The following is a 72089-nucleotide window of genomic DNA, read 5'->3' as shown; positions in this document are numbered from 1 at the left end:
AACTCAATCCATAGCCACCTGCATCTCCTAAGGTTACGCTCTCTTCACCTCCGTTTCCTACATGGGCTACGCCTCTGCCACACAAGGCTTGCTTCCTCTGTGTGACATTCACAACCACTTGCTCAGTGAAGCTAAAAGGAGTTTGGTGTCGTGTGCAGAATGCCAGATGAGATGAGCATCTTTGTAACAAAAGCAGGATGTCGTTGTATTGACTCCCTCCACTTGGCCCATAATTTTCCATAACTTTATTATGTTATTCACCACCTTAAAAAAAAAGAACAAAGAAAGAAAGCTGTCCATTCCTAGGTATTTCTACCTGTCCTCTTCTTCTCTAGGAATCTCGACTCAAGGTCATCTAGAGGTCCTTCTGTTGTGACATCAGGACAACCCAGCCAATCACAGCTAAGGAGTGTCATCACCTCCAGCTCCATTATGCCATGTTGTTGTTGTTGTTGTTGTTGTTCAGTCGTTCAGTCGTGTCCGACTCTTCGTGACCCCATGGACCAGAGCACGCCAGGCACGCCTATCCTTCACTGCCTCTCACAGTTTGGCCAAACTCATGTTAGTGGCTTCGAGAACACTGTCCAACCATCTCATCCTCTGTCGTCCCCTTCTCCTTGTGCCCTCCATCTTTCCCAACATCAGGGTCTTTTCTAGGGAGTCTTCTCTTCTCATGAGGTGGCCAAAGTACTGGAGCCTCAACTTCAGGATCTGTCCTTCTAGTGAGCACTCAGGGCTGATTTCTTTGAGAATGGATAGGTTTGATCTTCTTGCAGTCCATGGGACTCTCAAGAGTCTCCTCCAGCACCATAATTCAAAAGCATCAATTCTTCGGCGATCAGCCTTCTTTATGGTCCAGCTCTCACTTCCGTACATTACTACTGGGAAAACCATAGCTTTAACTATACGGACCTTTGTCAGCAAGGTGATGTCTCTGCTTTTTAAGATGCTGTCTAGGTTTGTCATTGCTTTTCTCACAAGAAGCAGGCGTCTTCTAATTTCGTGACTGCTGTCACCATCTGCAGTGATCATGGAACCCAAGAACAACAACATGGCATAATCCACTTGGCCCATAATTTTCCATAACTTTATTATGTTATTCACCACCTTAAAAAAAAGAACAAAGAAAGAAAGCTGTCCATTCCTAGGTAGGTATTTCTACCAGTCCTCTTCTTCTCTAGGAATCTCAACTCAAGGTCATCTAGAGGTCCTTCTGTTGTGACATCAGGACAACGCAGCCAATCACAGCTAAGGAGCGTCATCACCTCCAGCTCCATTATGCCATACTTGATACATTACAATATATGAATGCATATTTCTCCTACTTCTGTCGCCCTCTTTGTTTTACAGTTTTGATTAGGAAGCTATTATCAGCAGACAAAGGAAAGGAAAGGAAATCTCCCATAAATATGCTCCACTGTAAAGGATAATAATAATAAAAAAAATGCTGAAAGGGGCTAAGGAGAGAAAATATATGGGGCTGAAACAATTTATTAGCATGATCCTTAACAAAGTTATGCAAGATGTTTTAGGACCTTAATAAATATTGGTGTCTCCCCCTTCCCCCATAATCATCTGCTATTTAATTAGCACTTAAGAGCAACCCAACAGAATCTAAATTGAATCTTTACTTGAGAAACTTTGTTTAGGAGAATGTGTGATTGAAATTTATCAGCAAGAAGAGAAAGCCTTGTCCTTGCAATGCTGAGGAATACATTAATATAATGCTTATGTGGTGTGCATTATCAAGATGAGATTCACCGATTCCTGAAGCTCCCTGAAAACCTTTCAGGGACTCTTCACTAGAAGGTCAGTGGTGACAGAGAAAGTTCTGTTAAATACAGTTTTCCCCCGCTATACAGATCAAGAACCGGCTCTCCACATGTTTGGGTATCTCCTGAACTCTCCCAGCACCCTAGCAGGATCCAACAATGTGCTGATGCCTGCTTTGGCCATGTGAGTCAAGCAGCTTGGAACCATTTTAATTTCCATGCAACAATGCCGATGACATAGCCTCATTCTGGTGCATTGTGGGAAATCAATGGTGGTTCCCTGGGGGCTAGCATTTAAATTTCCCACAATGCTGCTGACATACCCTCACTTCGGGTTATTGTTGGAAAATCTGCCCCTGTTTGCATTCCTCCCCCTACTTCTGCACAACCTGCCTAGGAATGTGCAGAACTACCTAGAGTGCTGTTTTTGTCTTATTTCAGCTTCCCTCAACATTTCTCAAGTGTTTAATTCAGAGGCAAAGGTTTAAATTTTGATGCTGCACATTGAATGGTTGTAACCCGCCCTGGAATCATAAGATGAAGGGCAGGTAATAAATCAAAATAGTAGTATTAATGATAATAATTTGTTCCACATTTGCTGAACAACAACACAGCTTAACAAAAATCTTAGCTCTCTCAAGCCCCCATTTCTACACACAGACCCAACAATTAGGGGGCATTTCACAACAGATGTCCTAGTAAAAAAATGGCAAGAGAAACAACAAAGAGAGGGGCCCTCTTAGCACCTGGCGAAGAAGAAGCAATCCTTGGGAAGACAGGGAGATGACAAAGTCTATTTTCTCAAAATTGCATCATTGTCAATAGCTAAATATATTTCACTTTAGTGCCATGGTGTATAAAATATGTCTCTGGAACAATCCCTGACTTTCCTGCCAATTTCTGCTTGGATTCTCTTTGATGGCATCTGCTTCTCACTTTTTCTTTTTTAAGCGAAGTTTTTCCCTTTGATCCACAGAGCAGCAGCAAAAGCTACAAAGACACTTATTTTTATTAGCAGCTGTTTCTTGGAAGATGTCCTTCTTTAGAATCAGTTGAGCTGCCATCACTCAACTGCCAGCTGCCAAATCTGTATCCTTCTAGACTTCAGGATCCAATGCAAGATTACCTGTGCAGAGGCAGGTCAGGAACCCATGTATGCAACTGGGATTATGGTCTGGGATTTGTCACCCTGGGAACACTGCTTTCATTTAAATACTATGTAACTTTCTGATCCTTAAGGATCTATGTGCAGCAATTGCATGGGACTAGAAGCAGGCAGAGAAAATGTCCACAGAGTGGCATAGACACTAGACACAGATATACATTTGTATTCACATCAATAGGTGGGTGGTTGTTTTTATTCGCCCTGTTTGGGTGTGCCAGCCCCACATTGTATAAGTTGCATGTATGAACATAAGAAGAGACTGCAAAAGGTCCATCTAGTCTGCCATCATTGCATTTCGGCATGAGAACCTGACCCCCTGATTGCTCTTTGGTCTAGAATCTTGGCTTGTTTCTGAAGAAGAGTTTGGATTTGATATCCCGCTTTATCACTACCCGAAGGAGTCTCAAAGCGGCTAACATTCTCCTTTCCCTTCCTCCCCCACAACAAACACTCAGTGAGGTGAGTGGGGCCGAGAGACTTCAAAGAAGTGTGACTAGCCCAAGGTCACCCAGCAGCTGTATGTGGAGGAGCAGGAAAGCGAACCCGATTCACCAGATTACGAGTCCACTGCTCCTAACCACTACACCACACTGGCTCCCAAGTTTGTCTTCAGTCCTGCCTTGCTCTTCAGTTCTGACCACTGGCCTGTCTCTTTGCTCCTCAATCCTATTGCAGCCCAGCTCTGACCTGAAGACACAATGCTACATCACCATGACCAATCAGATTCAGCTAAATGATGACATCACTGCTGGCAATTTAATGAGTTAAAGCAGTGTTTCCTAAACTTGGGTCTCCAGCTGTTTTTTGACTACAGCTCCCACCATCCCTAGCTAGCAGGACCAGCAATCAGAGATGATGGGAATTGTAGTCCAAAAACAGCTGGAGACTCAAGTTTGGGAAACACTGCGGTAAAGCAAACATCCTGGCAAGGAATGGCCACAACTACCCAAGACTGAAAAGGGGAATTTATTATTTTTCGGCTCTGCCAAAAATGATAATAGAAACCAGTGAGCAATTTGGGCTCTCAGCCTTGTCTAATAATAGCAACAGTCTATTTTCTAATATCCTTGTAAGCAAAAGGAGGCATAACTGCACACAAACCATTCCTTGGTTTAAGAAGACATTGCAATCTTGTACTTGAAAGGGGCCTACTAAATCCACCATCTTCACAAAAACATTGAAATGCTCGGCCTGAATACAAATTAATTAATTTGCTTCATTTCCTTAATGGGGAAATATTATCTCCTGAAGCTAACAACCTCTTTCCCCCTTTCCTTCTCAATCAGACAGACACGTTTTGGGAGAGATTTCACAGCAGCTAATCTAATAAAGGAGCGTGATGGGGGGGGGAAATGTCTCTGGGGCTTTAACAGGGAAGTAACAAACAAACAATCACATATGTTTCTTTTCATTTAATTCCGGCTGTAGGGGCAGATGTAACTTCTAACCCATTATGATGAATCTATCATTTAATGATTAACTCAATGATGTGTGAGAAGAAGGTGTGGGGCTTTTTATATAAAAATATATATAACCACCACCCCAAAATCACCATGAATTGTGTTCATTTCAGAAGTGGGCTGGTGGGTTTTCCACAAGGAGGAGAAAGTGATCAGGGTGATCAACACAGTCATATAAAGGTGGGAAAACAACAGAAAGGCTTTTGTTTGCTTGGAATTTTAAACTTGCCTTATCCACTCAAATAATTATTGAGTCACTCAGGTGCCCCAAATGGTTGCTAGGGTCATTTGCTTGTTGTCTCTTGTAATGTACTGGGGGGGATCCTTGTCCTACTTATTTCGTGATAAAGCAGAGAGGATGTTTCTGCCAACCTAGCAGTTCGAAAGCACATCAAAGTGCAAGTAGATAAAGAGGTACCACTCTGGTGGGAAGGTAAACGGTGTTTCAGTGCAAAGCTCCGGTTTGCCAGAAGTGGCTTAGTCATGCTGGCCACATGATCTGGAAGCTGTCTGCAGACAAACGCCAGCTCCCTCGGCCAGTAAAGCGAGATGAGTGCCGTAACCCCAGAGTCGTCCGCAACAGGACTTAATGGTCAGGGATCCCTTTACCTTCACCTTTTTAAGGAGGATGTATCTCATTGAACAACTTCTAGAAGGGTAGCCATGTCCAGATCACTTCCAGGTGGCCAATAATTTTGTGGAGGGATTCAGGTACCTATTGGAACTTGAAGTTGTATGATGAAAATGGATGAAAGTAACTCAGACTTCCCTGGCATGGCAAATCCACTTAAAACACACAGAGAACTGTTGAAGAAGTCTCTCGCTTTTCTGCCACACATCAGAGAGAGGGCAACATCGTCTAAGGGGTCCTTCCAGATTGGAAGGGGAAGACCTAAAAGCTTATATTGTGAAGCTATTTCAGGATTTTGGGAGGTAGAAGAAGTATAACGTCTCAGCGCGCATAGTGAAGGCCTTCAGATTTGGTCAAGAGGTTCAGAGGAAAGAAAAGTAACAAAACGTTAGTGACTGTTTGATTGTCGCTACACGATCGACACGATAGGGACTTTTTTCTGGACTTGCACTACAGAAACAACCTGGTGGTAGAGCAGAATAAAGTAATTTTTTATAAGGATATCCCCAGATTTTCCTGGACACAAGAGTTCCTTACAACGACTTGGCAACTGAGCTTAGAAAAAGAAAAATTCCCTTCAGTTGGGAATTTTCCAGAAGGCCTGGCATTTACGTTTGAAGGAAAAAAAAGATAAGAATAAGATCCTTGGCGGGAGAAGCAAAAGTTTTGGACAAGCATCTGGAAACAATTTAAAGGCACACCACTCGACCCAGCACAATTCTACAGGTTCCAGCGGAATTTCCACCACCGCCGGGACTACCAAGTATACCAGGTCAAGCCAGGATCCAGAGAAAGACAAGAAAGGAGAAGCAACTGGAGGAGAAGATTAAAGAAAGGAAAATGGCGCTCAAGTTAATGACATGGAATGTCCGGGATTGAATCAGAGACCAAGAGACGCAGAGTGTTTTACAGCATAGAAAAGAAGAATTGGATATAATATGTTTACAGGAAACCCACATAGCCCGACGTCATAGAAGATTACTACAGAACAAAAAATTAGGCCAAGAGTTTATATCATCGGACAAGGTCAAGAAGAGAGGAGTAGTGATATATGCAAAGGAGAAATATAGCCCAAGACAGCTTTTAAAGATGAAGAAGGGAGATACATCGCAATTGAAATTAATATACAAGGCGAAAAAACTTTTGATTCTGGGACTTTATGCACCAAATGATGGAAAGTCAATTTTTTATAAGAAAATACATGATCTGCTGTTGGACTATTTGGATTACAATTAGTTTGCCTTGGAGACTTTAATGGTGCAGTTTCCACACTAATGGACAGATCTCAAAGAACCAAATTAACGAATGATGGGAAACTCCCAAAGACTTTTTCGAAATGGTGGATAATTTGAATTTGGTGGACTCTTGGAGATTAAAAAACCCTACAGATACAGAGGCAACTTATTTCAGTGAATCTCAGCAGTCATGGTCGAGGATAGATTATATTTGGATTTCGAATGAATTGGCTCCAAAAATACAAAAGGCAGAAATTGGTCCTAAAACTCTTTCAGATCACAATCCGGTACAGTTAAATTTAAAATGATTTCCAAGGATTCTTTTAGATGGAGAATGGATGACGCTTTGATGAGAGACACCAAGCTAGTAGAAAGAGCGGCGAAAAAGATGAAAGAATACTTTCAGATAAATTGGAGTTCCGAAGTGGAGAAAGAATTGCCTGGGATGCAAGTAAAGCTGTAATGAGGGATTTCTCATTAGTGAAAAAGTAAAAAAGAAGAGACAAAAAATGCAGAAATGGAGAGATTGTTGAAATCAATCAAAGAAAAGGAAAAAGAATTAAGAGGACATCCCAGATGTGTTAAAATCCAAAAAGAAATCAAATACTTGCAATCCCAATATGCCAATATAATGAATCAGGACATTGAATGGAAAGTGAAAATGATGAAACAAAGAACAATTTGAATCGGCTAATAAGTGTGGAAAACTACTAGCTTGGCAATTGAAGAAAAGACAAAAGGCAAATGTCATCAATACTTTGGTAGTAAATGGAAAAAATGTGGAGAAACCGGAGGAAATCAGATGGTGTTTTCAAAGATTCTACAAGCAACTGTACAAGGAGGAGATGATAGATGAAGCAGAAATAGACCGATTTCTGGAAAAGAACGGATTGCAAAAAGTCCCAGAGGAAAAATTAGTTACTCTCAACCACCCAATATCGACACAGGAGATAGAAGATGCAATAAATAACATGCAATTAGGGAAGGCTCCAGGACCGGATGGATTAACAGCAAAATATTATAAGACATTGAAAGACTGGCTATCGCAGCCGCTAAGAGCAATTTGCAACAAAATACTAGAAGGAGATAGGGCACCAGAGACGTGGAAAGAAGCCTTTATCACACTGATTCCAAAACCAGATACTGATAAGACTCAAATGAAAAATTACCGTCCAATATCCCTTTGAATGTGGATTATAAAATTTTTGCAAATGTATTGGCTACAAGGCTGAAAAGAGTGTTGAAAGTATACACAGAGATCAAGCAGGTTTCTTGCCAGGAAGACAAATTAGTAACAACACGAGATTATTGTGGACATTTTAGAAAAACTGGAGAGAAACATAAACACAGATGCGGCACTATTGTTTGTTGATGCAGAGAAAGCATTTGATAAAGTTTCTTGGACATTTATGAAAAAGAATTTGGAAAGGATGGGAGTTGGAGAAAAATTCTTGAATGGCATTAAGGCCATCTACACAGAACAAAGAGCTAAGGTAATAGTAAACAGTGTGATATCGGAGGAGTTTGAAGTTGAAAAGGGAACAAGACAAGGGTGCCCTATTTCCCCTTTACTTTTTATTACGGTCCTGGAAGTCCTCTTAAATATGATACGAAAGGACAAACAGATAAAAGGAATTCGTGTGGGAGAGAAAGAATACAAACTACGCGCCTTCGCAGACGATCTGATGTTATCCCTGCAGGAACCGGAAAGCAGTGTCCCCAGAGCCTTGGAAATAATTGAACAATTTGGACTTGTAGCTGGTTTCAAATTAAACAAGCAGAAAACCAAAGTTTTAGGAAAAAAATTGAGTGCAGAACAAATTCAAAGAATACAGGAAGGCACTGGCCTCAATTTTGTCAAAACAGTAAAATATCTAGGTATCAATCTCACAACCAAGAATTTGAACCTGTACAAGGACAATTACGAAAAACTGTGGATGGAAATAAAGAAAGACATGGAGATATGGACAAGATTGAAATTGTCGTTAATGGGAAGAATTGCCGTGATAAAAATGAATGTCCTACCAAGGATGCTGTTTTTATTCCAAGCCATACCAATTTTGGACAAACTGGATTGTTTTAAGAAATGGCAAAAGGACTTATCAAAGTTTATATGGCAGGGCAAAAAGCCAAGAATCAAGTTTAAGATTTTAACAGACTCTAAAGAGAGAGGAGGCTTTGCCCTGCCGGACTTAAGACTTTACTTTGAAGCAGCGGCCTTTTGCTGGCTAAAGGATTGGTTTAAACTAGAGAACGTTGATGTATTGGACTTGGAAGGACATGATAATATGTTTGGTTGGCATGCATACCTTTGGTATGACAAGGTTAAGATCCACAGAACTTTTAAGTCGCATATAGTTAGAAAATCCTTGTATCAGGTCTGGATTAGATATAAAGACTTGTTAGAGAGAAAGACCCCTAGATGGATTTCTCCAGTGGAGGCCAAAGCCTATAAGAGACCGAACATGTCTGCAAATTGGTTAAGATATATGGACATATTGCAGCAGGAAGGGGACTCTTTTAAGCTAAAAAGCTACGGTCAAGTGAAAAGCCAGGTCCCCGACTGGCTGCACTATCATCAGGTATATGAAACATTTAAAATGGACAAAAAAGTTGGTTTTCAAGTAGAAAAATCAAAACTGGAAACAGAACTGATAGAATCGAACTTTAAAAACCTTTCCAAAATGTATAATCTTTTGCTAGAGTGGCATACGAAAGATGAACTGGTTAAATCGTCAATGATAGATTGGGCGAAAGACGTAGGACATAATATTATGATGGATGACTGGGAGAGATTGTGGCAAAAAGGTATTAAATTCACTGCTTGTCATAGTTTAAGAGAAAATATATGAAATGGTTTACAGGATGGTATTTGACACCAGTTAAGATAGCTAGGATGAATACCAAAATGTCAGATGTATTTGAAATGTAAACATGCGAAAGGTACCTTTTTTCATATGTGGTGGTTGTGCCCAGCGGTTAAATGCTTTCTGGACAAGATTTATAACGAACTCAAGAAGGTAATGAAGGTCACCTTTTGTAAGAAACCAGAGGCATTTCTTCTGAGCATAACTAATGAAGAGATACCCAGTCAGGATAGAGTGTTTTTATGTATGCCACAACAGCAGCTAGAATCTTATTGGCAAGAACATGGAAAGGCGAAGAGATACCACGGTGGAAGAATGGCAGATGAAGATGATGGAGTATATGGAACTCGCAGAACTGACCGCCAGAATCCGAGACCAGAGGGAGGAGAAGGTGTCACGGGATTGGAAGAAGATTTAAAGACTATCTAGTTAATCAGTAAATTGAATATTTGAGCAGAATTAAATAGAACAGCGGCTTTAGCAGGTTTATGTAGATAAAATTGTTAGCAAGATATTTTTGTGTGAAAGATTTATTTGTTAGAAAATATGTTAAGATTTGGTGTTTAAGTTAAGATATGATTAAGTAAGTAAAGCACATTAAAACTGAGCAAATGTGAATATGAATAAGATACAAAGCTACCTAGAAAGATATATATGATTTGAGACAGTGGAGGGAATGGGGGAAGTCCCCTAAAACAGAGAAGATAGTAACAAGAAAAGTATGAGGATAAGTGTTAGTTTAAAGGTTGTATATGTTTCTTTTTATTGTAATTGTTGGATTGTGTTTTGTGCTGTGTTTATGTATTGTATTTCTGTATTGTCAATGTTGGTGTTTATGCTATGTTTTCCTTTTGTCTTAATAGAAAATAATAAAATCTTATAAAAAAAAAAAAAAACACAGAGATACTTTTGGGGGGGATTAGGAGAGTGACAGGGGATGCACCAAAAAGTGTGGGATGAACAGAGTATTAACTCGAAGATATGCAAATTAACTGAAACCAATCAGGATGACTTCACATTGTTATATAACTTCCCTGTAAACAAATAATATGAAGGATCAATAAAGACCCATACAGAGGTCTAGCCTCTGTGTAAGTTTCACGAAAGAAAATCAAAAGGAATGCTCAATATATAGGTCAGCTGGAGAAGCTGTTTGTTGCATGGGGTGGGGGCTGTCTCATGGAACTCTAAAACAGGGGTGGGAAGCTATGCCCCCCCCCAGATGTTGCTAACTCTAATTCTCATCAGCCCCAGCCAACGTGGCCAGGGGTGATCACAGTTGTAGACTTCTGGAGCTCCAAAGGGTCCCCTGTCCTTGCTTGAAAGACAAAGACATTTTATTGCTGTCAATGTTTTCATAGACATAAAGTCCATCCGATGTAGCCTCTTTGAATTAAGCTATAGGGTCACAGATCCTCCAAGTGTCCCTATTTTCCAGGGGCAGTCTGGATCTACAGAAGGCATCCTGGTTTCTGATTTGATTCTGGAATGTCCTGTTTTTGCTTAGGATGTCCCTATTTTATCAGAGAAATACTGGAGGGTATGGAGCTATGCGATCCCGAGCCAAGGAAATAAGTAACTATCTGAAAGACATCTTAGGGCAACCCTTATAGGGAAGTTTTTTTTAATGTTTAATGTTTTATTATGGGTTTTTTATATGTTGGAAGCCGCTGAGAGTGGCTGGGGCAACCCAGTAAAATGGGGGGGGGGGTTATAAATAAAATAAAATAAAATAATGAATATAAAATTCCTATTTTCATCAGAGAAATGTTGGAGGGTGTGGGGTCAGCAGAGTCACATGGCAGAATCTTTGCTTGGTTTGCCAAGGAGCAGGGGATCACATGAGCGAATAAATGTTCCCTATGGACAATGCAATACCAACGTGTGCTTTTAGGTTTCGTCTGCTGAGCTGATTTTCATTACAAAATGTGGGTTAAACACATGCAGAATCAGAGATGCGTATTCCCTAGCGATGGCACAGGAAGTAACAAGAATACCGGGGCCTATTGGGGTTATATCAATCCATGTTTAGGAGGGGTTTTTATATAAAAAAGGACAAATGTGTAGCATTGTAGTGCCATCTGCTCAGGTGAAAGAGTGTGCCACGTTTGCCCCCTTTGCAGCGGGCTCAGATGGCAATCCATTACTACTTAATTGCACATTGCTGAATTGGCTGTTGCTGCTTCTCCATTGCTGATTGGTTGGTTAAGGCATCTCCTTTCCCACTGGCTGAGAGCACACCTTCAGCCAGCAGGCTATAAATGGGAGCATGTTAAGCTTCTGCCCTCAGTCCACATTGCCATCATTTTCTCCATAGGACTCTCTTTTCTCTCTCTCAGCCTGAGATGCAGAAGCTGGTCGATAACACCAGACATGCAGCTTTCAAGTCCAAGCACAAACAGCTTCCCAAATTCTGGCAGAAGAAACAATAAGAAATGAAAATCTTTGGCATTGCATGGACATCCAGGGCAATGGCAGAAAAGCTTGATGCTGTGAACCTCTGCTGACTTGTAAATATCCCACAAGGCATTTGTGGAAAAATGGGCAAAAAATCTTTTACAACCAAAGGGACACATCCCTTGGGGTAGCCACCTGAGGGCTCTATGCCAATGGTAGGTGGAGTCAGAGGCAGAAAGTGGGGATTCATCTACACCTCTGTTTGCCCTGCTGCTTTCCTCCAAGATACCTGCGGTTTACTGCTGAATAGCAATTGAATTGAATTTTCCATTTGTTTTGATTCAGTGGCAAACAGCATGTTTCTCCAGGGGAAAGCTGCAAGGCAAACACAAAACCACTTGGACATGAGCTTTCTAGCCATGGGACAAATGCAAGAGTGGACAAGCCCTAAGTGAGCAGCTAATGCAAAGTTTACCTTTGTACAGTAATAATAATAATAATAATAATAATAATAATAATAATAATAATAATATAATTTTATTATTTATACCCCGCCCATTTGGCTGGGTTGACCTAGCCGCTCTGGAAGGCTTCCAAAACATATAAAAACATCATATAGTAGGCTTGTTTGAACATACGCACACTCCTACCTCTATATCCTCCATCCAGACAGGCAAGAGGTGATAATCATCTGAGCTCAAGGATGCATTCCAGCCTGGCAAAAACCATTGGGAGGCAAAGCAGGGCCAGGTGAAGGGGTGTGGCTTGGGGAGAGTTTGGAGGGCCAATAGAGAGGTCTTGAGGGCCACATTCAGTATCTGGGCCAGAGGCTCCACATCCGTCTTTGAAAACATGCCAGCTGCAACTCATTTCACTTAGCACCTGGCATGTAATAATTTGTTTCCAATTGAAGCCATCAATATACCTTCAGAGCAAGGATGGGGAACTTGTAGCCTTCTGGGTGTTTTTGGACTACAATTCCCACAATCCTCAATCATCAGGTGAGGCCGATGGGAGCTGGAAACCAACACTGGTGGAGGGCGGTTCACAGCTTCACTATACTGATCTAGAACCCTAGGACGCAATGTTGACAGGTCTGTATCCTGCAGTTTGCCCCTACTTTCTGGTGCATAGAGTTATAATGCTTTTGAACATGGAAGCTCTCTTCAGATAGCTACTGACAGACCTATCTGCTGTGGGTTTGTCCAACCCCGTTTCAAAAGCCATGGCGCCTACTGGTTGTTGCCACATCTTTGAGTAAACAATTTCATAGCGCTAATGACTCCTGGCTTGCTTCCAGTGAACTAAGTCCTGTCCCCTCGCTGCTAATGAAGCCATTTGGAAAGAGGCAGCAGAAATATTTACCAAGCACGGTTAAAAAGACTTCAGGGATGAAAAGCACTTAAGATGTCCGAGGTCTGATGCTGGCGAGATGGCTTGCATGGTCTGTCGTTCAGTAAGGGATTACTATTCCAAACACGGCCTTAGTGATTCCACTGTGTGGCATCTAATTAACTGTCAGAAATGCATTGTTGAGGGGATGATGGATTATCCAGTTGAAGGCATTAATAAAGCGCATTCCAGTTTCCTCATGTGCAGGCTGGTACCAAGTGAAGCTAAGCTAAGCAAGAAACTCATTTCCCACTGGTTTGCAAAGCTACCTGAGTGACGATCGGCAGGGACTTATCAATTCCCTACAATTAACAGTCTCCGAAATGCCACCTCCTCCAAAGCTGCAAGGGCGTATGATTGCAGACTTCTAGCTCTCAATCCCTCTGCTAAGCATCCTTTGACACATTGAATTGAAGCAAACTCAGGTTCCCCACTTAAGACCCTTTAAACGCTGGGAGGACCATGATCAGAACCACTTACTTGGTTGGGCCATTCAAGCATTTTACTACATGGAAAAAGTGATTCCCACACAGCTATGGTAACACTGAAAGTACATATGCTCCATAGGGGTCAGCAGCCAAGCTTGATGTTCCCATTGACCTAAAAGACTGGCAATCCTACCCTGGATTGTGGAGTCCTGGACTTTAGCCCCAAGGTCCAGCCTGAGTTTCACATCTGGCCCAAAAGGCAGGGCTGGAACAGTGGTTGCAGTCTTTGATGGCAAACCAGGGAACCTTCAGACTCCAGAAACCAAGTTTTACTTCAAGAAACGTGGATTCTGACCTCACGTGACCCCTAACAATTCACATCTACTAAACTTTTATTTGTCCCTGGTGATGGTTTGGCTCTGTTTATCTACTCGATGGTTTGCTTTACAATCTCTTTCTGGATGGACTCTATGTGTGAGTGGGCAAACGAGACAGGGGAAGGCAGAACAGCCTCATCTTGAAGGAACATCCCTTTTGTAAATATGTTTGGCAATGAAAACACTGGTCCTTGCTGATATTTTATATCACCTCCCAGCTTCCTCTCTCTACTCTGCAGCCAGTTGTTGACTTGGCTTGATATTACAAGGAGATAAAAAAAAATGGGAGCAACAGAATAGTAGTGCAAAGGATGGATATTGAATGAGGGTGGATTATCAAAGGATACCACTGGTAAGGGATGGGTAGCTAACACCTCAACTTGCCTTCTATCCTTATTTCCCCCCCTGGGGATCTCTACCACATTTGCATTTGTTAAACCAAATATTTAGAGTATACCTCTCTGTGGTGCATAGACTGAGAACACCAGGAGCTGTATCTTACAGGTGCCACTCTCATTAAAGAACAGAAATAACTCCAGAGTCTATTGTGGAGGGGCAGCCAGTGTGGTACCCTCCAACATGTCGGACTACAATTCACATCATTCCTGATGATGCTGGCTGAGGCTTGAGGGAGTTGGATCCCACATTAGCTGCCTATTCTGTGATGTGCTGCATCCCAGCACAACGAATTAACTATACACTGTCCCCTTAAGAATATCCCAGCCTCCAAACCCTCTCTTCATTTGGACTTGGAGCAGCCCCACTGCAGACATGCATTAAAAGCCTTATCAAGGATCTGTAAATGTTACAGCCAAATAAAGTAAATTTCCTGTGTCAGCCCTGAATGTCATAGCCCATTGTCTAAGAAGCAACACACCTGGGATCATCACAAAGGTCTCCATAGATACGTCTAAGGTATGTAAGTCTGTGGCATTATCCCCACATCACAGTTGGGAGCACTGAGGCTGAGGAGCAGTGATCTATTGAATTCATAGGTAAGGCAAGATTTAAATCCCCCCACCAACTATTTTTCCCCCAAACCCCACACTTGCTGTCAAAGTTGCAAGAGGCTGTTGTTGGCTTGTAATTGTCATGCCAACAGCAACACTGCAAAAATCCCACCAAAAGCTTCACAGAAGGGCAGGCAAAATGATCAAAGAGTCGGAGAAACTCCCCTGCGAAGAAAGGTTGCAATGTCTGGAACTTTTTGGTATAGAGCAGAGGTGAGTAAGAGGTGAAATGATAGAACTTTATAAAATGTAGCTGGGTGTTGGAAGATTCGGTGCAGACAAAAGAAAGTACTTCTATGCACAGGGCTTAGTTAAACTATGGAACTTGCTCTCACAGAAGAAACGGATGGCCACCTACCTGGGTGGCTTTTAAAGACGATTAGACAAATTCATGGAGGGGGGCTACTGGCAGCTTTGCTCTGCTTCCACGGTCAAGCTATCAGTTGATAGAAACCACAGGAGAGGAGAGGACTCTTGTGTTTGGGTCGGATTTAGATGAAGAGAGGCCCTAGGCTACTCCACTTGTGAGGCCGCTCCCCATCCACCACCCCCATGACTAGAAGAAAACGGAAGAGTATTATAAACAAAATTGAGTGAAGGCAAGGATGATGACGGGTATGTAAAATTCTGCAATTTCTCCTCTAAAGGACATAAGATGTTATTGTTGAATACCATGGTGATTTTTAAAAAATGCATAAAATTAACACTGCAAAAATAACTTTTGCAGTAGCTGAACTTTGTAAACCTTTTGTGGAATAAGCATTATTTCTTAGGAAAATGAAGTTGTAATGTTATTCTTAAAACAAACAAACACTGAGTTTACAAATTATATTGCATGGAAAGTGTAAATAATATGATCTTGATTACCTGACAGTATGGCACTTTTAGAATCCACTTTATGTTGTCATTAAAAAGTCAGTTTTCTAATACATATTTAGAAGTAAACTACAACCATCAAATACAGTAATGCTAAAATGATTTTTTTCCTAGCCTTCCTTCATAGCAAAATCACTTCATCAAAATTTGTTTGTCTAAGATTGTCACTTCCAATGTACAGAATGCTGGGCAGGCCGCATCTTCCTGTTATATACCTGCTGGGATTGACAAAGCATATAACCCTCACCTGAATCTCATAGCTCTCCTGACAGGTGATTTGATCTGCAGCCACAGTGTGGAAATAAAGGAGCAGATTGACCACCAGATACCAGGCACTCTATTATTCAAATTAGGCCCCAGTGTTTTCCTTACAATCCCCTTCTCAATGAATTAATCAATTTTAATTTAGCATGTAAATTCTCACAACTTTCTTATTTGTTAATTCGAGCAACTACTGCTCTCACTTCATTACAAACAGTATTTTTATCTGCAAAACACTTGAGCAAATCTGCTCCAATTCCTTTCACATATATTTTGTTTCCACTTGCAACTGTAGTTGCCTCTGATGAGTTATCATTTAAATTAGCATAAGACATCTTGTGTATGGAAGTTGCCAAATCAATTAACCAACTAGAAGGGTTACTGTTAATAGCACCAGTTTTCCTATAACTGGATATTGCTGGATAGTTTTGATGAACTGCAAAAGCATTTTTAGTTTGCTTTCTGTTGCCACCCTGGAACTTTTCTTTATTAGTGCCACTTTGTTTTGTACGATTCCTTGCAAATGAAGGAAAACAACTGGACTTCCGTTTGGGCGCCATTCTGGCCAGTCGGGAGAAATCTCGCTCTGAGGTTTCTCCGACGCTGCGGGGGAGGGGGGAGTCACAACTGCGTTGTGACCCCCCTGAGAAACTCCAGGAAGAGTGTCCTGGAGATGTGGGATCCGGCAGGTCCCCCGGAACGCTTCCCTTGCTCTCCGGTAAGCCCTAGTAAGGGCTGCCGTGACGGGCGAGGTTGAGGCGAGGGGGCTGTGGATCGTCTGCTGCCTCCGCAGCGTGAAGTAGCGGCTGCTGACAGAGAGAGCATCCAATTCTTCCAAGATCTGGCATTAATTTGGACTTTGTAAGTATTGATTGGAAAAAGGGACTTTAAAATTCGGCTTGCAAGGAACCTAAAAACGGAACCTAAATTCCAGTTGCGCCCCACTTCTTCAAATTGGGCCCCACTGGCTAGTCCTGAGTCTCACAGTGCTGGGCCTGAGTTGCCCTGCCCTTGCATGAAGTCTTGAGTTTGCAATTTTGGGAGAGTGGAGGATGCCTGCTGGGGAGCGGGTAGGCTGGCAAGGCCCCCTAGATGTTGAGGCCCTAGGCTTCAGCCTACTTAGGCTATGCATAAATCCGGCACTTTGAATGGGGTTTCCCCACAGGTACCTGTTTAGCCACTGTGATAACAAGATGCTGGACTAGATGGGCCTTTGGCCTGATCCAGCATGACTCTTCCTAATTTCTGTTGTGTTTTGAATGGGCAATATTTTCATACATTTCTGAATGGAAGAAAAGTCAAGGGAAAACAGTCTCCTGTACTAAAAAGCCCACTTTTAAAACTATGGGGAACCAGCTCTTTATGCATGTGCCCTAGGTCTTGTATGGATTAATGTGTTTCGCTTTTTCAACCTGAAACCCCAATTCTGATAAGACCTGCAGGGCTGCCTGGATGTCCCCCCCCCCTAAAAATTGTATAATCCTTAACATGCAAATCACAGTGATTTTATTTGTACAGATGAAAATCTCCCAAACTTCCATTTGATAATTCACTTTTTCATAGGACCCACCTTTCCCCCAGCTGCATCCTGCTTCCCCAAACACAAAATATACAGACCAAGGGAGTCTTCGTCTTTCTTCTTCATCATCACTAGACACCATTCAAGCATGTGATCCCCCCATCTAAAGTGATGCAACTGAGAAAAGGTGGTCACCCACACTCAGTGAATATCTGGAGCTGTTAAACTTGATAGCTATGTTCTAATTCCACTGTTGGAGGCAATGTGCCTCTGGATACCAGTTGCTGGGAATCAGTGGCGTAGCAAGGGAGGGGTGATGGGGACGGTGCGCCCTGGGTTCCAGGGGAGGGGGGTGACACATGGCGGCCCCTCCCGCCACTCACCGCTGCCCACCACCCCGTCTGTGCTGCTCCATGGACGGACGGGGCAGCCCCACGAGCCGCTGCTCGCCTGGCGGCTCCACCGGTCACTGCAGGAGCAGCAGCGCCAGGCCGGATGCACTGTGCATGCCCAAAAATTCCAGGCATGTGCAGTGCATCCGAGTTGGCGCTGCTGCTCCCGTGGCGACCGAGCGAACCGCCGAGTGAGCGGCAGCTCGTGGGGCCGTCCTGTCCATAAAGCACACAGACGGGGCAGCCCCACGACCTGCCGCCCGCTCGGCGGGTTGCCCGGTCACTGCGGGACCAGCAGTGTCGGGCCGGATGGACTGCGCATGCACAGCATTTCCGCACATGTGCAGCCCATCTGACATGCATCACGACGAACATGTCACGCCGCCCCGTGCGGCCAAAAGGCTTCCTCTGCCCCTGCTGGGAATCACAAGTTGAGAGAGAAAGTGTAGCACTCAGGTTCTGCTTTAAAGAGGATTAGACAAATTCATGAAGGGTGAGGCTGACACTGCCCAGGTAGGAAGCCTCTGAGTACCAGTTGGTGAAAACCACAGGAGGAGACAGTGCTCTTGTGCTTATGTCCTGCTTGCTAGATTCCCTGAGAGATCTGGTTGGCCATGGTGATGCTGGACTAGATGGGCCATTGTCCTGATCCAGCAGGGATCTTCTAATGTTCTTAACTTCAGGACTGAGCTGAGATTTGACCCAGAGTACTAATTATACTGATATTTCAAGCACTAGGCACTGTCCATAGAATAAGTAAACAACACACACACACATCTTTGCTCATGGGCTTCCCATGGAAAGTAAAATAACATTCAAGGAGGGAAGGGAGGGAGGAAGACTAAAGCCTTTGTCAACATCACCCTTCCTGAGCAGATCAGCTTGACAGAGGCCATTTCTAACAGACGTCCTTCATCAGACCTCTGCATTGGCAATTAGGCTTCCCCAAGCTGATCTCTTGGGGAAATGTTTAGCCGACTCCTTTTGCTTCCCTGGCTGAGAGATTGACACTCCTCCGCCAGATGTCCATTTCTGACTGCACAGCATCGTTCCCACAAATGAAGCAGAAGCTGGATGTTCATTCTGACTCTCCACTTAATGGTGAAATATCTTCTTCTGGGGTGGCATGATGGAGGGGCAGTGGGGAGGAGGAGCAGGAAGAGGTGCCAAGCATCTGGTCACTGTGCATTTTTTCTGATGCTAGGCCACTGAGAGGAGAATGAAATGAAAATGACACGCCATTACACATCAGCTCCCAGCAAGCCTGACATTTCAAGTGCTATGATGCCACTTTAAACAATCATGGCTTCCCCCAAAAGAATTGTGGGAGCTGTAGTTTAAGGGTGCTGAGAGTTGCAACAATGCCCTATTTCACGTTCCAGAGCTACAATTCTCAGCATTCCCTGATTGTCTGAAGTGCAAATTCAGAGCACAGCAAAGAGCTTCAGAGAACAAAGGAGGTTTATTTGTTATTGTTATTTGTTTTTTTTTAAAGCTCTGAAATTCACCATTTCATGCTGACAACACCCTTTGAACTTATAGCCACGGGAAGCAAAATCCTATTGATTGGAACAATTTGGATAGTCCAGATAGCTGTTAACACTGCCTGGATGCATAATGCCTTTGTTGCCAGCCTCCAAGGATGAAAAAGAGAGGTGTTCTATTATGCTCAAGCAATGCTTGGACTAGGAAGGACTGGAAAGGGTAGTTTGCGATAAATGTCAGGCTCCTGATTCTTTGTTGTATATGCTGCCATGTGCATTTAGGATGCAGAGAACACAGTTGGCTGTTAGTCCAGGTGGGCCAGGCAGGTGTCACATTTCAGGCTAGCAAACAAGGATCAGAGGCAGGTATAAAGTCAAATGTCAAGCAGAGGTCAAGTCATCATCCAAGGTAAAGGAAAACAGTATATTCACACCAGAGTCAAATTGCTTGGACTGAAGAGAAAGCTTTGAAAGTAAGGCTGTTCTGGGCCTCGTAGGCAGGATTGGCCCATAGAGTCAGCTGACTAGTGCTAGAAGCAGTGGCTTATGGACGTCCTGATTCAACTTCTGTCCTGTACTCTTGCCTCACAAGCGCATCCTGTTAACCATGAACAAATAGCAGCCTGTATCTATATATTCCTCAGTCTTGAAATCCCCTGGGTGAATCTAAGTTAGTAGGGGTGGTTATCACTTGGTGCCTTCCTCAAAACAGCCCCTTACTGCTCTGATTCCTAAGGACAAGTTCTTTGTACCAGAACTGCTGGTGGCTAAGACACAGCGAGCGTTTCATGAAAGGATATTAACAACCACTGCCTGTTGATGATCAGGGTGAGAGTTTGATACTGGCAGGCAATTAGCGATGAAACATTTCTCCGAGCACTCAGAATCTGACACTGCTTCAATCAGGATTTAGGTTGGTCAGAAAGCAAGCCATAAAGCAAAACCCTCCATGACAAAAAGCGGAAACAAATTAACACAGACTGTCAAGACTGCTTCCCCTTTGATTTGGGGATGGTCCTTGTGAGGGGAAGAGAGCAGAGGCAGTGCTTCAAAGTAGAGAACTGTCTTTTCCTGGTGTATCAACCAAGAGTCAACCTCAGGGGAACTGGATTAACTGGAAGTGGGCCAGGCATCCTTTTTGGTCTGGTAGGACATGGTGCTATGCTGGATGCAATAAGTGAGGTTTGGCTCCGCGTATTGTCAGGGGTCGGCAGTCAGATGCTGGAGCAGGTGGTCAAGAGGTGGGGAGCAAGACTATATCCCAGGACTATATCCATCCCCTGCAAAGGTGAGGGTGGCAAGAGAAAAAAATGTGTGTCTGTGTAGGTGTCAGGGGCCTTGAGTGGGAGGGAGGGAGGACTGGCTAGGAAGGCACTCTTGCATGACCCTACAATGATTGCCAGGGCACTGGACCAGAAGGTGGCCTGGTGATTGTCAGAAGGGTTGCACCAGAGCACCTTTTGGTCCAGTGCTCTGGCACACATCAGCAGAGTCATGACAGAGCTCTGGCATGACCCTGTTGACTTGCACCAGAGTGAGAGATGCTCTGGACTCACATCAGAGCACTGGACCCAAAAATGGGACATTATGGGAACCAAACAGAAGCCGGAATTGGTTTCTGTGATCTGGGATGTGCCACTTAAAATGGGACACTTGTTGGAGTATGTCCTCTATGAGTGTCGGAATACGTTTCACGGATCCGCCATGGATTCATATTTATTTGGTTATTTTATGGGTTTTTCGAGGTCTACTTTTGGTATAATTGCGCGCAAAAGTGAAAGTGAAAGCATGAATGATAGTATGATTCACTTACAAGATTAATCCGCCTTTATTTTGTAGATCCGGTCATGTTCAAAGTTGTTAATGAGCGTTAAACTTGCTTCCCGCCCTTTTGGAGGGCAGCAACAGTGATTTATTGGTTAAGGCATTATTGATGATGTCACGTTTGTTCCCTAATAAAAGGCAGAGGCACCCGCTTAGGCAGGAGTAGCACGAGACCGCACGTTCTTCTATGTTCTTTTAGTTGGGTTTTAGTTGAAGTCAAGTTTAGTTTAAGGGATTAGGAGCGAGCTGGACGGGTTGGATGGGTTTTTCTTTTAGTTAGAGTTAGATCGCGGAAGATCATTCGGTTTAGCCTTAGTTAGGTTTTCTTTAGGTTTAGCCTAGGGCTAGAATTGCGGAAGATATTTCGGTTTTAGTTTATTTAGTTAGCCTCGCGGAAGATCGGGCGCGCAGGGACGTTAAGCTTAGGAGAACTTAGCTTAGGGGACGAGCCTATGCGGGTTCTGCCGAAGCCACTAAAGATACAACCGGTGTCTGTCTTCCTTTGGGGGTTAAAAGGGGGAGTAAAGTAAAATTTTTATTTTCTGAAATTGGTCCGTCTATTCAGAGTCAGGGTAATTTTATTTCACGAGGCAACTGTTCATTAAAGAAGGCAATTAGGAACTCACACTTCATCGGAGTCATCAATTGGCTTACTCAACATCCTTCAGACTGTGAGGCTTTGGCCGGCGACCGTGCTCAAAAGCACGCGGAACGCTGGCCGCTTTCCCCGCAACTGGTACCTCGTGCATAACCAATCCAAGGCCGTGCACGAGGAGCTCCAGCACCCAAACCCCGACAAGTGGTGCCCCGTGAGGCGAAGCGTAGTTGAAAATCGCTTCCACGAAGACTTCGGTTAAAGGAAACATATCGGAAGTGGCTCGGAAACAGACATTGAGAGGTGAGGTATAACGGCCCGGTTTATCCAGGATTTCGCTGCAGTAGCGCGAATCCACCGCTTGCCCAAAGTAGTGTAAATAGAAGTCGCGCGCGTATATTTTGCCCCAAGGGGTCCCCGGGTAGAGCGGCAAGGAGTTTAGTGTAAGCCTACGGCAGGGTAGGTCTTCCCTAAAGCCTACGGGTGGGAAGGGTTCTGGCAAAAGCCTACGGGTGCCAGGGTCTGGCAAAAGCCTACGGGTGCCAGGGTTTTCGGTCAAAGCCTACGGGTAGGGCCGGTGTCTCCCGAAAAGCCTACGGGTGGGAGGGAAAGGTTTTCTGGCTAAAGCCTACGGGTGCCAGGTTTTTCGGTCAAAGCCTACGGGTAGGGCCGGTAGCCCCTAGTAGAAGCCCACGGGTGGGGGCGGAGGTTTCTGGCTAAAGCCTACGGGTGCCAGGTTTTTCGGTTAAAGCCTACGGGTAGAACGGTGTCCCCTAGTAGAAGCCTACGGGTGGGGGAGGAAAAGTTTTTGGAAAGTGCTAAAAGGGCTCCTCACTCTCAACTGCTCAGTTAAATTTTGTTTTGGAAGATTTATTGTACCTTTTGAAAGAAATGGTCACCCTGTCTCTGAATCAGAAGTAGAGCTTTAGTTAAAACTATTGGGGAAGTTTGCCCTTGGGTCCCTAGGGAGGGAACGAAGATCTAGCTTCATGGAAAGGATCGGGTTAGAATTTATGGCCAACCCGAAAATCGGAATTCCTGTACAATTAGTATGGAGCAAAGTAAAAAACTGCTTTCAACAAATCGCTCCAAGAATGTTTTGCTTAATGGAACAGTGAATTTGGGAAATACTGCTTTTAATAGTGCCCCTGTGCTGCCGCTTGCGGTTGTGCCATTTTCGGCCCCCTCGCAGCAGCCAGTTCAGGCCCCGTTGTCGTACACGCACTCGCCCTTGTCTAATTTGTCATTGCCAGATTCATTGCCGCCTGTGCCGGTGCAGCAGACGCCGTCGGCCTTTCAAGCCCCGCCGCGGACTGCCCCACCGCCAGTCGCTCAGCAGTCATCGCAGGCCTTTTACCAGCCAGCGATCTCAGTCAGCAGCAGCCGCGGACCTCGCTCCAAGCAACGGTCCCGCTTCCTCCATCGCAAGCCGCGCTTTTGCCAGCGATCCAGCAGCAGCAGCAGCAGCAAGCAGCCTTTTTGCCAGCAAACCCTGCTGCCCTGCAGGCCGCGCTCAAGCCAGCAGCTCCAGTTTTGCAGCAAGCTGATTTCCAATCAACAGCAATCCAAGCTTCATGCAAGCAGCTCAACAGCAATTTACCAACCCTTCAGCACCTCCAATGCCAATGCAGATTCCAAGACAAGAGCAAAGCCAAACAATGATGATCCAGATGCCAGGACTTGCAGTACAGAGCCAACAACCTTATGCTCCAACTTCAAGTCAGCCATCTTGTCTTCATCCAACTTCAAGTCAGCCATCTTGTCTTCATCCAACTTCAAGTCAGCCATCTTGTCTTCATAGTCAGCCATCTTCAAGGCATCCAGATGTCAAAGACTCTTTAGCACCATCTAGTGGCTCATCGTTTGGAAAGCATCAAGAAGATTTAAACTCACTGATGCCACCTACAGATCCAGCAGCAATGCAACCCATCTGCAGAACCCAAGCTTTGGAAGCAGCTTTAGGACAAATAGACTTTAGTGCTGATCCAATGCACATCTTTCCAGTGATTCGTGCCAATGGAGGACAACCTGCAAGATATCAAGCCATTCCTTTTGAAACACTACGCGAACTACGAAAGGCCATACGCGAAAATGGACTTCAAGCTCCTTATACTAGAAGTTTACTTGAAGGACTGTCCACTAGTAGACTTCTGCCATCTGATTGGAAGTTGATTCTTCGCACCTTCCTGTCGCCTACAGATGCTCTTCTGTGCCTGCAAGAGTGGAAAGAAGTAGCAGCCAGACGTGCAACGCCACTCGCCACAGAAGATATGCTCACAGGATCAGGACATTACTCCAATCTCAATCAACAGCTAGCCATACCTGATGCTGCACTCGTCACCATAGCAGACATCGTGGTCAAAGCTTGGCGCAGATTACCCAATCGCACAGATGCCAGCTCAATATCAGGATTCGCTGCAGTTAGGCAAGGTCCAAAGGAGCCTTATGGGACTTCGTGGATCGCCTGATTGTTGCAGTGGAACGCCAGATAGAAGATCGTCATGCCAGAAACATGCTGACAAAACAACTCGCCTTTGAAAATGCCAATGATGACTGCAAGAATGCCCTAACAGCAGTTGCAGCTCGTCCAGATGCCACATTGACTGAGATGCTACGCGTCTGCCAGAATGTTGGTACCCACTCCTACAAAGCACAACTCTTGGCAGCTGCGGTACAGATGCCACGTCAAGACAGCTCTACGCCAGTCAAGAAGTGCTATGGGTGTGGAGGCGATGGGCATTTCCGGTCGCAGTGCACAACAACGCCAAGGCCTTCTGCCAAGCCGCCAGAGAGATGTCCCATCTGTCAGAAAGGATTTCATTGGGCGATGATTGTCGTTTGAATCCACAAAATACATCACCTACCTCATCTCCAGTTCAGGGAAACGGTTCTGCGGGCCGCGCCCCGCCCCGGTAAAAAATAGGGTGCAAGTTCAAGAACATCATGAAGGTCAACCATCCCAGAAAGGTGAACAACGCTACTCCTTATCCAGGTCATCAGGAAAAAGGAGTGATCCAGAGAGATATCTACTCTCCAGATGTCCAGAGAAAAGATGTGACCTCATCAAGCATTCAGGTTCCAGAGGTTTCATCATCTGCCTTACCTATTCAAAGGGTTCCAGTAGAGAACACAGCATTCAGTTCACCTTCTGCGAGCCGCCCTTCAGTTCCTACTGATGTCACCCTGCTTCACAGCAAGCAATCACAGTCAAGTCTCTGATCGCAGAATCGCCTTCAACGTTGAGAAGACATCCTACTGAAGTCAACCTTGCAACACCTGAGCTTTACTCACCTTCGAGTCAAGGTCAATCTGTCATTGAAGGACATTTGCCCTTGATGAACAGCAATATCCAGGTAGCAACCCAGCTGATGATCACTTTCCATGTGGCCAAAGAATACAAGTGAGTGAGCCAGCTCCCTCTTGTGGAAGCTTAAATATCACTCCGGTTAGCAATGTCCACACCTTTGTGTCACCTCCAGCTTTTAAGCTTAGCCCGCCACACACCAAACAACTATCAGGAACAACAACTTCGACTGCCTTGTGTCAAAGAAGAAGTTCCATCCTGCCAGTTTGATGCACAACTGACTGAATGCCAGCAGGTTCAACAGCATCAGCAACTTTTACCAACGGAAGAACCCCAAGTTTGTCAACTCAACGCCAAGCAGCTTCAGAGTTGCCAACTTCAGCAGTGCAAAAAACCCGAAGCCAAAAAGATGTCTTCAAACACTGCCAACGAAGAACAAGAAGAATCTTCTGTCCCAGGTATACCACTCTTCTTAACAGAGGACTGTTACTTTTCAAATCCATGGTTTGCTCAGCAATTGCCAACATCCATTCGTGGTCCATTCCCAGACACTTCGATTTGCCTTATCCTGCCTAGGATGGATCGCCTTCCTGCCACAGTCACACTGACTGCAGGCCTAGTTCGAATCACGGATTCATCGCAGTTGCTGATTCCAGGATTTTCAACAGTTCCTTGTGTCCTAACAAAAGGTTTGGAAATTGCCAGACTCTATTTGCTTACTTCCACACCTACAGCTCCTGTAGACTCTTTGCCTCCTCAGACAGCAATGGCGCTAATCAAGATTACAGAAGAACGCCCTCATCTCGTCTTAGAAATGGTGGACGAAAGATTAAGGGTCTTCTTGATACAGGCGCAGATGTCACAGTGATCGCCAGAAAGGATTGGCCTGACCAGTGGGCAACGACTGTCACCCAGGAAGTCTTCGGAGTCGGAGGTTTCGAACCCGCCCACCAGAGCGTGCATCCGATTACCTTCCAGTCAGACTCAGGCTCCATGGTGCAGCTCCGTCCACTTGTTAGGATGTGCCTATCACCCTTTGGGGTAGAGACTTGTTGTCTAAAGCAAGAACTGTTATCCACACTCATTTTTGATGTGGGCCTCTGCATCAGCGCCAGCTCATGCACTTCCACTCACATGGAAGGAAGGACCCCCTGTGTGGGTCGACCAATGGCCGCTGACATCCGAGAAGCTCGTCGCAGCAGAGGCCCTAATTAAAGAGCTCATTCTCTCTACAAGCCCCTGGCAAGCACTGTTACAAAAGTGCATCTATTCACTTTTCCTTTATTCAATGATCCAATCGCCAGCCATGGAACATTCCTTGTTATGTTCTGTGCTGACTTTGGCAGTGGTTGATTGAAAAACTATAACTCCCGGCGGAACTTTTGGTTTTGGCTAGATTCCTGTTTCTTTATTATCCTCTATATACCCAGCATGCTGAGAATATCCAACTCGTTGTCTGAAACACACCAGTTTCTCAAAGCAAAGGACTTGTTTCTGTTCCTTAAGAGGAAGTTTCTAAAATTTGGCCCAGCCATGGAGAACTACGGTTTCCAGCTGCCCGCCTTCGTTTGTGTGTTCAACCTCTACTCTTCAACAAGACGTTTCTACAGTTTGTCCAGTTAGGGAGAACTACGGTTCCCGGCAATTTTGCCCAACGCCTTGTCAAATGCAGCAACTCTTCAAAAGTGCTAACTAACAGCACCAGTTGAGTTCTGGGCAGTTTGCCTTGCCTTCCTACTGCCTAGGCCTTTTTTTACCTCTGGGCAGCCCCTTGGTCCCTGGCTGCCTGGATTTGTTCCAGTTATTCCCATACCTGCACTCACTAGCAGATCACCTTGATTTGCTTGCTTAACCTCCTTTCTTCTACAGGTATCGTTGTTTCTTCAGAACTCGATGTTTCAGAACTTTCCTGAGCCCCATGAACTTTTCCTGAGTTCCAGGACTATTTCTTCTACATGGTCGTGTGTAATCGGAGAAGAGACCGGCAACTCATTCATCGTCCTCATCCTCCTCTCCAACACCATTTTGCAGTTCTAACCTGTCTTGTACTTTATATTGTACTTGTAAAAATTGCATATTTACCTTTGTATGCTTTGAAATATCCGCCTCGCATATTACATGTTTTCCATATAGCTTGGTAATTAATGATATGGGAGTTTATGTATACAAAGCCTTTTCTGAAATGGTTTCCATTTTGAGCATCACATTTTGATGATATGGAAATGTTTACGTAAAGTCAAAGCATCGTCTTTGTGCAGTTCTAGTCATAGACATATTCATATATATGTTTTATTTCAATAATCCTAAATCTCCACGTTGTGCTTGCAAAAGTTGTAGTTCAAAATGTGGTAACACTTATATGCCTTATTTGAAATATTTCCTTTGGTCAAAGAATTGGTCATTCTCGGATTTGTTCAAGATATATATGTCAAGTCTGGTGGCGTCCTACCCTTTTGGTACCCCTATTTATTTTAAAGATTCCCCCTCTATATGCTACCTTTTGGCAGTAAACCAGGTTCCCAGCTTTTCCTTTCACTCTATTTCCTGCTGTTGATGGGAGACCCTTATGCAGGTAGTTTAAATCCCATCTCGTTTGTTGCTTGAAACCCTTGCGTAGATGGTTTAAATCCTCATCCTGGCTGGGACACCTTTATGTAGGTAGCTTAAATCCCCTCTTGTGGCGAAAAAACCACTTGTACTTAGGTGCCTTAAATCCCCTCTCTGGAATCGGACCCTAGTTCCCCGTTACCTGTGGTCGCTGTGGTAAGTCCAGAATCTGCCTTCCTGAAAGTTCCTTCAATTCTGTAGCCCCAGTGCCACACCCCTTTTCTGTTCCTTATCCATTTTCCTTAGTTTCCAAAATAAAAATTAAAAAAATGGGGGAGGGGTCTGGGTAGGCCATGTAGCCCAGCTCTAGTTATATTTTAATTCTGGGTCCCGGATCGGGACCTCTCTTATGTTTGGGCAGTCGTTATCCGTTATTTTAATTTTGGACCTGTATCAGGTCCTCTCTTGTGTTGGGGAGTAATTTGTTGTTTACGCTGCACGCGAAAGTATACATGCTTATGAGGTGATTTGTTGTATTACACTACATATTGAAGTATTTATATATGCCTAAAAGGTTTACAGTGTATCGGATCGATCACTTTTTATGTTCGGCTAGTGGTTTGTTATTTTCATGACTTTATTGCTACATTATTGTACAAGTATTTCCTCTTATGAGGGGGGTGGATGCTGATAGTTTTGCTGGTGTTTATATCACAGTTTTGATGTGGACACTGTCAGCACTGTTGACGCTTTGCCTTTTCATGTCGAGGTCTATATCAAAACAAATGGTAATGTTTGTGTTAGATAAATGCTTATGATATCTCTAACCTTCTTTTTTATATAACTAAATCAAAAATAATTTAATTTAAAACAAAAAAAGAAAGATGATATGTCGGAATACGTTTCACGGATCCGCCATGGATTCATATTTATTTGGTTATTTTATGGTTTTCGAGGTCTACTTTTGGTATAATTGCGCGCAAAAGTGAAAGTGAAAGCATGAATGAATAGTATGATTCACTTACAAGATTAATCCGCCTTTATTTTGTAGATCCGGTCATGTTCAAAGTTGTTAATGAGCGTTAAACTTGCTTCCGCCCTTTTGGAGGGCAGCAACAGTGATTTTATTGGTTAAGGCATTATTGATGATGTCACGTTTGTTCCCTAATAAAAGGCAGAGGCACCCCGCTTAGGCAGGAGTAGCACGAGACCGCACGTTCTTCTTATGTTCTTTTAGTTGGGTTTTAGTTGAAGTCAAGTTTAGTTTAAGGGATTAGGAGCGGGCTGGACGGGTTGGATGGGTTTTTCTTTTAGTTAGAGTTAGATCGCGGAAGATCATTCGGTTTAGCCTTAGTTAGGTTTCTTTAGGTTTAGCCTAGGGCTAGAATTGCGGAAGATATTTCGGTTTTAGTTTATTTAGTTAGCCTCGCGGAAGATCGGGCGCGCAGGGACGTTAAGCTTAGGAGAACTTAGCTTAGGGGACGAGCCTATGCGGGTTCTGCCGAAGCCACTAAAGATACAACCGGTCTGTCTTCCTTTGGGGGTTAAAAGGGGGAGTAAAGTAAAATTTTTATTTTCTGTAAATTGGTCCGTCTATTCAGAGTCAGGGTATATATTTTATTTCACGAGGCAACTGTTCATTAAAGAAGGCAATTAGGAACTCACACTTCATCGGAGTCATCAATTGGCTTACTCAACATCCTTCAGACTGTGAGGCTTTGGCCGGCGACCGTGCTCAAAAGCACGCGGAACGCTGGCCGCTTTCCCCGCAACTTGTACCTCGTGCATAACCAATCCAAGGCCGTGCACGAGGAGCTCCAGCACCCAAACCCCGACATATGAGTTTGTTTAATCCTCTTTCAAAGCAATCTAGGTTGGTAGCTATCTCTACTCCCTGTGGGGGTGAGTTCCATAGTTAACTATACACCGTGTGAAGAAGTTATTTGATTTCCATTCTGGATATGGGATAAATAAGTGAACAGGGGCAATTTCCACTCTCGTTTCTGTTTCCATTGGAATTCTCCGACATCCCCACCTGTACCAATTTTGGCCTAAACATATGGCTTAGGACTTGATTTCCTCTGACCATCTTTGTTCCCCTCCTTTGAACCCAGAGCCGACTTTCCTATTGGGCTTAGTGGTGCGTTGCGCCAGGCCGCTGGCCTCTCAGGGGTGCCCCAGTGAGTGGGGGAGCTGCACAGCTTTGCCGGCGGCCTCCCCTTTCCCTGCACGCCCACCAGCTGTGTCTTGTCGACCATATGGCTGGCAAGTATGCAGCTTGCCTCCCAAGCCTTCGCGGGAGGAGAGCGATCTCTGCAGAAGCTTAGGATGGAAGCTGCGCCCACACCGCCAACTATATGGCTGGTGGCAGCAGGAGCAGCAACAGCAGCTAGGCGTGTGCTTGTGGGTGCACCTGCTCTCCTGTCCTTCCTTCCGTCGGTGCCCGTATGCCAATGGCCGCGCAGCGTGGGTCCGGTAGCTCTACATCGGTGACACGTGAAGCTGCACCGCCGAGTACAAGAACTGGCTGATGTCGCTGCTGCGTGCCCAGTGCTGCAACACGGTGCTCAACATGGCCTGCAGCACCGGGTGAGTCACACGGCAGGAGGAGGAGGCAGTGCTGGGTGCTGGATCATGACCCAGCTTGACGGCCTGGGCTCCCTTCTCCACAGGGCGGGTTTGTGTCTTAGGGTGCTCTAATCCAGATCCACGCACATGGCAGCTGATCAGGACCTCCCCCCCCTCATTGAAAGCACATGGCTCGACACCCCACACCCAAGAATCCTGGGAACTACAATCCCCAAACTACAATTCCCAGCGCCCTCTAAAAAAGCACCATTTCTCGGGATTCTTTGAAAGCATGCACTTCAAAAGCATCAGGTGTGCTTCAAATGTGTCGGGTGTGCTTTAAATGAAAGGAAAGGGCCCCATCGCTTTGTTGTGAGAGGTCTCCCCCCTGATAGGAATATGACACGTGGGTGTGCAGCTTCCTTCCCAAGGTCGACAACTCTGGGAAACGGGGGGGGGGGCGCCGGCGCTGGAGGGATCTTTGCACCACAGCGCCAGATATGCTTAAGACAGCCCTGTTTGAACCCTGTTCTTCCACCTGAAACCTACATTATTGATCTCACTGTCTGTTGAGGCAAATTTATTAAACTTTTGTAATTTACATAAGAATAAGTTTCTTTTACCTGTGCTGAGTCTTCTAACATTCAGCTTCATTTAACAAATAAAAATATTAGTAAACAACAGGAAGCCTCTGTTTCTGACTCGCTTGGGTGGGGTGGGGGGAAAGGAAGGAAGTCACAAGCTCTTTGATCTAAGTCCTGCTCCCTTCCACATTTTGTAGTAAAGCAGGCTAGGGAGGCTCTGGGCAATGGCCTCCAATCTCAGGTGGATTATTAGCCCCAGTAATGAAGAGCATAGCTCATATGAAGGACAAGGCGTTTTCAAAACCCATTAATTTTACTCATAATGGGGAATTAATGTGCAGAAAGGCAATGCCAGCCCAACAGTAATTGCTTTTTTTTTTTTTTGGAAGGTTTGGAACAGTCAGGAAGTAAAACTCATTTTCAGGCAATGCTTTTTCCCACCCCCAACTCCCTTTCTATCTTTCAGAAGAATTGAATTTTTTTTTTAAAAAAAAAATGCTGCTGCTTTTTCTTCATTATGGGTTGTTATATTTCATCATTACAAGACTTTCATATTTCAGCGCTTTCTCATTACATTTTTATAATTCCCCCTCTCAATATTAACATATAGGGGCAGAGCTGACGAGTCAGACTCAACAGGCTGCGGCCTATATTAATGTTTCAGTGTGTGGCAGAGTTAATTAGTGGCCATATTTCTCAGTGCTTCTGACCTTTGAGCAGGTGGCAGAAATCTGTTTTTGGTCCACCACTTCTGGATTACATGTCCGCCTTCCTGTCAACGAGGCCTCCCTTTGGGAACATGGCTAATGCTTTCTGAAATTCCAAAAACATCCATTGTGATGTCATCAGATTGCAAATAGATTCCACACACCCCAAACCTGTTTCCACAATGATTTTTCTGCTGAAGTACCCCTGTGTAAGAACATAAGAAGAGCTCTGCTGGATCTGGCCAATGGCCCATCTCGCCTAGTATCCTGTTCTCACCGTGGCCAACCAGATTCCTGTGGGAAACCCACAAACAGGGCCCAAACATGAGTGTAGGTGAGTTCAGACTCCAAGTATGGATGGGGGCAGATGTTCCCATCCAAGCTTCATCCCTGATGTCCGTATGTACATTGTATTCCCCCCAGTCTCTCCCCAACCTCCACGCTGAGCAGGAAAGCACTTTTGAGGGCTTCTACTCATGGTTGCTTGCACTTGAGTAGAATGTCTCGCAGAACCAGGGACCCTGCTTTATCAGCATTCTTGATTATATGGAGGGTTATTTTCATGTTCAAGTGAATTTGAATATGTCTCTTGCAGACCTCCCTCACTCAATATGGAGATGGTTTGAGGGCTGAAGCGTGGGCACTTTGTGCATGGTAATGTTGATGTGGGGCTTTTGCTTCTGGGTCTTCCCTGAGAGCACACCACTGACCTTAGAATCCTAGAATTATGCAGTTGGAATAGACCTTTTCAGTCATCCAGTCAACCAGTATTGGGGGCATTCTACTGTCTTGCTTTATTCAAACCTCTGCTGTTTGTTTGTTTTTAAACCACCACTTTCCTCTCAGTGTTCCTCTGACTCTGCGTTACTCAAACTTTTGCGGTTGTTTAAAACAGCCCATTTTTCCTCTCAGTGTCTCTCCCTTATTTCTGTGCTCAAATTTCACCCTCTACCATTTCTCAGCTGCCTCATGTGAGACAAATAAAGGATGTGGAGTTTTCAAATATTCTATAGTACTTAACTTTAAAACCACAGTTTTCCTCTCAGTTTTCTCCATCCCTATTCAAAATTTGGCCATTGTTTTCATCACTACTTTCCCCCTCTCAGTGTTTCTCCCTTCTCACTTCCATGCCATAGTTAATGCTCTTGTGCAGCCTGCTTGTACTTTTGCTCTCCTACCCTGCCTGAACCTCATGCAAACCTATTCATATCCTCCAATAGGGGGCATGATGACATTCTTACATTTTTATTATATAGAAATACCAAAATGGACACATACACTGATCCCTATATTAGAATAAAAGGTAAAGGGACCCCTGACCATTAGGTCCAGTTGTGTCCAACTCTGGGCTTGCAGCGCTCATTTCGCATTACTGGCCAAGGGAGCCAGTACAGCTTCCGGGTCATGGGGCCAGCATGACTAAGCTGCTTCTGGTGAACCAGAGCAGCGCATGGAAATGCCGTTTACCTTCCTGCTGGAGCGGTACCTATTTATCTACTTGCACTTTTGATGTGCTTTTGAACTGCTAGGTGGGCAGGAGCTGGGACTGAGCAACAGGAGTTCACCCCATCACGGGGATTCGAACCGCCGACTTTCTGATCAGCAAGCCCTAGGCTCTGTGGTTTAACCCACAGCGCCACCCAAGTTTCACCAAAAAAAATGTATTAGAAAAAAATCCATGTGCCATCACAAATGTTAATTCATATCAGTACATACCTTGCTAAATCATGGCTAATGCACAAACATTCACTGGGCAGTTTCCTATATAAGCTGTGGGGGGAGAAGGTACTCCAGTCTTCTCTTGATCCTCCTTTAACATAGAAAAATGCATCAGGAAGAAGGGTAATTTGAACACTCCTTCATGACATAGTTTATGCCTGTGCAGGGAATTTTTTTAGAATCAATACTCAAATGTATGAACCCTTACTTGGAATCATGCAGCCATGAAGCCTTGCACCCACATGATTCTTGAGACCATATTAACTGGTCTTCACTAAGACTTGAACATAGGAAGCTGCCTTAGATGATCCATTTAGACTAACATTGCGTACTCTGACTTGCAGAGGCTCTCCAGGGTCTCAATCAAAGGCCCTTTTCCTAGCCTACCTATCTGGAATCTTTCAAACTAAGGATGCTGGAGATAAAACTTGGGACCTTCTGTGTGAAAACATCTGCTCTGCCACAGAGCTATGTTACAGTTTCCAGTTACCTGGTGAAGAGAACCAGCACCCACTTTCCTGGTACAGGTTTATGTGCATAGAGGCAGCCCAAGACCATTTTGCCTGCTTCGACTCACCTGCTTCTGCACATTAGTATTTCCAGCCTATAACGATGGAGCAAAAAGGTTAATGGCAAAGCTTTAATACAGTATTAAAAACTGTTTTGCAATTCCCTGATGGCCAAGTCTCATTTAACCACCTTTAATAGTTCTAGCGCCCCTTGTACCCACGATCAATAGCTTGCATGGTCTACTATATATAAGGAGATAGTTGGGAAACTGCAGTTGGAAAACGATGCCCGTTGTAAAGAGCGGGCAGACTGAGGTTGGAGGGCTGTGCCTCATTTGCCCTAACAGACTAGCCTCTGGAGCAAATTAGTCCTTCCTAGCTACACCCTTTTCTTGGATGCTCAGTTTGTTTTGGCTGGTTTAAACCCACCAAACACCTTGGGGACACTGAGGGGGTGCACCCATCCAGGCAGCAGAGAGGGGGGTGTTTGTGAGACCCCCCCCATTTGAGCACACTGTGCTTTCTATGTGGACTCTATGATTTGCATTGTTGTTGTTGTTATTTAGCCACTTTTTAAAATGAAAAGCAACTCAAAACTGTGGGATGTTAGCTACCAAAATGCATATTTATTTTTTAAAAATATATATTTTCTAGAAAATTTACATACAAATTACAAACACACAAATTGCAAACATTTCCCATACACATATCCCCCCTTTGTGGTTTCATTTTCATTTTTAAAAACTAATTTATACATGAATCCACCTTTAAGCTATTCGTTTGTTTCTTTTTGTAATATGTTTAATTGCTGGTCTTACGTTAACCCTGCTAACGAACTTATTTGGATACAAGAATTTTTCAAATATTCCACAAATTCCCCCCAATCCGAAAATGCATATGTAATAGGTTAATTTCAAGAGCTGTCAAACTGTGATTTCCTACGACTGAGGTAGTGATTTGCAGTTGGTAGGTACAGTTATGGCAGTTAGTTGAACAGTCTTAACAGAGCAGTGGGTACTTAATGTTACGCTGCTGTCTGCCTCAGAGTTAGTTAGTCTGTAACAGTTTAATATATGTAAGGTGTTTTAGCAACTTAAGAAACATCCACCTGCATTGTATATTTAATCTGCAACTGCAAGGACACTTAGTAAAAGTTATTTGTCCTTTAAACTTTAAAGAGTGTGTATTGCATAGTTTTTATAGGAGGGGAAAAGATAACTAAAACAGGTCAAACGACCCAGGGCTGTCTTCCACAAAGCTCTGCTAAATGGGAAGTAGAGTTTAATTCCCACAAAAGCAACCTACTAAAAAAAGAAAAGGAAAAAAAGGACATACATTAAAACCAATGCAAAAAAGTACAATGGAGTAAAAGCTAAAAACACATTCATATTATAAAAAGGCAGGAATACACCATCCCACTTACCGAAGGAAGCCATAGATGATAAAAGGCCAAAGGCCTGGAAGAAGAGAAACATTTCTGTTTGGTGCCTAAAGATAGGCAATGATGGTGCCAGGTGTGCCTCCCTGGGGAGAGTATTCCATAAGTGGGAAGCCACCCTGAGAAGGTCCATTCACATGTCAACACTCTCTGCACCTACCTTAGAGGGGGCACAAGGAGACGGCCTTGCATGATGAATGCTGGGTCTGTGTTGGCTCATGTGGGCTCCTGAGCTACATAAGGCTTTATAGGTTAAAAGCAGCACTTTGAGATGAGCCCAGAAATTCCATGGAAGCCAGTGCAGTCATGCCAGAACTGGTGTTTTATGTTCAAACTATCTTGCGTTGGTCAACAACATGGCTGCTGAATTCTGAACCAGCAGCAGTTCCAAAACCACCATCAAGGGCAGCCCCATGTATTGCATTGTGGTGATCTAACCTAAAAGATACCAGAGTCTAGACTACAAAAACTATGCTATCACATCCCCCACCCTTTTAAATGTACACACAGAAGCCACAGCCTCGAGGTGGAGGCGCCAGTTTGTCAGAAACAAAGCCTGTATACATCAAGGCCATCTGGCTGTGATCCAGGCAACACCCTCCGAAGGTGCTCCCCCCTCCCACTGCACACCGACCTTTAATTAATTAAAGGAAAGCATCTAAAACAAATGAAAATAAAAGCTCATTTTGCTGCTGCAAACAACGCAATTTTTTTCTAACTTGGAACTTATAATCTCCCCCTCTCTTTTGTCAGGAGAAGAAAGGCAAGATTTCCAAATCAGGAAGAAGGCGAATATTGTTGGATCCCACTTGGAGAAAGCCATTACCCAAATTAATGCTCCTAAAATGGACAAGGAACCTGTACATTTCTGCTGTTTTCATAGAGCCTGTCAGCTGCTTCGGTGTTATGTAAGCACATCAGGCTAGCTCGCTGCTCAGTGCGCAGGGGTGAGGAGCATGATTTCAGGCATTATTATAATATCAAACTGTGTCTCCTTGTATCAGTCTTCATAAACAACTGGGGTTCATCAGCTCAAATCCTGCTTTGATTTTGTCGGTAAGGGAGGTGAAATTTATGGTAGCTAGGGGGAGCAGCAGGGCCATCGTGGTGGTGTCTCCGAGGCTGTGAAATAGGAAGTTGCAGCTCTTCAGCTGCTTTCAAGAAGGGCTACAAAGTGTTCCTATGCTGGCTTGTCTTTGGTCTGTCTGGTCAAGAGTTAACATGGAAGAGCCGGAAGTCAGGGAATCTTCTCTTTCAAATCATAGAATTGTAGAGTTGGAAGAGAGGGTTTTCTAGTCCAACCCGTTGCAATATAGGAATTTCAACTAGATCATACATGACAGATGGCCATCCAACCTCTGCTTAAAAACCTCTAAGGAAAGAAAGTCTATCACCTCTCGTGGGATTCTGTTCCACTGTGAAACAGCTCTTACTGTCAGAAAGTTATCCCTGATGTTTAGTCAGAATCTCCTTCCTTGTAACTTGAATCCATGGGTTTGTGTCCTAGCCTCTGGAGCAGGAAAAAACAATATGGCTCCATCCTCCATGTGGCAGCCCTTAAGATATTTGAAGGTGACTGTCATATCTGCTCTCAGTCACTTCTTTACCATGCTAAACATACCCAGTGCTCTCAACCATTCCTTGTAAGAGACCTTTAAAACCTTTGTACAGTAGGCTAGTTTTTACACCCACCCACACACCTGTACCCCCCCTCCAGGCAAAGAAGAGGCGGGATCAAATGTCAAGGAGGCAAAAACACTTGGGATATGAAGCTGGTGATGGGGGGGGAGGCCTGGGAAGAGTTATGAGGGCCAGAGAGAGGAGAGAGAGAGGCCTGAAGGGCCACATTTGGTCCCTAGGCCTGGGTTTTGTCTCATGATGTTACCAAAGGTTGTACACAGCTCTGGAACTGTAAAGAAAGTGCACTATGCCATATTCCCAAAAGTGAAAATCCAGATAAAGTTGTCCTTCCTTCCTTCCTTCCTTCCTTCCTTCCTTCCTTCCTTCCTTCCTTCCTTCCTTTCTTCCCTTTGTCAAGGTTGTTGAGCTTGACATTTTGGGCTTTTCTTGAATTTTAAAAGCATTAAAAATAAAAAAATTGCCCTACTTGCCATATGTCCAGGTTTTCATGGACATTTTGCTGATTCAGGAAAAATCTGCCCAGATGCCATTTTGCAGCCGATTCCCAGATGTGTTTGGGAAAAGCCGGATGTATGGCAGACCTAGTATACCCTGTCTCTTAGGATGATCACCAGGCAAGAGGGAGACCACCCTGGCCCCAGCCACTGACTGGAGAAAGAGCAGCTGTAGGAGGCATGCATCCCTGCCTGAAGGAACACTCAGCTCCAGCTGCCTGTAGCTCCAGGATTGCGAAAGCCAAGAGAAAGGTAACTCATGCTCCAACTATTGGCTGAAACCACAAGAACCATAAGTTGCTATTCAAGCAAGAACACCAGCAAGGGAAGATTAGTCTGGTCTGAACTGTATAAAAATGGCTGCTTAAAGTCCAGAATGGACTGATCTGTTGGCTTCTCCATTCCCCATTTTCCCAGACATAAGTTCAGCCCTCCATATATTCATATTTGTTTGAGAAGTTTCTCCTCCACAAAAGAAGTACGGTACTCATGAAAAATTATCAGCAATTTAGTGTGAATTTCCCCTAACAGACACACCATTCTAGACACATTTTTGCAATGTCGTTTCCCCTTATCTCATGCGTTTTGGCATGCTGGCTTCACTAATATATGCATTTTGTATGCACACTCCACCCCAGTATATGCATTTTTGTACACATTACTGGAGACATACTGCTGGAGAAATGCATTGCAAATTTTGGGGAAGTGCAAAATTCAACGGATGGTTGTATTTCAGTTCACATTTGTTTTGGAAGTCTGAATTAGGTAGGTTTCCTCTTTAAATGAGAACTGAACTGAATTTCTCCGCCATTCCTATTTATAACCATCCACTTTTTGTGGACTCTAATAACTGATCTGCCCTCCTTGCCTCCTCTCTACTCATTTTTCCTTCTATGTCTTTTTAGTTTAGAAGGCTGGTGGCAGCCACCCTCACTTATTAAATTGATGTGAGTCACTCTGTGAAGCAAAACTGTCTGAAAAGCAGGAGAAAATAGGAAATAAATTAAGAAAAAAGTACTTGGCCAGCCTGCAGTGTCCCATAGGACCAGTGAATTGTATCTGTGACGTGGTCAAATAACAGAAGGAACTTTAATCCATGTCCTAGAATGCCAAGACCAGGTCACTACAGAATTCGCTTCCACAGGAGGCAGTCATGGACATTGCTTTGGATGGCTTTAAAATAAGATTAGATAAATTTGTGAGGGACAAGGCTATCAGTGGCTACTAAACACAGCAGCTATGCTTTGCTTCAACTGCCAGAGGCATCATCTCTAAATACCAGCTGCTAGAAACCACAGGAGGGGAGAATTATTGTTCTCATGTCTCACCTTTGGGATTCCTACAGGTATCTGGTTGGCCACTGTGAAAACAGGATGCTGGATTAAATGGACCATTAAAAAGGTAAATGTAAAGGGATCCCTGACCATTAGGTCCAGTCACGGATGACTCTGGGGTTGCGGCGCTCATCTCACTTTACTGGCCAAGAGAGCCAGCATACAGCTTCCGGGTCATGTGGCCAGCATGACTAAGCCGCTTCTGGCGAACCAGAGCAGCACACGGAAATGCCATTTACCTTCCCGCCGGAATGGTACCTATTTATCTACTTGCACTTTGTGCTTTTGAACTGCTAGGTTGGCAGGAGCTGGTATGAGCAACAGGAGCTCACCCCGTCATGGGGATTCAAACTGCCAACCTTCTGATTGGCAAGCCCTAGGCTCTGTGGTTTAACCCACAGTGCCACCCGCGTCCCTAATGGACCATTAGCCTGACCCAATAGGAGGTTCTTATGCTCACGTGGTGCATTATAAACTGTTTCATACTCCAAACCAGGTAATTGCAAATATTGGCTACATTGCCACTTAAGATGGTAGTTGAAAATGAAGTTTCTTTACATTTTCTCTTTTCATAGTAATGAAAGTGGAAGCCGAAAAATGTCCCCTTCTCCTTCAACTTGCCCAAATGATGTCCATGCTTCCTGCGCTTCCTGTTTATATTTATTGCCACCCCATTAAACCCCCCCTCCCATTGCATCCTTGCAGCAATTCCCTCCTCAGACCAGCACATTGGCACATTTAACCTTCTGCTATGTCCACATTATGCTCTGAGCTACGGCAAATCGTTTACCTGGGCAGTGAACTCTACCGAGCCGCATTCCAAATACAGCGATTATTTGATACATTTCTGACAAGGGAAGCGACGTAAAAGGTCTCGCTTTTCTGACCGAGGTAAATAGCACATCATAATATAATCAGCAAGCAATACTAAAGAGCAATTCAAGGACTCTGGAGGGAAACATGTTGCTGGCTGATAAATGATTGGACATGACATTCAACATTTCTGATAGGGGATCTGACAGTTAGGCCAGAAAGATGTGTTCACTGAAATGTGGCCTATAGTATGTAGAGCGGATGTGGGGAACATTTTTAAACTTGGGGCCAAATTCTTTCACAGGTAACCTTCTGGGGGCCACATGCAATTGTTGGGTGGGTCCAAAGCAAAAGTTGATGGGACAATGAATGTGTAGTAGGCTATATTCCATCCATGCAAAAAACCAGACGTTTCTACACACAGCAGGACACCTGCCTCTCTCTCTCTCTCTCTCTCTCTCTCTCTCTCTCTCTCTCTCTCCATTCAAGTAAGCAATAGGCATCATCACACTTCAAGGGAATGATCTTCTTGGGAGACAAGGGATAGATCCACCACATAAATTGAAAGCTCATCCAAGGCACATTGAAAGCACACAGCTTCCACCCCAAAATCCTGGGAACTGCAGTTTTCCGCTCATAGAACTATGATTCGCAGTACCCTTACAAACTACAAAACAAAACAAAATAAAATAAATTCCTTCCAGTAGCACCTTAGAGACCAACTAAGTTGGTTCTTGGTATTAGCTTTAGTGTGCATAGCACACTGTTCTTCAGATACATGCACCTACTTCTTCTTCACTTCTGAAGTGGGATGCTCTCTAGTTGGAGTCTCCAGGGTCCCGTACAAAGACCATAAGAAGGGAGAGCAGGGACCTTGAAAGTTCCCAACAGCTGTTTAATCAAGCAATCTTGTACAATCTTGTTTGTCCTCAGTAACCAAAATTATATTATCAACATATACAAGCAGAAAAAGTTGTTTTCCTTCATTTGAAAGGAATCGTACAAAACAAAGTGGCACTATTGAAAAAAGGTTCCAGGGTGGCAACAGAAAGCAAACTAAAAATGCTTTTTCAGTTCATCAAAAGTATCCAGCAATATTAAGTTATAGGAAAACTGGTGCTATTAACAGTAATCCTTCTAGTTGGTTAATTGGTTTGGCAACTTCCATGCACATGATGTGTTATGCTAATTATTTTCCCCAAGAGTTAAATGATAACTAATCAGAGGCAGCTACAGGAGAGCTATGAAATTCAGGTGAGGGTCAGATGACTTGTCAATCCCAGCAGGTATAAGAGGAAGACCCAGCCTGCCCAAAGAGGAGAAGCATAGTTTGGGAACCTTCACTCTTCCAAGAGGTCCAAAGTTTAACCTCAGAGGATGCTGAGCCATAGTTAAATGCCATGAAGGCTGAATTTGATTCATCAGGGAGGAACAAGACATGAGAACTAGTTCCAGGCCTGCCCAGGCCACAAAAGGTTTACAAAGTTCAGTTATTGCAAAAGTTTTTCAGTGTTAATTTTATGCATTTTTAAAAATTACCATGGAATTTACAATATATCTTATGTAATTTAGGGGAGAAATTGTGAATTGTAGAATTTTAAATACCCGTCACCATCCTTCACTTCTCTCAATTTTGTTTATATGACTCTTCCATTTTCTTCTAGTTGTGAGGGTGGGGGAAGGGGAGGGGCCTCACAAGTGGAGTAGTCTAGGGCCTCTCTTCATCTAAATCTGGTCCTGGACTAACCCAACAGCGTGTCCTGAAAGACACATGTCCCAGTATGGAAGAGCTGGATGGTATGATGCATGCTTCCTTTTTACAATTCCAGCCATGCAAAAAACAAAGTCTTTGATGGATGGATGGAGAGATACACACCCACCCACCTCCATCTCTTCAAGCAAACAAGATGCATTCTGGCCAGGGAAAAGCACTTGAAGACAGAGCAGATCAGGGCCAGTGAGGGGGGGGGTCTGAGGGATGGTGTATGGACGGAGCAGAATCCCATGGGCCAGATAGAAAGGTCCAGAGGGCCACATTCAAACCTCCAGGGCCTGATGTTTCCCATTTCTGCTTTGGAGGCAAAGCAAAAGGCAAGCTTGATACCAGACCCAGGCAGTGCATAAATCTACCCACCATCCCTCCATAAGTTCAAAGGCATGCGAAAAAGGGGGAGGAGGAAGTTAAAGTATGTCAGTTGGCAGATGCCTCCCCTCCAGTGATATTGCACGGGGTGTGGGAGGAGGGGGGATTGCTGATGGCGATGATACGCTCCTGCTTTCTCTCTCTTCCTCCAGGCTGGCTGTGTACTCTGCACTGTGATGCTTTTGTTCTCAGACAACTCCCCCATCTGCTTTGCTGCAGGTGTCCGACTGTCTTTCAAGAAACAAAATCCCGGGGTTCCCCCCTAAACTTTTGAAAATCTTTCTCTTCTCTTCTCTCCCCACCCTTGTACAGCTAAATGTACCATCTGAGAGAGAGTAGAAAGGCTGGAAGCGTGTGGGTGGTTTCATCCTGCTGCTGTGATGATGATTGCTGCTAATATTGCCAAGTATAAAGCAGTGTTTGAGCATCGAAAGAGAAAGGGCTGTAGCTCAGAGGCAGAGCACCTGCTTTGTATGCAGAAGGTCTCAGGTTTGAGCCCTGGCATCTCCAGGTATTGCTGGAGTGGTGAGTGAGTCCCTGTCAACTTACAACACATCTCCCCAGAGATCTGCATGCTTTGATGATTTGTTAGTGGGCCATTTTCAATGTGTTACTATTGATATACAACACTTAACAGTTTGGGAGCAGTTTACTTGTGGGATCACCTTTTTATTATTGATACACCAAAAAAAAATCAAAATCAAATCAATAAATCAAAAAGTGGTCCTTGGACTATGGACCCGACCTCCCGTCCATTCCTTATTTCAATTATCTATTATTTGTTGCCAATACACGCTTTTATCTTAAATTAACTAATTATTGATTTATCTAAGTTTTCAGGTCTTTCTTAAGTCTACTACTAAAGTTACTCAAATGCTGTGACAGAGTTTAAACTACTGTAATTGTTTTTCAAATAAACTTTAAAGACTTCCCATTTTGAGATGAATTCCTGTTTGTTCTTTATTTTTTCTGATAAACTATCTAACTCCACATCACCTGTTAACTTTTGGATCCATTCATGAATAGAAGGGATTTCATCACTCTTCCACTTTGTAGCGATAAGAATTCTTGCTGCCATTGTGGTATATAAAAATATACTCTTCATTTTTTTTGTGGGATATCCAAATCTGTGATCCCCAGGAGGTTTTCTCTTAAACAAAGTCTATAATGTTTTTTGTATTTCTAAGTGGATACTCTCTCAAAATGTCTGGATTTTTTTTTGCACAGCCACCACATGTGGTAGAAAGTGCCTGCTTTATCTCCACACCTCCAGCAATTACTTGGGACATTTTTGTACATCTTTGACAATTTCCAAGGTGTTAGATACCATCGATGTTGCATTTTTAGGATGTTTTCTTTTAGAATATAACAGTTTGTAAATTTCCAATTATTCTTCCATAATCTTTTCCGCTGTGGCATGATTATTGAATACCCAAAGTCCTGTGACCACTTAACCATGGCTGCAGTGACCTCCTCCTCCTTGACTTCCCAGAATCATCTTTCCCTCATATGTGCTCACTGAACCACTTTGATCTGCAGAACTGGCACTGTTACAGTTACCACTCATTACTCATTTCACACTTGTAAGAAATCATCCTTTTAGTGTGGCAGCACAAACACCCTGCCTATTGACATCAAACAGGCGACTTCACTGTATCCTTTTGGTGCCTTGTTAAATCATTTTTGTTTAGGCAAGCCTGTTCAAATGTGTAGACATTGACATGTTTCCATCTCTTTTAGTTCACTGCTGATTTCAATTGTTTTAAAAATGTTTTAATTATTTGTTTGTAGCTTCATTTATTAACTTTAATATAGCTTGCATACTGCTTTGAGGTTTTGTTACAATCAAGTGGTGTATATACATTTTGCTTAATAAATAAATTTATTTTAGACATTAAAGATATAGACATATATTCTGCCTTTCTATCCCTAAAGCCGACGAGGCAGTGCATGATAGTTTAAAACAATATCAAACAATTATTCTTTAATAAAAAAGCAGCAAGAATAAATAACAGGTCATAAAACCACAGATCATTGAAACATGCAACGTAATGTTACAGCATGGAATACAGATGTTCAGGATTCCTGCAGCCCCATGAGCAGAGAGGGGAATCCAATCCCAAATAGTTATGAGGGGGGTCTCTGATTTCAGCTTCCTCCAAGGAAAATTCTAGCTGGATTGTCAGTGCCTTAAATTTTGTCATGAGGCTGAGCAAATCTCTCTTCACCTGGGATTACCTGTGTAAATTGAATCTGATGGCACCAAACCCAGGAAGCAGCCTTGGTTAACTAACACTTGCGGAAATTGCTTTGAGGTCCCCAGACAGAAGCTTAAAGAGAGTGTAGCAACTTACTCTTCGCAATTCAGAGTTATTTGTGGATCGATTTGAAGGTTTCAATACAGCCAGTCAGGGACAGGGGGTGGCTGTCGTTGTGTGGACAACATTAGATGTTCCTCGGTGGCTACCCCCACTCCAGGACTAAAAGAAAAAGTGGAGGATGGTTGTGATTTGGAGCACCTCTGGCATGGAAGGTGGCCTGAGCCCCAATTCTTGGGGCCCTGTACCCAGCGAGGGTTAGAATCTAACAGAGGGAGTTGCTGAAACAACCAGACAAGTTTCTGTGTAAGACAATGATAATAAATAGCCACTTACAAGTCTTCATGAGCATCCCAAAAGAATGTGCTGAGTTGCAAGAGCTACAGCTAAGTAATGGTGCCCTCCAGACTAACAGAGGTCCTTCCCTCATCCCTCACCTAGTTACTAGGCAGAATGGTGTTTGAGAGCTGAGCTGGCAGCAGGCTGGAAGCTGGAGACACTGTGACATGCTTGTTCTGAGCTGGATCCAAAGCTGTGACTAATGGAGAAGCGAGACCTGTTGGGCTGTTTGTGGTGAGCCTCTCCACTGGTGGAAGAAGAGGAGTGCAAGGGGACCGCACCACCCCCAGCAGTGCAATCCCGGTAGGGTGCCATCACGGCTGCCTCCCTGCCCGTGCTGGGCGCCATGCCCCTGCAGGTGGCACGCCCCGCCCCCAGGACTTGTGTCACGCCCCTGCGGGCAGCGCGCCCTGTACCCGGGATGCGTGCCAGCCCCGCCCCACCTGCTCTCCACCCCCCCATGCCAGAACATGAAGCTTCACCACTGAGCCTCTCCATCTTATGCTCAGGTTGTCTATATGGGTAAATAAATCCATATACCCTAAAGAGAGTGTCTCTGCTGATGTTCATTCCAAGGAAACCAAACCCTGGGTAAGTGCTGGAACTTTTGAATTCTCTCGCTAGATCAGGGTGGTGTGTAATGATACTTTTATCCTCTTGTACTCGGTGGCACACGACTGGGGGAGGAGGGTGTGGAAAGCGAGAGCAGGGAAGAAGAGCAAACGTCAATGAGCAAAGGGTGCTCCATTTCCTCCCCCCCTCCACGAATTGATGCAAAAGCAGGCGTAATTAAACAGCTGTTCTTAATAATGCCCTGACAACTGTCCCCGCTTTAATTTGCTTTGGAGTAAAGATTAATATAACAATGCAGCGATACTTTACAAAGGGGAGAAAGGGGAAGCAGAGCTATAAAATCCGGTGGCTTACATGGTATATTATTGTGTCTTTCTTTCTGCTTGTCTTGCGAATATTTGGCTCCTCTGGGAGCAGTTTTCATATTTATTTGTTCGCTCCTCCAAGCTAGGGCTGACTTGGTGGCACATTGAGAGGGGATTAATGCCGGGGCACAGAGGTGTGCTGGGGACATGAGTCACATTGGGGGTCTCCATGGTGATTCTCCTATGTGGCGGGAGAGATCCCAATGGCAATAAAGTTAGTAAAGCTATTAAGTATGACGAGCGGCCGGCAGAGGCTGCAGATCAGAGGTGGGTGGAAACTATTTCTAGCCTCGAGTCCTGGAGAAGCGAAAAGCACATGAACTGACGAAGCTTTTCCAAGAACCTAAGAAGAAGTGAGAGATTTCACTTTCTTGGGTTCCATGATCACTGCAGATGGTGACAGCAGTCACGAAATTAGAAGACGCCTGCTTCTTGGGAGAAAAGCAATGACAAACCTAGACAGCATCTTAAAAAGCAAAGACATCACCTTGCTGACAAAGGTCCGTATAGTTAAAGCCATGGTTTTCCCAGTAGTAATGTACGGAAGTGAGAGCTGGACCATAAAGAAGGCTGATCGCCGAAGAATTGATGCTTTTGAACTATGGTGCTGGAGGAGACTCTTGAGAGTCCCATGGACTGCAAGAAGATCAAACCTATCCATTCTCAAAGAAATCAGCCCTGAGTGCTCACTAGAAGGACAGATCCTGAAGTTGAGGCTCCAGTACTTTGGCCACCTCATGAGAAGAGAAGACTCCCTGGAAAAGACCCTGATGTTGGGAAAGATGGAGGGCACAAGGAGAAGGGGACGACAGAGGATGAGATGGTTGGACAGTGTTCTCGAAGCTACTAACATGAGTTTGGCCAAACTGCGAGAGGCAGTGAAGGATAGGCGTGCCTGGTGTGCTCTGGTCCATGGGGTCACGAAGAGTCGGACACAACTGAACGACTGAACAACAACAAGAAGAGACCTGCTGGGTCTGACCAAAGGTCTACAAAGACCAGCGTCCTTCCCCACCCCCTCAGCTGCAGACCAGGCGCATCTGAGAAATCAACCAGCAGGAACTAAAGTAAGGGTAGGAAATCTTTTTTTCTTTCTTTTTAGCCTGAGGGTCTCATTTCCTTATGGGGAACCATTCAAGGGCCACACAGCAGTAGAGGGCAAAGCCAAGGGCATTGTTTATTCACTTGGTGCGTTTACACTCCACCTTTTTCTCAAAAGGAGCTAAAGGTGGTGTGCGTGGTTCTTCCCCGTCTCATTTAATCCCCACAACTACCTGAGAAGTAGGTTAGGCTGATAGGCAGTGAGTGGTCCAAGCTCACCCAATGTGAGCTTCATAGCTAAATGGAGATCTGATCCCTAGAGTTCCAGGCCCTAGTCTGACACTCTAACCATTGCACCCCACTGGATCTCAATTACTGAGTTTCAGTAGAAATTTAAATGCATTCCTGTTTACCCAGATACTGGCAATGACAACCTTGAAATTAACAGCTGTGAGAGCATGTGATTGCTTTTAAGTGTTTTTTAGATGCTCTAGATGCTTTTAAATGTCTTAGCTGGTTTTTAATTGTTTCTGCAGTTTTAAACGACCTTTTATATTGTTTTCTATTGGATTGGGCCTTCATTTCCCCACATTCCTGCATCAGTTTTTTACTGGGTCCCCCCCCCCCAATACACACATTTCTGTTTACCATTTTGGCAGTTATGCACATTTTTGCAAGCAATTTCCCCTGCACATTGAATGAATTTTATGCATTTTTTACTTTCTTTATTAGCGGTCAACAGACCATTAGAGCATTTTAAATTGCTTTACAATTATGAATGGTGACATTAAATATATATATATATATATATATATATATATATATATATATATTTACAATACAGTTTAAAAACACAAAATTAAATTAGTAGACATATTTGAATGGATATATCAGGTGATCATTAGAAGTCATTGTGGTGATTGCTATATTCATAAACTTTGCCGCTTGCTGTGTGATTAACTTGTTGGGGCTCTGAAACAAAATCAGAAGAAACACAGAAGAATAACCTGGGAGGGATTGTACAACAGGATATATTAGATCTTTCCTAGCCCTTTGAGAAAAATAAAATAGAAAAGGACATGCAATATATAGTTCAACTCAGAATTGTTACAGGCGCAGCATTTGTTATTTTGGGGATTTTGTTATATCTGCCATTTAATAAATTGGAGGGGAGAACACTAAACCATCTAAGAGAGAAAGCCTTCCTATACTTAGGTACAGTTAACCATCCCAAGTATGGCATTTTGTTATTACAGGAGAGACATGATATCCTCAGTGCCTGGAGGGCGGGGAGAAAGGTCTCCGTGCAGAGCCACTGACCCATCTAGTCCAGCATCCTGTTCTCACAGAGACCAATCAGATGCCCGTGGGAAACCAGCAAGCAGGATTTGAGCACAAGAGCAGTTCTCCTGTCCTGCGGTTTCCAGCAACTGGTCTTTAGAAGCATCGCTGCCCTCCAACTGGAGGCAGAGCATAGCCATCATAGCTGGTAGCCAATGAAGAAGAAGAAGAAGAAGAAGAGTTTGGATTTGATATCCCGCTTTTCACTACCCGAAGGAGTCTCAAAGCGGCTAACATTCTCCTTTCCCTTCCTCCCCAACAACAAACACTCTGTGAGGTGAGTGGGGCTGAGAGACTTCAGAGAAGTGTGACTAGCCCAAGGTCACCCAGCAGCTACATGTGGAGGAGCGGAGACGCGAACCCGGTTCCCCAGATAACAAGTCTACCGATCTTAACCACTACACCACACTGATAGCTTTATTGTTAGATAGAGTGGCTGGGGAAACCCAGCCAGATGTGGGTGGGGTATAAATAATATTAATATATTATTATTATTATTATTATTATTATTATTATTATTATTATTATTAATGAATTTGTTGAATTCTGTTTTAAAGCCATCTAAGTTGGTGATCATCACTGCCTCCCATGGGCGCAAGTTCCATAGTTTAACTATGCACTGCGTGAAAACGTGCTTTCATTTATCCTGAATCTTTCAACATTCAGTTTCGTTGGATGTTCATGAGTTCTAGTGTCATGAGAGAGGGAGAAAACCTTTTCTCTGTCCACTTTCTACATGCCATGCGTAATTTTAGGAACGTCTACCACGTTGTCTCATACTTGCCTTTTCTCTAATCTAAAAAGTCCCAAATGCTGCAGCCTTTCCTCCAAGGAGAGTTGCTCTTTCTTGGAGATCAGCATCCAAAAGCCTGTGCTTAATCACTGATTTGGCTCCCTTCAAATCCATGGTTAGCAGGTAGGAGGGTGATAGGCCTACTGAGGTAACTTCTTGCACCATGGCCTTCAACCAAGCTGAGTCAAAAGAATGGTGGTAGGGTAGGCACAAGATGACAATGGAGCCAAAAATGGATGGAAGAAATCCACACTAAGCACCCAAAGGAATTCAAGCCAGCTTCCAAACTTAAAGGGAGCATTTTTAAGACACACTTTCCCTCAGCACACACATTTTTGTACCCATTACTCAGTTGGAAAGCTGCATGACAAAAGTCGGAGAAGTGCAAATTTTGAAGGGACAGCTGTGTTTTGGTTTGCATGCCGTTTCAGGAAGTACAAATGAGGTAGGTTCACATTAAAATGTGATCAGAATTGAACTCTTCCCACATCCCTACACCACAGGTGACTTCCCAGAGGATCTTAATGGCTCCCATATGACCTCACTAGTCCAAAAGGGCAGGGAGTGCATCAGGTAAGAGGCCATGAACTTCAGGCCAGAGTGCTAGCTCTTTAAGACTCTGTTGTTATACATCAAAGGGGGCAGAGCCTCAAAGAGGTAGACTTGGAGGCAGAGACTCAAAAGACCTCCGTTTGCCTCCAGCCCCTTTTTTTGGAGCAAGTTGCTCACTTGTTATTTCTTTGCTGCCTTGACCCATGCACTCCCCTCATCCTTGGGTTAGGCAAAGCACTGGATAATAGACTCAACAGCTAAATGGAGCTTTTGCTTTTGCAAGCAGCAGACCTCAGAGTACCAGATGAGATGCTTGCGGGAGAAAATGGTGTTTGTGCAGCCCTCTGTGCTCTGTTTGTGAGCTTCCAGAAGCATCAGAGGAGGAGGAGGGGTGGGATTGGTGTTGGAAAAACAGAACGCTGGTCTAAATGGACGCTCTTGCAATCCTCCTATTCTTAATTGCAAGATGTTGCCTGAACAGCAAATACACCACATGAATCAATGCACTCCATGGCTTTCTCCCCCCACCGCCCCCCACAGCATGCAGCAAGGAGGATGTTATATTAAGAACCGCTGCAGCCGGTGTTGAACGCTGACACTCTCTCCTTTCTCTTTTGCTCTGTTTTGCTCACACTCCTGCAAAGACGGTGCAAGACAAAAAGTGTTTGTGTTTGTGTGTGTGTGTTTGTGTGTGTTTGTGTGTGTGGGAGGGAGGGAGGGAGGGAGACAGCTGGTTTATGGATCATCTCATCTGAATTTTCCACCCCAAATCGCTCACATCCCAGCAGCTAGGCAAACAACTGTGCTTGAAGGCTGCAGGCGATAGGAGTCCGGAGGCATCATCTGGGCAGAACAAAAGCAGGGGAGCGGCAGGGAGATGGATGTGGAGGGCAGGGGGCTGCTGCACAGGGGCCGTAGGGCAGCCAAAGCCTGGACCTCCCCTGACAAGGGGGAAGAACATCTATGAACACGAGAAAAGGATGCTCGGATGTGAGCTGGAGAGAGGAACAATTTCCCCAGCATAAGCGCCTTATCGCTGAGCCATGCTTTAAATATTTTAGAGCTCTGCTTGCGAGGCAATTTGAGAAGCTGTTAACAATAATGAAGCCCTTAGACAATAGTGGGGTGAAGGGGGGGGGAGGCGGAAGGAAGGCTGCGAGTTCAAGCGCAGAAGAAATGCTGCCAAGCTAAGTGTGTTGACCTTTGCTGAAATTAATGGCGCTTGCTCGCTTGCTGGCTTTTTACATCTTTCTGCCCCCAAATGTCAGATGTTTTGGCAAAAACCAGTGAACCCCTTCCCTTCTGCAGCCGAACTTAAAGTTTGCAGCAAGTATGTGAAATCCGTTTTTTTTTTAAGGACCAAATGGAAACCTCCAGCTCATTTGTAGTGCAAGTAGGGCAGAGTTTCCAAAACTTAGGTCACCAGCTGTTTTGGAATACGACTCCTATTATCCCAAGCCAGAAGGACCAGTGGTCAGGGATGATGGGAATTGTAGTCCAAAAAACAGCTGGACGTCCAAGTTTGGGAAACCCTGAATTAGGGTGAGGTGATTGGAGCAAGATTGCCGGAAAAAATATCAACAACCTCAGATATGCTGATGATACTACCTTGATGGCAGAAAATGAGGAGGAATTAAAGAACCTTTTAATGATGGTGAAAGAGGAGAGCGCAAAATATGGTCTGAAGCTCAACATCAAAAAAACTAAGATCATGGCCACTGGTCCCATCACCTCCTGGCAAATAGAAGGGGAAGAAATGGAGGCAGTGAAAGATTTCACTTTCTTGGGTTCCATGATCACTGCAGATGGTGACAGCAGTCACGAAATTAGAAGACGCCTGCTTCTTGGGAGAAAAGCAATGACAAACCTAGACAGCATCTTAAAAAGCAAAGACATCACCTTGCCGACAAAGGTCCGTATAGTTAAAGCTATGGTTTTCCCAGTAGTAATGTACGGAAGTGAGAGCTGGACCATAAAGAAGGCTGATCACCGAAGAATTGATGCTTTTGAATTATGGTGCTGGAGGAGACTCTTGAGAGTCCCATGGACTGCAAGAAGATCAAACCTATCCATTCTCAAAGAAATCAGCCCTGAGTGCTCACTAGAAGGACAGATCCTGAAGTTGAGGCTCCAGTACTTTGGCCACCTCATGAGAAGAGAAGACTCCCTAGAAAAGACCCTGATGTTGGGAAAGATGGAGGGCACAAGGAGAAGGGGACGACAGAGGATGAGATGGTTGGACAGTGTTCTCGAAGCTACTAACATGAGTTTGGCCAAACTGCGAGAGGCAGTGAAGGATAGGCGTGCCTGGCGTGCTCTGGTCCATGGGGTCACAAAGAGTCGGACACGACTGAACGACTGAACAACAGCAACAACAGATTGGAGCAAATTCCCTGGAACGAACCTGGACAGGGCAGGAGGACCAAGTAAGTGTCAAAGGACAGCTATTCAAATAATGCTAGATTATGCTTTTCCCCTCTAGCAAAGAATAATTGGGCATGTTTTCAAGATGATGCAAGAAAATCCAGATATTGCCTTGCTCAGAGGCTTAGTGAGGGCAGGTGGTGAGTTGGGGAGATGCTACAGCAATTGCTTATGACTGCAACCTAAGGCAGTCAAGTGCATTCAGCCTTGAAGCTGCTGTCCAGAGAGGAGAAGTTTTGAAATTTCCTCTCGAGTGCCCATAAAGGTCCACAATTGCTCTCCACTTTCCTTAGCTTGCATCACTCACTCCTTACATGGAACAGTCTAGAGAGTGTCTGGAAAGAGTTCCAACATGCATATATAGAGGCCTGGAGGGCTGCATTTTGCCCCTGAGTCTGAGGTTCCTTGCCGTACCTCTGCGAACATTGGCAAACAAGGTGGAGCTTGGGTGGGGAAATTCACAGTGTGATAACTGACATGACACTTCTCTTCACACCCAGCTCATACCCTCCAATGTTTCTCTGATGAAAATAGGGATGTCCCATTCTATAATGATAACTTTACTATTTAAACCCCACATACCTTACTGTGTTGCCCCAGCCACTCTGGGCAGCTTTGAACATGTATAAAAACACAATAATACAGTAAGCATAAAAACTTCCCTATACAGGATTGCCTTCAGACAGCTGGGGAGTCAAATAACTCCATGCCCTCCATACTAGAGGTTTATTTGAAGATTAAGAATAATGATCCATGATTGGTGAAATTAGTTACAAAGTCACTAAAGTAAATTAGAAATGAACACAGAAGGGGAGAACGGGGGAAGTCCCCCTAAGAATGATTTGAAGTAAGATTCCAAATAATAGAATGGTGTGATCCTGTGTTTCTGCGGATTGTTAGGTATGTATTTGTTATTTTTGTTTATTTTCTTGTCTGTTTTTGTATTTTGTAGTATGTTTGTATTGTCTTTGGTTGGCTTGATTTGTATGGAAATACCTAAAAATTCTTATAAAAAAAAACAAAAAACAAATAACTCCATGCCCTCCAACATTTCTCCAATGAAAATAGGGATGCCCTAAGGAAAACTGGAACATTCCAAAATCAAATCAGTAACTGGGATGGCTTCTCTAAATCAGGGGTGTCCCTGGAAAAATAGGGGCACTCAGAGGGTCTGCCAGCTTGCAAGTTTCCAACCTGCCTACCCGTTCCCTCCCACCAGCCCAATTCTCCCCTTAGCTGCTTCTTGGGTAGAAAGAAGGAAGGAGAAAGGGAGGGAGGGTGGAGAGATCTCCTCCTTCAGCAATGTTGAAGAGAGCATTATGAGTCCCAGAGGTATGCATTTCCTAGGCAGGAAATATGTTAGGGCAATATCTCTACAACAGACAAGCTTTCATGTCAAATCAGCTGGGCTTTACTAATCCTGCTGGTTTTCTTATTGTGCTTATGCCCTTTCTCACTTGCATGGAAACACATAACACACTTCTTTCCAAGCCCCTCATTTTTACCTCTGTATTTACTTCTTCTAAAATGAATGTGCTTGTCTCATTAGGGTTAATTTGAAATTTATTGCATAGAGATTTGGTGCTGGAAGAGCTAAACCTATGCATAATTCAAGCTAAAATATCATAACGGCATAGTTTAATTTTTGTCCTATTAATTTCATTTATGTTGTACTCTATACTGTTTTGTAATAATTGATTATAAATGGCCATTAATAATAAAAAAACATAGCCAAAGTTAAGCACTTCAGAGCCACATTGATTTTCAGTGGGAGAATAAGCATGTGCTTAAATCTCTTCCATTGAAACAAATGGTCCTCTGAAGAACATAATTTTGACTAGTTATTTTTTGCTGGGGAGAAATGATGGTTGCTGCTATTAGTCAATTACTAAGGCAGGCCACAGAACCATTTGGCAAAAGGCACCCCTGCATATTAATGGTGTTGGTACATTAACAAGGCAAATTGATACACCCTCTCAGGTGGGCACCATTGTGGGCTGGAGCTCCTCCTGCCCATCACGATTTTGGGCCACTTCCTGGGTTGCAAAGGATGTCCCAGGACAGAGCTTGCTGCTTGGGAAGTGAACAATTGGCCAATTGCTAGTGGGCTTGGGGGCGGGCCATTCCCAAGGGGTGGACGTGACTGGTCCTGCTGGCTTTGCCAATTCATTTCAATGGAAGTGATTTATTTCAATCTATTTCATTGGAAGTGATTTAAAGCACATGATTAAACCTACTGAAATTTGGCCATGTTTTGTCCACTGTTGATGCCTCAAAAATGGGCCTACATTCTCTGCAAGAAACAGCTGTAAACATTGGCAGATACAAGGTCATTTGGTCTAAACCCAACTCTATCTGAAAGCCAAAGTGATATGAACCTCATTGAAATGGTGGGTGTTACTGCGATGGGATGGCCATCGATGCTCCAGGCTTCAGTTGGCTTAACCTCACGATTAGTAATTATCTGATATGGCTTGGGGCACATTGCTCTCAAATGGTGTTCAGCCCCTGCAGCGATGTTTCTGGCTGGAGAGGGAGGGAAAAGTGATATTTTCTTGCTGAAACAAGTATTGGTCTCTGAGTGCTGCAGCTGGAATTCTCGAGGATTTCACCGGCTCCTGCTGCTTTAAACTAAGCTGATGTTGCAGCAGTAATTTGTGACAGCAAGACACCACGGGTAAAATTTGAAGGGCACTTTAAAAAAAAACAAACAGCCCCGTCTTACAGCCAAGGTGGCTGCTGCTGTGCCAGAGTTTGCAAGTAACGGGATGGAATGCAACAGCAAAGTGAAAACCACCAAGATATTGCAAGCAGAGGAAAGAGTGAACATGCCAACATCTTAAGAACATTAGAAGACCTCATTAGATCAGGCCAATGGCCCATCTAGTCCAGCATCCTGTTCTTGCAGTGGCCAACCAAATGCCTGTGGTGTGCCTGGAAGCAGAACCTGGGCACAAGAGCATTCCCTGCTGTGAATCCCAGGAACTGATATGCAGAGCCATCATTTCCTCTGCCAGTGTAGGCAGAACCTAGCTGTTGTGGTGAGTATCAGTAGGTAGCCTTATCTCCCATGGATTTGTCTAAGCATCTTTCAAAGCCATTCCGAGTTGGTGGCCACCAGTGGTGGAGTTTCATGCTTTGGCAGCGGGGGGGGGGAGAGCAGGTGGGGGCAGGGCTGACGCGCGTCCCGGAGACATGGCGCACCACCCACAAGGGCGTGGCGGGCGTCCTTGGGGCGTGGCAGGCCACCTGTGGGGGCATGGCGCCCAGCGTAGGCTGGGGGGGGCGCAGCGATGACACCCTACCGGGATCGCGCTGCCCCCCCCATTCTTCTTCCTCTGCCACTGGTGGCCACCACAACATCTCATGCAAATGAATTCCATCACCTCAACTATGCAGTTTGTGAAGAGGTGTTTTCTTTTGTCTATCCTGAATCTTCCAAAACAGTCAAACCTCGTTTCCTGAACGCCTCCGTTTTGGAACGTTTTGGCTCCCGAATGCCAAAAACCCAGAAGTAATTGCTCTGGTTTCCGAACAATTTTCGGAAGCCAAATGGCTTCTGAGCCACATTTTTCATTCCCCCCCCCCACCATTGACTTTGCAGCCAGCCCATTGATCCTCTGTTCTTGAACTTTCTGGAAGCTGAACGGTTTTCCAGAATAGATTAAGTTCAAAAACTGAGGTTCCACTATATTTGGCTTTGTTGGAGAACCCCTGAATTCTGGTATTGGGGGGGGGGGGTTGGCAGTGAGGATGGCAAGCAGAGGAAGCAGGGGTGCAGCCTCTAGTAATATAAATTAAAGAATAAGATTATAGGCAAAAAAACAAAAACAAAAACAAAACAAAACCCCCACCTGGCCTAGCCTCTTATTTTGGTAGTTAGTGGCCCAAAAGCAAAATATTCAGTCAAGCTGTTTCTCCACTCCCCCCCCCCCCAAATCCTCCTGGTCAGTTGGCAACCTTCCTGAGATAATGCTTGAGAAGTGTTTTAAATGTTCTAAAAAGTGCTAAATAAATGCTAAATATTGCATTAGCTTGTCTGTTAACTCTGGGCCTCCCGGGTAGTGCTTATGCTGTTGCTATCTCAGGGATGGGCTGGAGAACATGAGGTTCCCTTGGCATCTGTAAATAACACGGAGTTACCGCAGGGCCTGGAGGAGCTTTTGCAAAAAGCTGGCTCCTCACCCAACAATATTCAATTAGTATGTTTTGTTGATTACCATCTGGGTCACAGTTGTCACAGTTACAGCTGGCTCAGCCCTGGCTCATAGATCATCTTTGAAAAAACCCACCTGGGGAAATAGGGATATTAAAAAATATATATATATATATATATATATATATATATATATATATATATATATATATATATTAAGAGACCCTGAACGTAACAAAATTTTCCCAGTGTCCCAGTGCTGCTTTATAGACCCTATGAATGAGGCTTGCTTTATTAATTTTTGTCCAGATTAAATCACAGAAAAAGTAAAATACTGCTGGCTGTATATTGTGTGGGTGGTGTTGCTGTGCTGTTGTATATAGAAATTTGCAAACGTTCACACCAGCTGCACTCAGAGGTGCCACCTTCTGAAGAACATTGAGGGGGCCCTGAAGTGACGTCCTGATGTTGCACATGCAACATCATGCGAATCCCAGATGGAGCTCTGTGTCTGGCTCTGCGTTTGGCCTCAACCATGGAGTCCCATGGCTCCCTCAAGAAAACTTAAGTGCCTCAGTCCCTAAGGATAGGGTTACCAGACGTCCCCGTTTCCTGGGGACAGACCTTGGATTTGTTTTTTATTTTTATTTATTTTTTATTTTGTATTAAAGATTTTCTTGGTTTACAGAATGTCTCTCGCATTTTTCCATGTAACATTTTTACAGATCAGTTTTGGTTGTTGATACCTTCACCCCCATATGGTCCCCGTTCATCACACACACAACTCAACAAGATAATGACAAAAACCTACCGACAGCATACAAATCAATATGGCTAACCTGATCCAAAACACCCACCCACCCACTCACACAGAAAACCAAAGACCAACACAGCCAACCACAAAGAAGCAAGCACACCCTACGCCAATCGCGACCTCTCACCGCCAAAGAAACACAAGCGAGTAACAGAGAACCAACACAACCGATGCTGACACCAAATCCTACATACACTAAAGAAAACAGACCTTGGATTTGTGAACAAGTCCCCAGACAAATTCCATCCCCGGAATGTCCCCGGATTTCATCTAATGTCCCCGTGAAACGCAGCAGCGGCAGTCTCAGCAGCCTGGAGCAGTTGGCTCTGGCTGGCTTCAGGAGCTGCTCGGAAGTCCTCATATGATGGTGGTGCAGGGGCTCCAAGATGCAGCTTCCGGGCTGCCTCCACCTTCCCTGACCCCAGCAACTAAGCTGTGAAGGGAGGCTTCATGCTGCCTATCAGAGCTTGTGTGCAAGGGGGAGGGGGCAGGGATCTCTCAGTTAGGTAAAGGGAACCCTCCTTTCCCAGCTGAGGGATCCCTGCCCCCTCCTGCTTGCACACAAGGAGGAATGGGACTGGGGCTGCTCCGATGGGAAGGGAGGCATTGTGCTGCCTGAGAGATCCATGCCTCCTCCTGCTTGCACGCAAGTAGGAGTTGGGATGGGGCTGCTCTGAAACCAACAACTCAGGGGCTGCCCAGCCTCATGGAGAAAGGAGATAGAAGCCTCAGAGGAAGGGGAAATGTGTCGGTTGAGGTCAAGGTGGCAGCTGCCCCTCTGCCACCGCCATCGCTGCAGCATCAACATCCTAAAAGTGTAGTATTGATTGATTGATTGATTGATTGTATCACCAGAGTCATTGAAAAAAACAAACTGGTAACCTTACTAGGAGCCAGTGCCTGTGGTTGCACTCATTCTCTCTCCCCCCCCTTTATATGGCAATTTATTCCTGCCCTTCCTCATGGCAGCATACATGTGCTCCCACATTTCTCCACTCAACAACCCTGTGAAGTAGGTCAGCCTGAGAAGCAGTGGCTGGCTCAAGGTCGCCAAACAAGCTTTGTGGCTCAGTGAGGATGTGAATCTCAGCTACGCATGCAATGACTCCTTCTTAACTGAAATATGGCATGATGCCTGCATTTACTTGCTGGGCCCGAGAATTCTAACGCTGGTGTTTAGGAATCTGGTGTATTTATTCTAAATATGCACACTTCTGTCTCTGTCCTATGGTATTTGTTTAGATAAGGTGTAGGATGACACCCGTCTTCCAGACCTCTTTGACTGGCCCTTAGGGTGTCATTGGTATTTAAGCATATTCCATTTTGGCAAACTAAGATGCTGAAACTGGAGAATATTCAGTTTGAGGTGATTTGAGTTCATATCTGGATGAGTTTCCTCTACCGCCCAAGTTGTGGGCAGATCTGCTTTGGACTACGTAATGTGAAATAGGAAGAAAACCTTCAAGTTAAGTCATTTTGAAGAAAGAAAGTAAAAGGGAGGGGGGAAAGACCAAATTCTTATTTCCTCTGAGATGTGCTGTTGGTTTGACATTCTCAAGGTCTAAGCGATGCCATCAGTCACAGCCAACTAGGCCTGGCCTCCTGCAAAGAGGCAGCCTATATTTTTAGAGCCAAGTAGGCACATGGGAGACAGTGGGTGGATTTTTGCATTTGCAAAGGGAGGAGGGTGATGGCTCCTGACAAAAATCCCTAGTTGTGGAATTGTAGATCTTAAACTAGGGATGGGGGAGAAGGTCAATTCAGTTCATTTTTAAAGGCAAAGCTACATCATTCACACTTTGCAAAACAATACGAGAACTGAAGCACACCCATCCTTTGAAATCTTCCCTTCTCAGAATTTTACAATTCAGCCTGGCCCAGGTGACTTCTATTTCAGTGTATCTGAAGAAGTGTGCATGCACACGAAATCTCATACCAAGAACAAACTTAGTTGGTCTCTAAGGTGGTACTGGAAGGATTTTTTAATTTTTTTATTTTGTTTTGACTATGGCAGACCAACACGGCTACCTACCTGCAGCCTGGCCCATGTTTGCATCTAGACTTCCCACTTCTGGCATATGGCCCCTGAGAGGTTCTTCATGAAGGAATGTGGCCTTGGGACTGGAAAAGGGTACCCAATCCCATTTGCAATTCTATGAACTGAAGGGCTATCTGCCACCCTTAGCTACATATGTCTGGTTTTCAATCTCCCTCTCTCATTTCCATTCCATTCCTGTTTTTCGCACAATTCTGTCTCCGCATCTTGCTGAAAATTGCTCCTTCCTGCAAAACTCTGCAGCTCATTACGAATCTGTATTTTAAAGCTCTCTGGACTCAGCATTGTTCCCACTTCTCTGTTTCACAAACAGTTATTTCTCCTGTGTGGCTGCAGCATTATTAATTTCGAGGAGGAGGAAAGGAGGTAATTTAATGAATTCTTATAAAACGTCAAGATTTTTTTAAAAAATAAATGGCCAGGCTGCAGCAGGACCTCATTAAAATACAACGAGATTAGCAGCCCTCATGCCTTTCAATTATTAACAATGTACTTGTTCTCCAGAAAAGGACCCATGAAAATTTAAAACAGATGAAAATGGTTGTTCACTTAAAACTGCTCAGTTAATCTGTGAGTAATGTTTTATTCAGAGGTGTTAAATGAACACTGCAAAGTTTGATATGTGATAATCCATCATTCATGTGGCATAACACACAAGGATCAATAGAGCTCTGTGCCCAGAGGACAGGCACGTGTGGCAGTTTGTGGGGACCTGGGCACAGAAGGCTCCATTTAATTCAGTGGCCAGCCAGAATCGATGGTGAGCCAGAGAGTTGATAAACCAGGAGTTGTCAGGGCTTCAGAGTCTCCAGGTAATCGGGAAGACATTCAAATAGCAAGAAGCGAAGCCACTATGGGGAATCTGTGGCCCTCCAGCTGTTGTGGGGCTACAGCTCCCATCATCCTTAGCTGCTTGGCTGAGCCTGGCGGGAACTGTCCAACAACAGTACATGTTCTATATTTACAAATTCAAGATATCTCTCGCATTAGAGAGCTGGAGTAGTGTAGTGGTTAGAGTGTGAGCCCAGGACTTGGGAGACTCACTGGGTGAACTTGGGCCAGTCACTGCCTCTTAGCCTAATCTAATTTACAATGTTGCTGTGATGGTAAAATGGAGAATGCGGGGCGGGGGGGGGAGTGTGCATGCCACCTTCAGCTCCTTGGAGAAAAGGTAGGATATAAATGTTTCAGCAGGTCTTGGAGTTCATAGGGGGCTGGGCAAAGCATTGAGGAATAAATCTGGAGTGGAAGGTAATGATCAGCAGGTATCACCAAAGAGCAGGAAGAAGTTTACAAAGAGGCAATTAGAGGCAGGGCTGCAGGACCAGGGACAGCTCACAAGGAAGCAGGAGACTTGGGGGCTCATCCACACTCCCATTTCTTCTGTGCCAGAAAGCACAGGGCTGGTCAGTTTTCTGCATGTCATGTGCTTTCCAGGCATGGGTCCAAGCGATTTTGCCATTGTTTTGCCACTTTCCCCTGGAAAACTCACTCCAGAGAAAACCCAATTGATGCTTGCTCCAACACAGTGGTAAAAAGTGGGTTTCCCAGGGGGGAAGCAGTGGGGAAAGTGGAAATGTGGAGAAAACCTCCTTCCTCTTGCCTTCCCACTCTCTTTATTTCTCCAGTTACTGTGTCTTCCAGTGCCTGATTATAGAAGGAGTACTGCTGATCTCAGCACATCAATTAGTGCTATCGCCCAAGAATAAGGTTCTGATCGCCTGTTATCTGTATCCATAACAAACGGGGATATAATGGAGAAGTGCCAGACACCAATAATCAGCCAAAGTGCATTGTAAACAGGGCTGGGGTAATTCTGTTTGTTTTTCCTCTGTTAACAATACCAGAAAACTGCCAGGCTCCTGGAAGGAGATGGGCAGAAGATTCCTTGTCTATTTGCTAAGGTCTGGGGGCAGTGCCAACAACACCATGTGTGCATTTCCTAGTAATGCTTTCCAGCTTAAAGTCCAGAAATCTTGGGCAGTGGAATTCAGTGAATGGAATGTAGGTGTCTCTTGTGGGTCCATCTCTGGTCTGGATTTGACTAGTTACTAGATAGCAGACGGCTCTGGAACTACCATCCGGCTGCTGTAAGCTTTTGATTGGAAGATAATGAGATGATTAGTAGGAATTAGGGCTGTTATGAATGGTCTCCTATTTTGATTTTTCATATTAAAACCAGCAACGCTGCAAGTTAGAAATATTTCCTGGAAAACACTTCAATTGCTGGATATGTGCCTTTCCCAGTCTGGTTAGATTCCATTGTTTCTACTCGCTGCTGCCTTTCTGCTTGATTATCTGCTCCCTGTCCACCAGCTGCCTCTTTCCTGCATTAGTCAAATGGGTGGTCCCAGGCAATCAGTGACCACACAGTGAATGGGATTCTATCACAATGGCCAGTCAGATTTGGCTGTGCTATACAGTTATTGAGGGCAAGTGGTCAAGAGTGAGAAGAACAATGACAGGTCATTTAATGACATGTGGGTGCTTGTGCAAGATGTGTCAAAATATTATTGAAAGGCATCCCTCCCTTCCCATTCTATAACACTATGCATAGTTCCAGCCCTTCCTTGGTGGGAATCCAACATACTATATGATGCATGGGCATCCACGTAGTTGGCTGGTACCCTAAGTTGAGCATCCACTTAGTTGGCTGGTACCCTCATCCTCCACATTAGGGATGGGGAGCAGGAGGAAGAAGGGAAGAGTTAAATTATCAGCATGGCTCTTCCATGCATCTAATAAGTGCAGGACTTTCTGCTGGCCTCAGAAGTATTTATGCTAATCCCATCATGCGCCTAATGAACTGGTACGAATCTCATCATCACACAAAGGGCTTGGGATAAATATGCCTCTGGCCAATGTGTTCATTGAAGACAGGGATCACTGATGGAGAGCAAAGACTTACCATTGGCCTCATTCCACTACTCTGGCCAATGCTTTTGCTGGGGAAACTGCAATGCATGAGGCGTGTCCTGCTGGCTGGATACAGGATGCCCCTTATTTTGAGGCTTGTTTTAAGTTTGAGCAGTGCTGTCAAGTATCCCGTTTTCCCCGGGATTCTCCCTTATTTCAAGCAGTTTCCCGCTGCTCTCCCTTATTTTTTATTTCCCTTAAATTTCCCGTTTTTAATGGAAGCAGCTCCTCCCCTGCTGGCCAGGGACTGGGTGGGAAGACCTCGCCTACTTGGAGAGAAAAGCCTCAGCCCTCAAAGCAAGTGGGAGCCGTTTCCCATGCTTACAGGGGGGTGTATTCCTCCCCCTGCATCAGCCCCTATCCGCTGCCGCCGAGCCCCTCAGCCGGCCAATAGGGTTAGCTGGCGGGCGGAGCCTGGCTGCCTTTGAGCAGCTGCTGCTTCCTGTCCTGTTTTGATGGGATCAGACAAGAAGATGATTGGGCTCCATTGCGCGGAGCACATGGCTGCCACCCTCTTTGCTGGCTGGCCTCCTCTTTGCTCCGCTCCGAGCCCGAGCCCGCTTGGAGTTTACATTGCTGCTCCGCCCACTTTTGCTTCTGGCTCTGCCCACCACTGACATGTGACTGTCCCCGGGATAGGTGAGAATGCTGATCCCTTATTTTCAAATCCGAAACTTGACAGCTATGAGTTTGAGTAAGAAAAACCCTTTTTACATAGGTGCAGGGATTGGCTTGCAGGAAGTTAGTCCCCCCCCCCCCCCCGGTTATAACTACTCTTAGCCCATTGACTGGGACAGGAGGCCAGCTTTGATTGACCAGTGCTGCTGAACCAATGATTTTGCATAACAATAACACCCAACTATGGCTGCATTCACACAGTAGTTTCTCCCATTTCTCCATGGTTTGGTTCCAAAAATATCTGTTCACAACCCCAAGAATCCACAAAATGGTGAGAGCAAAGTGATGAAATTTGGGGTGGTATATTAGCATAGTTATTTCCTGCTGTTTTCATGGGTGAATTGAGGGGGACAGAATAATCCATGTGTGGAAAAGGGGGGGAACTATTTTTGGAAGGGCTTTTTGGGGGGTGGGTGTTTCCTGAAAATCTTGTCTTCTGGTATTTCAAATACAAACAAAGAAACAAATCATTCTTCCTTTTTATAAAGCATCACAAACATGGATGGATGGTGCTTCGTTGCTGATGACACCCCTTCCTGCAGAAAGCAGGAATTTGGGGAACATTTGAGCACTGCTCTTCTCTTCATGATTTTTTTTTTGTTATTTATTATTTATCTGTAGTATTTTACCCTTTTACTCTGAGACCTGGGATCCTTTGGTGAAGGGTGGTGTAAATGCACCTAATTAATGAAAATAAATAAATAAAAGTGAAATGCACAAGAAGAATGGATGCTGCAAAAATATCAAAGAGGAATGAAGGCTGCTACGGCGGCAGCAGCATCTCTCCTAAAAAGCAGCTAGGGGTGTCATCCCTGAGTTGGCCAGCAAATCCATCTCTGCCTACTAAACGCCTTTCGGGAGACAGAGGGGGGCATGATTAACATTGCTTTGCCAAGAGTTAAGTAAGACACTTGAAAATAGACACAAAGCAGCCTCTTGAGAAAGGCACCCAAACTACTGAAGCATTGATTTCCGCTGACCTTCAAATAATGTCTGTGTACTTGAGCATTGATCAGACATGCCGCGGTTGGAATGGCTGACTTGCCACTTCCGTCCATCCAGCCTAGATCTGCCCCAAAGTTACATTTTAGCTCTCAGCTTTGCTTTGTGATCAAAAACATCCAACGTTGCAAACGGAGGCCGTGGATCAGCGCCAAGACTTGCCTCTTCCTTTGCTGTCTCTTCATTGATTTTTACCTACTTCTGTTGATGAAGCTGCGTTCGCAACTAGCGATAAATCCATTAGACAAACATGACACTCCATTATTCACCATGTTTCCATCACCCCGGGGATGCAAGCTTGCAAAAAGGAGGGGTGGGGGATAGAATCGGTGGCAGAGAGTCTGGGGGTTTAGCGTCTTTACTAACTGCCTGACCCTATGCACCAGCACACTGCTACTTGTCCGCATATGATCAGATGCTTAAATTGTAATAATCCTTGTTCTTCCTCATAGAATCCTGGGCAGAGAACTATTTAACAGAGATCTCTAGACCCCTTACAAACGAAATGTTCTCTGGGTTCCTTGGTGGAGAGCTATGATAGTTAAAAGTGGCTTAGTTTTCAGATGCAGATATGCCCAGTGGAAGGGGAGCACATCTATATGACCCCCCCACCCCCAGCAAAAGCAATGTTGTAATCTGCTGGAGCATCAGGTTAATTGATGGGCTCTCTGTGTTCTGACGAGGGCATGAGGCAATAATAAAGCTTTCAACTTTGTTTGTGACACAGTAGCATAAAGCTGCCTTCCTCATCCTGGTGACTACCAGAAGTTGGCAGACTACAACTCCCATTATCCCTGACCATTGGCCATGGTGATGGCAGTTGTAGACAAAACATCTGGCAAGCTGAAGGTTGGGGAAGGCCAGAATAAAAGGCTGGATGGCTTCTTTCCTTTTCTCTGATGAGGGTTCTTTCGCCACACTAGCAGTTTTTATAGGACCACTTCTTAGCAAGATTGATTGCACTGTTCATTACAAGCTAAAGGTGCTATTTCGTCTGGTTGAAGTATTTTTGTTAAAGCTCAGCATGCTTTCCAAGTGATCTGATGCAGTTAGAACTAAGCAGCACTGATTCCATTGATGTTACTCCTCAAGTAAGTATGCATAGGATTGCAGTCATGCTGATCCTAATAAATTGTGCTGCTGCTTTCTGATGTAAGCAACACAGCTGCCCAAATTTTGGGGCATTGCTATGAGGAGCTGTTAGGATATGTTCCTACACTTGACATCTACTACCACACCACTGGATAAGCCAGTTGAGTTCTGTCCTTCTCATAGAAGTATAACTGATATTAAGACTATTCTAGCAGAGGCTGAATGAAAGGGTTGTGCAACTGCTCAGGACAGACCCTGAACTGAATCAGACTGATTTGGGTTGACCTGGAGCTTGGCTGAAATTGGTTGAGGCAGCCCCAAATAGCCTAGGGTCAGATTGGGGCAATCCCAGACTCAAAACGAGTCACCACCCAGGCAGTTGGGTGGTGAGGATGGGAGAGAAGGAGATGGAGGCAGGCTCCTTCTTTCCCCACCTCCCAACTGCAAGTTCATTCTAGGTTAAAAAGCCTAATTAAGCACCCTTCAAAGCCCCCGATTCAGTTTGGGCCCTGGATCCATGTCAGGTCAGCCCTGAGTTATCCTGGATTGGGGCCACACCAAAGCACTGGATAGGGATATGAATTGGATTGGAGTGACATGCACAGTCCTAAAGGATGGCCAATCCACCAAGGATACTATTACACATTATAGAACCCGCATTGAGCTGAAGGATGGCTCAGATGAGGTTGGCCTCTAAGGTCATGAACTCTATGACTCTGTGTTCTCTCTAGATGTTTTGCCTAAGAAGGAAGCTCTAAATTTATTTCACCTTTCTGGCAAAATCCAGATAACTCAGGAAATTTAGACTCCCCCCTCCAGCCATTTTTTTTTTTAAATCACTAATTTTTCACAAACTCTTCTCACTTCCTTGAAATCTCTCCAGCATTAAGCTCCAGGGGGGTGGGAGGCTTCCAAATTTGCTTAAAATATTATTTTATAGAAAACTCCAGGTGGCATATCTACAGGAGGCCACTACTAGCTTCATAGTTGCTGCACCTATACATACCTCACCCCCAGTATGACCCAGTTTTTTAAAAAATGGACCCATTTACAACTGGCGAAGCCCATCCAAACTTCAGAAGTTCACTTGCCGTGTCCCTGATTCCTGCCAGCACGTCAGTCTAATAAAGAGATCATCTTTACCGCCTCTCATTCTGCCTGCCTCTCATTCTTTGCCAGTTCAACTAATCTGATCTAATCTAATTTAATCTAACCGGCCATATGTAGCTATCTATATAGGCACCCACTTGAGAATCATAAACACAAAGAGCAATCATTTTCTGACCTGGAAAGATGTGGATGAAAACTAGGTTTGCTCCTCTGCCAAGTAATATTTTATGCAGAGGTTTTTCAAGGTTGAGAACACTCCTGGCTGGGCGTTGCATTGTTTTCCTCCTGGCACCATTTATGTTTTCATCCTCATCTCCCCTGCCCACACTCTTACCCTCCTCTAAATTTTCAGGTTGTTCTGTCATATAGCTCTGATTAACTGTTTGCTATCATTTGCCTCACTTTTTGCAATAATATCTCTGCCTCTTTTTCTTTGGGTCCACCCAAGTTGCCAAGTCTTGTGTGTCTTTGTGGAAATCTTTACCTTGTCGCATTTTAAGGATGCACAATACTGGCTCCTTTATTCAATGTCTTAAATGTTCAGGGCTATGTTAGTGCATTAAAAAAATAAGACACACAGGGAGCAGAGTGCTCTCTAATGCTCAATAAAGTCATTGATCTATACATATGTTTAACATTGTACCCAGTTTTCAATAAATATACACCAGCTTCAATCAATGAGTACATAAATTGCCCTTTGCTACCCTGGTGCCCTCTGAATGTTTTGAAAGAAGTCATAACCCCCTTTCCTTTCCTCCTCCCTGCATCCTGTAGAAGTTCAGAAATGAAAGCAATAAAAATGAAGTCACTGGAAGTTGTCATTTTTATCAGATAAAAGCATCATTCCGAAAGTCTCCGTGTGTTGTTGGTGGTCTATATCAGTGTTCATTTGATACCATGCAGGGGATAAAGTCATTCCAAATGACATTAAAAAGACTTGGTTTTTTTGCCTGCTCTCCTTTCCTGCCCATGTGTTGTTAGCTTGTCAATTAATATCAGGCCCCACAAGCTTTCATATAGGTCTGCTTCCGGCATCTTGCAATAGTGAGAATTGCCGCTGTCATAAAATGCGTTGTAAGACTTTTGCGCAAAAGATCTTTGGCCTTCTTCTCATGAAAGGAAAACAGGACTTTTAACTACTGGCCGGGGCTGAAGGGAGTTGTAGTCTAAACCATCTGGAGGGCTCCAGATTGTCTAAGGTTAGCATAAATAAGCAGCGTGTCATGAGCTTTGTGGTGTTTTCCACCCTGTGGCTTGGGATTTCTGTGGAAATGCCCTATCATGCCTTGGGTATCACTGCTGTGGCAGAGCTTACACAGGTGTAACCATTGGGGATGTAGGAGCAAAGTCAAAACCGCAAGGATTTGGCAAGCAGAGGAAAAAGTGAGTGCACCAACAATGTGAAAACATAAGGGGGCCTCTGCTAGATCAAGCCGTGGTCCCGTCTAGTCCAGCTTGCTGTTCTTACAGTGGCCGGGCAGATGCCACAACAGCATCTTCCCACTTGTGATTCCCAACAACTGACATTCAGGGGGACACCACCTCTGACAGTGGAGGTAAAACCTAGCCATTGTGCCCAATAACCATTGATTGCCTTATCCTCCCTGGATTGGTCTAAACCTCTTTTAAAGGGCTCCACATTGGTAGCAACCATCACTACATCTTGTAGGAGCAAATTCCATAGTTAAACTATGTAGTAGTAGACGTTTTATTTCTTCTTGCAGGCTGCTACAGGCAAAATGTATGCTTGCCGGCAGCCTAGATGCTTCCCTTTCTCTCCCTCCTACACACACGTTCCCCCCCCCCCCCGTTCCACTGGTTAGTTAATCCTCTCTTTCTGCTTTTCCCCTCTGGCACTTTCTTGAGCTTCCAAAGGCAGCTTGCAGAACGAGATGTCTGAGGAACTGGTGAGGATGGCATCAGCTTTCAGCTTGCTCCCAGCCTGTACTGCCCACTCCTCTGGCCTTTCCTTAAGTTGAAGTCTTTGGGAAAAGCTCTGCTGCCTTCCTGCTATACATTCACCACAGTACACTTAAAGAACTATGATGCCACTTTAAGCAGTCATGGTTCCCCCCAAAGATTTCTGGGAGCTGTCATTTATTCAGGGTGCTGAGAGTGGTTAGGAAGCCCCTATTCCCCACACAGAGCTACAATTCTGAGAATGGTTTACAATCCATCACAGGGAACTCAAGCTGTTGGGGGGGGATAAGGGTCTCCTAACAACTCCCAGCATCCCAGACATCCATTGCTGGATCAGCCAGACCAACATTCCATCAACATCACTTGACTGGGAGATTTAGGTAGTCTGCCTTTGTACATGCCTCAGGTGGGGTGTCAACTTGGACTGTGCATTGGTTCCAGTTGAAACACAAACCAAACTGGGTTGATCCAGGGCATCTGGGCTTGGGCTGAAGTGTGATGGGACTGCCCCATTTCACCCTGGGTTGGATAGGCTTCACAGAGTAATCTGGGGCTGTCAGGGTGCAGGGTGTTGGACGGCAAGGCTATAGGGGTCTGTTTCAGCAGCACATTCCCTGTAGGGAACATGCTGAGAAAACAGGGTACTGCAAGATTGAACCCTCCTGCTCCTGGTAACAGGGGTGGGGTGGGGAGAGGAGATTGTCTCTTCCTCCCCACTCCATCCCCACCTATATGTTGAATTAGGGTTTATAAACACTAATTGGGCCCACCCTCTAATTGATTTGGGGTTGGATCCAGGCTGGGGTCACCTTGGGTCAAGTGGTTGGTGGGGGTGGAGGGGTGTACCCAGCCCTAGTGACTACCAGGATGACAACCTCAGGGTGTCTATCAGAGTATGTTAATGCCCTGTGTCCCCAGCACATTTGGGGAGCAGTTGTGGGATCCCAACCCTTCCCTTCCCTGCTTCTTCCTCCTTCAACACCCCCTCTAGTTTTGGGCACAGGCTGGCTCTGACAACTCTGCGGTGAAGATAAGTGGACTCCCGAGCTGTCTGTTCTACCAGGTGGCCTTTATTATAAAGAATTGTCTCTCATTCTACCATATCCCACTCCTATGAAACATAATGGATATCCTTTATTTCAGAGCACCGCTGCATTGCAGAATGGAATGTATGCCCCTTATTGCAGGCACCACAAGCCCAGAAGGTCCTATTTCTGAAGTTTCAAGCTGACAAACCTTATTGATAAAACAGTTTCTGCAAGTTTCTGTATTGCTGCAAAAACGGAGAGGAAAAAAACCCTCTCCCTTTATTGCTTCCTGATGCATTGTGTCCTTTATAAAGTAGATTTCCTCTGGTATTAAATACAATAGAAATGGTTAAAGGGGCTAAAGAGTTGCTGAGTCATTTCAGTTCTCCTGCATTTCTCCTGTCTGTCTGGAGGGCATCTCTGGGTCCTGCGAGAAATGATGAAGTCTGGGCAGTAATCCCCCCCCCCCCGGGGCCGGAACAGTAGACTAGAGCCACAGCATTTGAGTTGTTGTTGAAAAGAATGCTGCAGAAATTAATAGGGCTGATCTGAAATTGGGGGCAGGAGGAAAGGACACATGAGAATGTTCTGCCCCCTATAAAATGCCCTCTTGCATATTGGCACACTTGGCTCGCCCTTTGCAAAAGGGCATGAAAACTTTTGCAGGGGGGCGTGCTGAGGGGGAAAGGGCTCTTTGTGATTCAGGTGGCCAGGGCAGCAATCTCTTCACTTCATCCAGTTGTGTGTAGTTATCTACCTCAGGCAGATCATGCAGAGGGATGCTTGTCCAAATGCAGGCACCATTCATATGCATATTCAGTGGAATGTGCATTGTCATCTCTATCCTCCCCCAATGGAGCATGTGCAACTGCGCATTGCCAGCACACCCTTAAAGAAGACTCAGGGAACTATAATTGTGTGGAAAAAATGGATATGTTTACAGGCTCCACCTGCAGCCCTGCAGCAAAGTATTGGAAGGAATTCTTCCTCCTTGCTATCAGAAACTTGGGTATGTGAACCTGACAAATTGCTTACGTTCCCATCCATATCACCCCAAAGAAATAGCCACTTCTCTAGCCCTGCTATTAAATATTACATTGCCAGCTACAACTGTGAATTCCAGTTTCCACAAATTAAAGGTTGGTTCTGAATGAGAATCCATAATCTCTGACGGTGTCATCTTTATTGCATTTGGAACATGGTTGAAATGATAATTAAAGCTCTGGGTTCAGCTGTCTAGCGATGCCTGTATCTACAGTGTAGCCTACAATGGCAATCTGGTTTCTGCTGGAGTGACTCCATCTGCCATTTGCTACTTTGCATCCTTCTCTTCTAATCCAAATCAAAAGTCTACTCTGCAAAAAAGTTTCCAGTTTCATCTAGCCTGACTGCTGCAATTGTTCTGATATCTTACTGAGAAGCATTTGGACTTTTACCTAGCCAGTTTTACTGGATCCAGTATGGACTTTATCTGCCAGGAGCTCTCTAACCAGAAAAAAAGACTTGGCCATTGTGGAGCAGACCATAAACCATAAGCTAACAAGCCCTTCTTGGATATTAATAGCAGATGGAATCTACTGGGGACTTGGGGAAGATTTGCAAACTACCACTGGGGACACAGTACGCCTGCCATGACCTGCACTGCTTGTTGCCTTTAAGTAGTTCCTTTGCATCCTGACAAGCTATTCATTCATTCATTCATTCATTCATTCATTCATTCATTCATTCATTTCCGGGGGCTAACCTTACTTAACAGACAATTGTGGTTGATGGTCTGATGCTACATTTTAACCTGTCCAGTCCAGTTCACCACCTGACATTTTAACCTGGGGATCCCAAGGTAGCAGCACTGTACAGTGGTACCTCAGGTTACATATGCTTCAGGTTACATACTCCACTAACCCAGAAATAATGCTTCAGGTTAAGAACTTTGCTTCAGGATGAGAACAGAAATCGTGCTCTGGTGGCGCAGTGGCAGCAGGAGGTCCCATTAGCTAAAGTGGTGCTTCAGGTTAAGAACAGTTTCAGGTTAAGAACGGACCTCTGGAACGAATTAAGTTCTTAACCCGAGGTACCACTGTACTAGTCTTTCTAATGTAATGCGAAGGTTTGTGTGCATGTGTTCAAGGGAGCTTCTCAGTCTGTGTCCTCTCTCTTCTTCATCTTGAGGAAGATGTTTTAGCTCTTTACTATTGCCTGGTTACTCCCAGGAAGCAGAACACAACTAGGCTCCATCTAGTGAATTGTTCCCCTATGTTGTTACATTCACTTACTTCTTTTTTTAAACAAGAGAGATAAAGACAGCTGTGGTTATGGTGGGATTCACCAAGTCCCTTAAAGCATTTAATTTGCTAACTAGGGCAGAACCTTGATACTGGATGTGTCTTCTTTGTCTGACGCATATAAGGATGGATGGATATATGAGACCCTCCAGGCAAATTTACCTCTTGGTAAAATAGATCAGGATGACATTTCCTTGCACGAGGAAGAAACAGATCATTGCTCTTTATTATGAACATTATTTATTATTTATTACTGGAGTTGTCTCTTTGTCTCAAAATGTTTGATGTGCTAATTAATCCACTTAATTTGACAGTCCAGTTTTTAAAAAAACCTTTTTGCTTACAAACGTTTTTCACATTCCATCAAAGCATTGGTTATATTTGTGTTTGTGTGTGTGTGTAGAAATCCAAGGCGATCACCCAGATTAAAAATAAAAGTTTATATGCACAGAAAGAGCAAAATGGGTAAAAGGCAGGACTGAATTTCTGGAAAGTATATATATCTGAGATTAACGTAAGTTAAGTGATTAATGTAAGACAGTACAAAATGCACTTGAGATGTGCACTTTCTCCAAGGCCGGTTGGAGATTATGTAGATTGACCAGGGAATGTGCTCAGTTCCGTCTTTAGAGACAGATTATGTGCACATTCTCCATGAGATGTGGTGCGTGTGCACTACGGCTGGTTGTTATGTGCACTCCCCACTCAACTCACATCACCCCTAATGTTTACACTAGGGCTGTGTATGCCCAGCCTTCGCAACCTGACCTGGGGCCACAACCCCTGACCTGACCAGGGTCAACCCAGGGAACACCCAGCCCAGATCTGGCTCTGAATCAATCCAGGGATGGGGCTATAGCTTCATTAGATTTTTTTTAAAAACCCAAATTAAATTTATGGTTGAGAAGGGGTGGTGGAAGGAGATGTAGCATTTCCTTAACTCCCCTCCATCTCAGGGTTCAATGCTTCACAAAAACCTTCCCTGCAGGGGAACATGCTGGTGAACCAGACCATTGAAGTCTTCTTGCCTGATGCTGCACCCCCTCATAGCCCTGGATTGCTCTGAGTGGCTCTGGGTGCCAATCCATTGTTGTTTCAACCAACTTGGTCTGAAGCTGGGTTTTGTCCCCCCGCCACACCCACTTTGGCCCAATTCAATTTGGGCCCTGGCTGAACCCATTACACAGCCATCATATACCCTTCCCACCCCCCCCCCCATGATGCACCACAGAGGGTTGGACCCTTCCAATGCTACAATTCTACGATTCCATGTATAATTTTACCTTGTTTTAACCCATTTCCCTATGTGGTTGGACACTGCAGGAGAAATCTTATAGAGATAGAGTTTTCTAGCAGGAGAAATCTTATAGAGATAGAGTTTTCTAGCAAGGAGTGAGCAATGAAGTCTATAAAGACAATGTTGTCATTTTTAAAGCTGCATAATTTTTAAACAACAAACAACAACAACAACAACTGCAATAATTTATATTTGGCAGTCTCCAAGGCTCTCTCTTTCCAGACAGTTGTACCAGTCAAACACTCTGACTTCTTCATCCATCCAAGCAGATAGGTCTATCCAATAGTTAGTTGACACCAGATATCAAAAGCCACCAATCTTCATTTATGGCAGGGCTGAGGAATGCGCAGTCCTGTCAGCAGTGATATGGCTCTGTATAGCAACTCCTGAGAATTGCAAGTAGGGAGGGTGCTGTTATGTTCAGGATCTTTTTGGCTCCAGTAAAAACAGGGTGCTGGTTGAGATGGGCTTTTGGTCAGATCTAGCAGGGTTTTATGTTTCCTCCA

Source organism: Lacerta agilis, chromosome 15 (genome assembly GCF_009819535.1).
Source record: "Lacerta agilis isolate rLacAgi1 chromosome 15, rLacAgi1.pri, whole genome shotgun sequence".
Lineage (NCBI taxonomy): Eukaryota > Metazoa > Chordata > Lepidosauria > Squamata > Lacertidae > Lacerta > Lacerta agilis.
The sequence above is the reverse complement of the archived record's forward strand: the minus strand, read 5'-3'. Positions refer to the sequence as shown.